The sequence below is a fragment of the Oncorhynchus tshawytscha genome, linkage group LG13 (genome assembly GCF_018296145.1).
Source record: "Oncorhynchus tshawytscha isolate Ot180627B linkage group LG13, Otsh_v2.0, whole genome shotgun sequence".
In the NCBI taxonomy this organism is placed as follows: domain Eukaryota; kingdom Metazoa; phylum Chordata; class Actinopteri; order Salmoniformes; family Salmonidae; genus Oncorhynchus; species Oncorhynchus tshawytscha.
In genome coordinates, this window is record NC_056441.1 from 79632816 (window position 1) to 79704904 (window position 72089).

A 72089-nucleotide genomic window follows, 5' to 3' on the forward strand; every position below is an offset into this window, starting at 1 on the left:
TATATATGTGGTAGTGGTGGAGTAGAGGTCTGAGGGCACACGGTCTGTGAGTGGCTAGCCAGGTCTTCATCTGTGTCTGGTGTTAGCTATAGTGGCTAGCCAGGTCTTCATCTGTGTCTGGTGTTAGCTATAGTGGCTAGCCAGGTCTTCATCTGTGTCTGGTGTTAGCTATAGTGGCTAGCCAGGTCTTCATCTTAGCTATAGTGGCTAGCCAGGTCTCCATGGCCTCAGTCGCAAAACTGTCTATGTCCTGGGTATAGCCAGGAGGGGGGAGAACAGGGGGAGAAATGGGGAGGGAGAGGGACAGGAAAGTAAAGAACAATGAAAATAGAATAAAAGAGAAAGAGAAAGAATATGTGACACTTGTTCTGTGATGTGAACTAAACTGTCGTAAAGCCCCTGCACACAAGTTACATCAACAATCATTCACTGGTGTCAGTGGAGGCTGCTGAGGGGAGGACAGCTCATAATAATATCTGGAATGGAGTCAATTGAATAGTATCAAACATATGGTTTCCATTGACTCCATTCCAGCCATTACTATGAGCCGTCCTCCCCTCAGCAGCCTCCACTGACTGGTGTCACTGGGAGATTTGCATATATACAGTACATTTGATTTAAATGCATATATTTCATGTGAGGATCCAGGGTTTACTTTGTTTGGAGATCATGAGGGATATCTGCAGGGCGTCAAACAGTCTCTGAATGAGGTCATCAATCATTGCCTTCACTGGCTCACAGTTCACTGAGATATAGTCTATCATGTCCAAACTGAAAGAGAGAAAACGGTTTAATCACCATATAGCTTATTCACTTGCAACAGTCTGATCAATGGAAGCTATGTGGCATATGGGAGGCTGTTGACGGGTTGAGTTCTAAACTTGAATATATGAAGTCTCTTTAACCATTTCGCTGAGGGAGAGAGGGGAATGTAGAAAGTTTACATTCTGTCAGGATATGTTATTGTTAGCCATCAGGGATCATATTGAAGGAGAAGAGCCACAGTCTGGTACAAGTCAACATGACAGCCATGAGCTGGGGAGGAGTGAGGATTTTGGGCAGAGGTCAGGTTATATGAAGTGAGGAAGAACATATATCACTAAACTTCTGGTTAGCAAAAGAGGTGTATTAGCTGTACAGATGTGTTAGGAGGGGCTCGGCATAGGAGAAAGGGTTAAATACCAGTGATTGTGTGAAAATGTTTTGTGTTTTAAGCAGCTGACCCAGTGGGTGAATAAAGTTGGTTTGAGCTTTACTAAGCGTCCATGAGTTCTACAAAAGGTTCTACAGCTGCACCATCGAGAGCATCCTGACTAGTTACATCACTGCCTGGTACGGCAACCGCTCGGCCTCCGACCGCAAAGCATTACAGAGGATACTGCGTACGGACCAGTACATACCTGGGCCAAACTTCCTGCCATCCAGGACCTCAATACCATGCCTAAAAATTGTCAGACTCCAGCCACCCTAGTCATAGGCTGGTCTTTCTGCTACCGCACGGCAAGCGGTATCGGAGCGCCAAGTCTCCGTCCAAAGGCTTCTAAACAGCTTCTACCTCCAAGCCATAAGACTCCTGAACAGCTAAACGAATGGCTACCCAGACGACTTGCATTGCCCCCACCCCACCACTTTTACACTGCTGCTACTCTCTGTTGTAATCTATGCATAGTCTCTTTAATAACTCTACCTACATGTACATATTACCTCGACTAACCGGTACCCTGCACATTGACTCTATACTGGTACCCCTGTATATAGCCTCCACATGGACTCTGTACCGGTAGACCCTGTATATAGCCTCCACATTGACTCTGTACCGATACCCCCTGTATATAGCCTCCACATTGACTCTGTACCGGTAGACCCTGTATATAGCCTCCACATTGACTCTGTACCGTAAGACTCTGTATATATCCTCCACATTGACTCTGTACCGTAACGCCCTGTATATAGCCTCCACATTGACTCTGTACCGTAACACCCTGTATAAAGCCTCCACATTGACTCTGTACCGTAACACCCTGTATATAGCCTCCACATTGACTCTGTACCGTAACACCCTGTATATAGCCTCCACATTGACTCTGTACCGTAACACCCTGTATATAGCCTCCACATTGACTCTGTACCGTAACACCCTGTATATAGCCCCACTCCTGTTATTTTACTGCTGTATTTTTTTTCCAACATTGCCTCTTGTTGGTTAAGGGCTTGTACGTAAGCATTTCACCTTAAGGTCCACACATGATGTATTCGGCTCATGTGACTAATAACAGTTGATTTGATTTAATTAAGTCATATGGTAAAGCTTCATCAGTAACCACAGGATAGAACAGACAGTGTACACACGTCATTAACTCATATGGTAAAGCGTCATCAGTAACCACAGGATAGAACAGACAGTGTACACACGTCATTAACTCATATGGTAAAGCGTCATCAGTAACCACAGGATAGAATATCAAGAACATTCTCACATGAGAAAAAAGGAAGTGGGGTGTAGTGACTTAGCCAAAAGGATCCATAAAGAGGGAGTTCAGAAAGAGGGAGTCATTTACTTGTGACAATGGTGTTAATGACACAGAATGAGTGACAGCTGGTGTATCTTGTCCACTCTCTGAGCCAGGCTGTGCATGGCCTGGGTGTTCTGCATTTCTCCATTCCATGGTTAAGGGGTGTATCTCTTCCACACCGGTACACTCAGGTACTCACAGGCAGATACCCACTGCTCACAGATGACCACGCCGACTCTCAGGCTCTCACTCACAGACAGGAACGGGGTCCATAAAAAGTTTAAAACCCATCAGCTTCTTGCGCACCGTACCTGCCCAGCGCACCGTACCTGCACAGCGCACCGTACCTGCCCAGCGCACCGTACCTGCCCAGAGCACCGCCTGACACGCATAAATACGTAGTCAGAAACACATAGGAGGCCATCTGAAAGTGCAGGGTGTGTGTGTGTGTGTGTGTGTGTGTGTGTGTGGTATACCAATGACATCAATGAGTCTGAGCATGTGTGTCTCAGGAAAGGGATCATGGTCATTCTGCCTCCCATACGTCATCCCAGCTGTCTTTGCTCACCCCCACCAGCTCCACAGCGTTAGCCAGACACATCAGCCAGACCACTGTAGTCTTGATACACACAGGCGGATGATACAGTCAATAAACACACACACACACACACACACACACCCTTTCCTGATGACAATGACATGATTGATTGGGATGAGTCTGGGGTCCGGTGAGTGAACAGATGGCTGATGAGGTCAATCTGGGCTGGAACATTCTTTACTTTACTGCCTTTATTGTCCCCTTGGGGGAAATTTGTTGCAATATCACACACATTTTAAAATGGCGTTTAAGGACAAGAACACACTATGAATGGATAATAAAAGGACGATACCCAAGAAGACTCAAGGCTGTAGTCACTGCTTCAACAAAATACTACTAATTTTCTAAAAACCTGTTTTTGCTTTGTCATTATGGGGTATTGTGTGCAGATTGATTAGTGAAAAAAAAAATGTTACGTAACAAAATGTGTAAAAAGTCAAGGGGTCTGAAGACTTTCCGAAGACACTGTACGTGTAAACAGGGGTAAAAGTTACTAGTAGCAGGATAAATACCAATGGTAATAATAATCCTAATATAAAAATCTAAATAGGTAATAGAATGGGTAGAAGTTACTAGTAGCAGGATAAATACTCATGGTAATAATAATCATAATATTTGCTATCTACAGATTGTTACAGCAGATAATGTGATTTAATGAAATATTTTTGGTTAAATCAACCAACCTTATCCCTTCCTGGGAGTTCCAGGTTAGGTACTGTTTGGTATAGCACAGAGTATTTTTTGACCAACCTTAACTTGGCGATAATGTGTTTGTTCTCGATTTGGGTCCTGTTGCAGGTGGTGCGTTTGCGTTATTTAAAATAAATAAATGTTTTGATCTGTGAAGTAATCCAACAATATGTACACACCCATCATGTCTATTTCAAATCTTCTCTCATTGATTGAGACAGGTGGCTCCTCGCCAAGGTGTCACATGTCATGATGACACTCACCTGTCTCAATCAATGAGAGAAGTAGACAAGCTTGCAGCAAACACATTGTTGGACTGATTTTGAGAAGTTGGGCTACATTGGCTCCGTACAGGTCGAACAAGATGGTGCCAAAGTTTGTTTGATGTGAAACTTGTATTGTTGGAATATTTTGTTCATGCTATGTTCGTGTGTTGCTAAACTTGTCTCAAAGAAGTTACAGTTACTTAGCTATTTCATATCGATTTGACAGTATGGAGAGCTTGGAAAGTGCAGCGAAAAGAAGCACATGGAGGGTCTGCTGACAGTCGAAATGGCGGCGAGTAGTGTGGACGAAATGGAGGAAATGGAGAAAAGGTTGGAGAAGAAAGAGCTGTATTGGAAGCAAACAATATGGGTTTCAGTTCTGATGATATGGAGCGGTGGATGAGGGTCAAAGTTCAGAATGGTCTGAAGTGGGGGGTTGAATTTTCATGATCAAGATGAGGGTGAGATCTGTAGCGGGCTTTATATGTATTGTACAAAGATCACCTTGCCTTGAAATATTCTAAACGTGTGATGTCAATCCAGTTCTGTGTAAGGGTTCCCTGGCGATCCGCTGCAGCTGATAATGTTGATCCGGGTCACTGCACCAATCTCTAGCGGACTTGATATGGACCACAGAATAACCAAGAAGTGAAGAGCGACACCATTGCTGTCTTTTTGGGCTTTTTCTACAATGGCATTTTGAAAAGTCAGGTCAGGAACACATCAGTCTTCAATGCACCATCTGACAAGTTGTTCTTTCTCTCTGTGTTTTTCACAGACTGAGTACGGGAGCATGGTGTTAGCAGGTGATGTAGGCACCCAGATCAAATAAAATACATTCAACGAAAGAATATGTTAATAACTTCCAGCTACTGTAGCTGCCTACTTAACACCAATGGGCAGTACTAGTAGCACAACAAATGAAAATATAAACCAAAAGTAAAGTTCCTAGGAATCATAGCAATCTGATTTCCCCTTCTGTCTGAACTTGGAACATTCCTGTTTGTGGGCTTGGGCCACTGACCCTTAACCTGAATGTTCTGTTCTAATGTACTAATCTAGTAAAGTTTGATGGAATAACCATTTCAACTCCTACTTAAGCATGATATATAATGGCATGCATACTTGACAGGAAAAATAGCTGTAAGATTTCAAATGTAAAGTTTGATCATTTTATTGTTGCCTGTCAGGTTGGCCCAGTAGATAGGAGACTTAACAGCATGGAGGCAGTGGTACGAAGTCACCATTGGTTTATTTCACCCCCCAAAATGTGGAGTTCCAGGTATTACGGCAGGACAAAACAAAAAGAAAACTTAGACACATTAGGCATGAACTTGGTCTTTACCTGTGGTTAGGCCCATTAAGCTTCCATACAGTAGCATGCTACTGTCAGTATATTCCAAAATCGTTGACGTGTCTCTCACACACACACACACAAACCACAGGGTTTCTTCTCATGGTCTGGTCTACACAGCCTTTTGTAGCCTTAGCTCCGCCTCCCCCTACCGAGACAGGCCAAACTGATCCAACAACAAAAAATTCAAAGTACAAACAACATTCTTCAAAACATAATAGAAAACTACTCACAGAAAAATTGGATAAGTGTCATAAGTGTCATGTCAGAAACCCCCAAATTTCCGACTTGCTTACTCCGACTTGATACCCGGGTTTCCCACTTGGGAAGTATCAGAATCAACCAATTGAAAACTATACGCAAATAACTTATGTTCAATTTAACTCGGAGGTCCTGAGTTTCCGACATGACCTGAATGTGACAATGTGCTGAATTTGTAAGGAAGTGAGAAGTGGGAATTTACCACATACGACTGGGAAAAATCCACTTGAAATGGCTGCTCCAACTGGTAATTACTAGTGGGAAACTGCTCTATCATCCTGAGCTCCCACTTCTCCCACATGCTGACCTCTGACGTCCCAAAATAAGGAACTGACCTCAACAACAGTATTTTTGTCAGTTAAATTAATATGAATCTATCAATGTGGTTTTTGAACACTATAATTTGTTTACAAGCTGTACTTTTCGTTTATGATAAAACTCCATCAGTGCTCACACTTTCCGAAATAGGCTGAGAGAGGCTGGATTGAGGGCTTGTAGACCTGTTGTAAGGCAGGTTCTCACCAGACATCACCGGCAACAACGTCTCCTATGGGCACAAACCCAGTCACTGGACCAGACAGGACAGGCAAAAAGTGCTCTTCACAGACGAGTCGCGGTTTTGTCTCACCAGGGGTGATGGTCGGATTCACGTTCATCGTCGAAGGAATGAGCGTTACACCGAGGCTTGTACTCTGCAGCGGGATCAATTGGAGGTGGAGGGTCCGTCATGGTCTGGAGCGGTGTGTCACAGCATCATCGGACTGAGCTTGTTGTCATTGCAAGCAATCTCAACGCTGTGCGTTACAGGGAAGACATCCTCCTCCCTCATGTGGTACTCTTCCTGCAGGCTCATCCTGACATGACCCTCCAGCATGACAATGCCACCAGCCATTCTGCTCATTCTGTGCATGATTTCCTGCAAGACAGGAATGTCAGTGTTCTGCCATGGCCAGCGAAGAGCCCGGATCTCAATCCTATCGAGCACTGTTGGATCTGAGGATGAGGGCTAGGGCCATTCTCCCCAGAAATGTCTGGGAAATTGCAGGTGCCTTCGTGGAAGAGTGGGGTAACATCTCACAACAAGAACTGGCAAATCTGGTGCAGTCCATGAGGAGGAGATGCACTGCAGTACTTAATGCAGCTGGTGGCCACACCAGATACTGACTGTTACTTTTGATATTACTCCCCCCCTTTGTTCAGGGACACATTATTCAATTTCTATTAGTCACATGCTCCTAGGAACTTGTTCAGTTTATGTCTCAGTTGTTGAATCTTGTTATGTTCATACACATATTTTCACATGTTAAGTTTGCTGAAAATAAATGCAGTTGACAGGGAGAGGATGTTTCTTTTTTTGGTCTACAATAAAAATACTAACTCCAGCATCATTTCCCGCCAAGGCTCCTTTGGGAAACTGTCATATCATCTGAGGATAGTGCTGACACCATCTGACATAAAAATAAAGAGGAGAGTTTGATGAAAAAGCTTTAAATAAGGCATGTCACATGGGCCCTAGCATCATGTCTTACACTGCACAGCACAGTCTGTTGCTGGCTACAGATATAGGATTCAATTAAATTATTAGGCATACAGTATGTACTGTAATTGGCAGAGAAGCAAATACAAGGGAAAATGTCTTCCACACTACTGTGCTTTTCAGTTGACTCTAGGCACAAGGTCCTACTGCGATTATCCTCATTATGCATTTTCTGTTGCAAAACGTTTTGCAGCGCAAACCATTTCCTCCAAGCGGGAAAAAGTTTTGCAACCGAAATTATAGTTTCTATTGAACAAATCCATGTAGGTCCCTCTCCGTTTTGTTCTTTTTTCTCTGTTTGCTTCCATTTAGTTCCTAGAGTAAACGGTTTGTAACAGACTAATGTTTTGCAACAGAACCTGTGTAAAGAACGCACCCCAGGAAAACAGATATCTGAATTTTAGTTGGCCATGTCAGTACATCCATTCTTTATACAAACAACACAGTCAACAGACATTACTGTTCGTATTAACTTCAAAATAATCTTAATGAATGAATGGTTACAGGTAGCTTGGGGATAATGGGAGGAATGTGAGTTGCTGGTGTGCAGCTAAAGCATTCCATTTCTATTGGGTCTACTCTATTGGGTTGTCAGAGCAACATGCCAAGACAAACAATAGTGTGTAGGGCAATATCACCCTTGTTAACAGACATTATAAATCAAACATAACTGTAGACACACAGTTCAGGCTTCAAATTGTAAGATAAATTCCTCTCTGTACTGTATCATGGAAAGCATGGAAGATGTCAATCATCATTTTGTTTGGTTTCTTACTTGGCAGAGAAGCACGCAGGCACACACAAACACATACACTTGGGCAAACATATGGAAAAAGGCAGTAATTAAATACATTACATTACGTAACATTGCAAAAATCAGAAACTTTCTGCCCAAAAATGATGCAGAAAAATTAATCCATGCTTTTGTCACTTCTAGGTTAGACTACTGCAATGCTCTACTTTCCGGCTACCCGGATAAAGCACTAAATAAACTTCAGTTGGTGCTAAATACGGCTGCTAGAATCCTGACTAGAACCAAAAAATTTGATCATATTACTCCAGTGCTAGCCTCGCTACACTGGCTTCCTGTCAAAGCAAGGGCTGATTTCAAGGTTTTACTGCTAACCTACAAAGCGTTACATGGGCTTGCTCCTACCTATCTCTCTGATTTGGTCCTGCCGTACATACCTACACGTACGCTACGGTCACAAGACGCAGGCCTCCTAATTGTCCCTAGAATTTCTAAGCAAACAGCTGGAGGCAGGGCTTTCTCCTATAGAGCTCCATTTTTATGGAACGGTCTGCCTACCCATGTCAGAGACGCAAACTCGGTCTCAACCTTTAAGTCTTTACTGAAGACTCATCTCTTCAGTGGGTCATATGATTGAGTGTAGTCTGGCCCAGGAGTGGGAAGGTGAACGGAAAGGCTCTGGAGCAACGAACCGCCCTTGCTGTCTCTGCCTGGCCGGTTCCCCTCTTTCCACTGGGATTCTCTGCCTCTAACCCTATTACAGGGGCTGAGTCACTGGCTTACTGGGGCTCTCTCATGCCGTCCCTGGAAGGGGTGCGTCACCTGAGTGGGTTGATTCACTGATGTGGTCATCCTGTCTGGGTTGGCGCCCCCCCTTGGGTTGTGCCATGGTGGAGATCTTTGTGGGCTATACTCGGCCCTGTATCAGGATGGTAAATTGGTGGTTGAAGATATCCCTCTAGTGGTGTGGGGGCTGTGCTTTGGCAAAGTGGGTGGGGTTATATCCTTCCTGTTCCGGTGTCCTCGGATGGGTCCACAGTGTCTCCTGACCCCTCCTGTCTCAGCCTCCAGTATTTATGCTGCAGTAGTTTATGTGTCGGGGGGCTAGGGTCAGTTTGTTATATCTGGAGTACCTCTCCTGTCCTATTCGGTGTCCTGTGTGAATCTAAGTGTGCGTTCTCTCATTCTCTCCTTCTCTCTCTCGGAGGACCTGAGCCCTAGGACCATGCCCCAGGATTACCTGACATGATGATGATGCCTTCTTATTATTCGAACATGCTGATCATTTATGAACATTTGAACATCTTGGCCATGTTCTGTTATAATCTCCACCCGGCACAGCCAGAAGAGGACTGGCAACCCCACATATGCTCTCTCTAATTCTCTCTTTTTTTCTCTCTCTTGGAGGACCTGAGCCCTAGGACCATGCCCCAGGACTACCTGACATGATGACTCCTTGCTGTCCCCAGTCCATCTGACCGTGCTGCTGCTCCAGTTTCAACTGTTCTGCCTTATTATTATATGACCATGCTGGTCATTTATGAACATTTGAACATCTTGGCCATGTTCTGTTACAATCTCCACCCGGCACAGCCAGAAGAGGACTGGCCACCCCACATAGCCTGGTTCCTCTCTAGGTTTCTTCCTAGGTTTTGGCCTTTCTAGGGAGTTTTTCCTAGCCACCGTGCTTCTACACCTGCATTGCTTGCTGTTTGGGGTTTTAGGCTGGGTTTCTGTACAGCACTTTGAGATATCAGCTGATGTACGAAGGGCTATATAAATACATTTGATTTGATTTGATTTGATTTTTGATTTGATTACATTTCAATTATAATCTAGGATTGTTTTATCAGTACCAGATTAGAAAAGCCTTTACCTGGTATGCAGGATACAGTAAGTGCTCTTTTTCCTGATGACCTTACAGCGCCATGGTCAATGAACAACTAATACACAATGTGTATTATGTATGCTGAACAGCATGCACTTTACATTAACAAGGAGAATCTGTTTCAGAAACCTCAGTAAACATGGCTAGAAGAAGATATTCTCACCAGTAGTGGAAATACACTGCTCAAAAAAATAAAGGGACACTTACACAACACAATGTAACTCCAAGTCAATCACACTTCTGTGAAATCAAACTGTCCACTTAGGAAGCAACACTGATTGACAATACATTTCACCTGCTGTTGTGCAACTGGAATAGACAACAGGTGGAAATTATAGGCATTTAGCAAGACACCCCCAATAAAGGAGTGGTTCTGCAGGTGTGGACCACAGACCACTTCTCAGTTCCTCTGCTTCCTGGCTGATGTTTTGGTCACTTTTGAATGCTGGCGGTGCTTTCACTCTAGTGGTAGCATGAGACGGAGTCTACAACCCACACAAGTGACTCAGGTAGTGCAGCTCATCCAGGATGGCACATCAATGCGAGATGTGGCAAGAAGGTTTGCTGTGTCTGTCAGCGTAGTGTCCAGAGCATGGAGGCGCTACCAGGAGACAGGCCAGTACATCAGGAGACGTGGAGGAGGCCGTAGGAGGGCAACAAACCAGCAGCAGGACCGCTACCTCTGCCTTTGTGCAAGGAGGAGCACTGCCAGAGCCCTGCAAAATGACCTCCACCAGGCCACAAATGCGCATGTGTCTGCTCAAACGGTCAGAAACAGACTTCATGAGGGTGGTATGAGGGCATGACGTCCACAGGTGGGGGTTGTGCTTACAGCCCAACACCGTGCAGGACGTTTGGCATTTGCCAGAGAACACCAAGATTGGCAAATTCGCCACTGGCGCACTGTGCTCTTCACAGATTAAAGCAGGTTCACACTGAGCACATGTGACAGACGTGACAGTCTGGAGACGCTGTGGAGAACGTTCTGCTGCCTGCAACATCCTCCAGCATGACCGGTTTGGCGGTGGGTCAGTCATGGTGTGGGGTGGCATTTCTTTGGGGGGCCACACAGCCCTCCATGTGCTCGCCAGAGGTAGCCTGACTGCCGTTAGGTACTGAGATGAGATCCTCAGACCCCTTGTGAGACCATATGCTGGTGAGGTTGGCCCTGGGTTCCTCCTAATGCAAGACAATGCTAGACCTCATGTGGCTGGAGTGTGTCAGCAGTTCCTGCAAGAGGAAGGCATTGATGCTATGGACTGGCCCGCCCATTCCCCAGACCTGAATCCAATTGAGCACATCTGGGACATCATGTCTCGCTCCATCCACCAACGCCACGTTGCACCACAGACTGTCCAGGAGTTGGCGGATGCTTTAGTCCAGGTCTGGGAGGAGATCCAGATACAATTTTTGTGTGATTTTGTTGTCAGCACATTCAACTATGTAAAGAAAAAAGTATTTAATGAGAATATTTCATTCATTCAGATCTAGGATGTGTTATTTTAGTGTTCCCTTTATTCTTTTGAGCAGTGTAGTTTAGTTACTGTAGCAGGATGATGTCCAGACAGATCTATAGGCCAAGTGCTATTAGTGTAAGTTTCAAATTGTACAAAGCATAATGGGATTGCACAACACATACATTTGAATTACTTCAAAATCATCAATACGACCACTGAAGTAGGTTCATGCAACATGTTAATGCATATTACGCTCCAAAGGCCATTGCAGCATATTAAAACCTGCATACTGGATATGCCCAATGCCCCCACAAAGTGAGGGGGCTCTGAGCAATTTATGTGCCCCAGCAAACAATCACCAACAGTATTGGCTGATGAGCCTACCCAATCAGGCCTGCTTTATTTCTCTGGAATTTTAGAATCTATGCCAAGGCACATTAAAGCTGTTCTGGTGGCCCGTGGCCCAACGTCCTATTGAGACACTTTATGTTGGTGTTTCCTTTATTCTGGCAGTTACCTGAAGTAACACACACACACACATACTCTTTAAATCCCTATGCTCCTTTGAGACCCCTCTTTCAATGTCACTGATATCTCTTCCAGCCATGGTAGCCAAAATAATGGTGATTTTTATACTTATGAGACAAAGAATACACTTTACTTAGAAATGAGTTAATATCACTTTCACATAAAATTATTTGCCAAATTGTTTCAACATTCATCTGTTCTCCACAAATGTTGCTATGCAACAGACACAATCCTGCTAATCTTCACTTCATCATAATTTCAACTTCATTGACCCATAACACCTATTCCACTGGGAAATGTATACTGAACAAATATATAATCGCAACTTACAACAATTTCATAGATTTTACTGAGTACAGTTCATATTAGGAAATCATTCAATTGAAATACATTAATGAGACCCTAATCTATGGGTTTCACCTGACTGGGAATACAGATATGCATCTGTTGGTCACAGATACTTTTTTTATTTTTAAGTATGGCTGTATATCAGAAAACCAGTCAGTATCTGGTGTGATCACAATTTGCCTCATGCAGCGCGACACATCCCTTTTGCATAGAGTTGATCAGGCTGTTGATTGTGGCCTGTGGAAAGTTATCCCACTTCTCCTCAATTGTTTAAAAAAAAATGTATTTTACTCTTATTTAACCAGGTAGGCTATTTACAACTGCGACCTGGCCAAGATAAAGCAAAGCATTGCGACACAAACAACAACACAGAGTTACACATGGAATAAACAAACATACAGTCAATAACAATAGAAAAAATAAAGTCTATATACAGTGTGTGCAAATAGCATGAGGAGGTAAGGCAATAAATAGGCCACAGTAGCGAAGTAATTACAATTTAGCAAATGAATACTGGAGTGATGTGCAGATGATGATGTGCAAGTAGAAATACTGGTGTGCAAAAGAGCATAAAGTAAATAGTAAATAGAAAAAAGATGGGGATGAGGTAGGTAGATTGGATGGGCTATTTACAGATGGGCTATGTACAGCTGCAGCGATCTGTTAGCTGCTCATGTAGCTGATGTTTAAAGTTAGTGAGGGACATATCAGTGTCCAGCTTCAGCGATTTTTGCAATTCGTTCTAGTCATTGGCAGCAGAGAACTGGAAGGAAAGGTGGCCAAAGAGGGGGTTGGCTTTGGGGACGACCAGTGAGATATACCTGCTGGAGCGCATACTGTGGGTGGGTGTTGTTATCGTGACCAGTGAGCTGAGATAAGGTGGAGCGTTGCCTAGCAAACACTTATAGATGACCTTATAGAATATGTAGTGAGGGCCAGCCAACGAGGGCATATAGGTTGCAGTGGTGGGTGGTATATGGGGCTTTGGTGACAAAAAGGATGGCACTGTGATAGACTGCATCCAGTTTTCAGAGTAGAGTGTTGGAGGCTATTTTGTAGATTACATTGCCAAAGTCGAGGATCGGTAGGATAGTCAGTTTTATGAGGGTAGGTTTGGCGGCGTGAGTGAAGGAGTCTTTTTTGCTAAATAGGAAGCCGATTCTAGATTTAATTTTGGATTGGAGATGCTTAATGTGAGTCTGGAAGGAGAGTTTACAGTCTAGCCAGACACCTAGGTATTTGTAGTTGTCCACGTATTCTAAGTCAGAACCATCCAGAGTAGTGATGCTGGACAGGCGGGCAGGTGCGGGCAGCGATCGGTTAAAGAGCATGCATTTAGTTTTACTTGCATTTAAGAGCAGTTGGAGGCCACGGGAGGAGAGTTGTTTGGCATTGAAGCTCATCTGGAGGTTAGTTAAAACTTAACATAGTGCCCAAAGAAGAACAAGAAGTATACAGAATGGTGTCGTCTGCATAGACGTGGATCAGAGAACCACCAGCAGCAAGAACGACATCATTGATGTATACAAAGAAGGGACTCGGCCAGAGAATTGAAACCTGTGGCACCCCCATAGAGTCTACCACAGGTCTGTACAATAGGCCCTCTGATTTGACACACTGAACTCTATCAGAGAAGTAGTTGGTGAACCAGACAAGGCAGTCATTTGAGAAACCAAGGCGGTTGAGTCTGCCGATAAGAATGTGGTGATTGACAGAGTCGAAAGCCTTGTCCAGGTTGATGAATATGGCTGCACAGTAATGTCTCGTATCGATGACGGTTATGATATCATTTAGGACATTTGGCGTGGCTGAGGTGCAGCCATGACCAGCTCTGAAACCAGATTGCATAGTGGAGAAGGTACGGTGGGATTAGAAATGGTTGTTAATGTGTTTGTTAACTTGGCTTTCGAAGACCTTAGAAAGGCAGGGTAGGATAGATATAGGTATGTAGCAGTTTGGGTCTAGAGTGTCTCCCCCTTTGAAGAGGGGGATGATCGCGGCAGCTTTCCAATCTTTGGGAATCCCATACTATATGAAAGAGAGGTTGAATAGGCTAGTAATAGGGGTTGCAACAATTTTGGCAGATAATTTAGAAATAGAGGGTCCAGATTGTCTAGCCCAGCTGATTTGTAGGGGTCCGGATTTTGCAGCTCTTTCAGAACATCAGTTACCTGGATTTGGGTGACAGAGAAATGGGGGAGGCTTGGGCGAGTTGCTGTGGGGGGTGCAGAGCAGTTGACCGGGGTAGGGGTAGTCAGGTGGAAAGCATGGCCAGCCGTAGAAAAATGCTTCTTTAAATTCTCAATTATAGTGGATTTATTGGTGGTGACAGTGCAGTGGGCAGCTGGGAGGAGGTGTTCTTATTCTCCATGGACTTAACAGTGTCCAATAACTTTTTGGAGTTTGTGCTACAGGATACAAATTTCAGTTTGAAAAAGCTAGCCTTAGCTTTCTTAACTGCCTGTATATATTGGTTCCTAACTTCCCCGAAAAGTTGCACATCATGGGGGCTATTTGATGCTAATGCAGTACGCCACAGGATGTTTTTGTGCTTGTCAAGGGCAGTCTGGTCTGAAGTGAAACAAGAGGTATATCTGTTCCTGGTTCCATTTTTTGGGGATCTGTGCATGCTTATTTAAGATAGTGAGGAAGGTACTTTTAAAGAATAACTAGGCATCCTCTACTGACAGATTGAGGTCAAAATCCTTCCAGGATACCCAGGCCAGGTCGATTAGAAAGGCCTGCTCTCTGAAATGTTTTAGGGAGTGTTTGACAGTGATGAGGGGTGGTCGTTTGACCGCAGACCCATTACGGATGCAGGCAATGAGGCAGTGAGTTCTTGTTTGAAACCGCAGAGGTGTATTTGGAGGGCAAGTTGGTTAGGATGATATCTTTATTTTATTTATTTTATTTATTTCACCTTTATTTAACCAGGTAGGCTAGTTGAGAACAAGTTCTCATTTGCAACTGTGACCTGGCCAAGATAAAGCATAGCAGTGTGAACAGACAACACAAAGTTACACATGGAGTAAACAATTAACAAGTCAATAACACAGTAGAAAAAAAAGAGAGTCTATATACATTATGTGCAAAAGGCATGAGGAGGTAGGCGAATAATTACAATTTAGCAGATTAACACTGGAGTGATAAATGATCAGATGGTCATGTACAGGTAAAGATATTGGTGTGCAAAAGAGCAGAAAAGTAAATAAATATAAACAGTATGGGGATGAGGTAGGTAAAATTGGGTGGGCAATTTACCGATAGACTATGTACAGCTGCAGCGATCGGTTAGCTGCTCAGGTAGCAGATGTTTGAAGTTGGTGAGGGAGATAAGTCTCCAACTTCAGCGATTTTTGCAATTCGTTCTAGTCACAGGCAGCAGAGAACTGGAACGAAAGGCAGCCAAATGAGGTGTTGGCTTTAGGGATCTTCAGTGAGATACACCTGCTGGAGCGCGTGCTACGGGTGGGTGTTGCGATCGTGACCAGTGAACTGAGATAAGGCGGAGCTTTACCTAGCATGGACTTGTAGATGACCTGGAGCCAGTGGGTCTGGCGATGAATATGTAGCGAGGGCCAGCCGACTAGAGCATACAGGTCGCAGTGGTGCGTGGTATAAGGTGCTTTAGTAACAAAACAGATGGCACTGTGATAAACTGCATCAGTTTGCTGAGTAGAGTATTGGAAGCTATTTTGTAGATGACATCGCCTAAGTCGAGGATCGGTAGGATAGTCAATTTTACTAGGGTAAGTTTGGCGGCGTGAGTGAAGGAGGCTTTGTTGCGGAATAGAAAGCCGACTTTAGATTGGAGATGTTTGATATGAGTCTGGAAGGAGAGTTTACAGTCTAGCCAGACACCTAGGTACTTATAGATGTCCACATATTCTAGTTCGGAACCATACAGGGTGGTGATGCTAGTCGGGTGTGCGGGTGCAGACAGCAAACGGTTGAAAAGCAGGGTGTTTTTCAAATATCTATTCGATAATATATCAGCCGGGACAATTGGCTTCTTAGTAGGAGCGAGAGGAGCAATGGCCGCCTTTGTCTATTACGCACAAATCACTCTGAGAGCCACCATCTGACCACTGACGCAATGTTGTTGTTCACACTCATTTTTCAAAATAAAAGCCTGAAACTATGTCTAGTGACTGGAGACACATTAAGGAAGCCATAGAAAAAGGAATCTGGTTGATATCCCTTTCAATGCTCAATAGGGATGCATAGGAACGCAGAGGTTTCAAAATAAGAGTCACTTCCTGATTGGATTTTTTTCAGGCTTTCACCTGCAATATCAGTTCTGTTATACTCACAGACAATATTTTTACAGTTTTGGAAACGTTAGAGTGTTTTCTATCCTAAGAAGGTCAATTATATGCATATTCCATTATCTTATCCTGAGAAATAGCCTGTTTACTTTGGGAACTTTATTTTTCCAAAAATGAAAATACTGCCCCCTAGTCTCAAGAGGTTTTTAAGCATGTCCCAGTTTCGGTCACCTAGCAGCACGAGCTCTGAATATAGATGGGCGACAATCAATTCACATATGGTGTCCAGATCACAGCTGAGGACAGAGGGTGGTCTATAGCATAGGGACAACAGTGAGAGACATGTTTCTGGAAAGGTGAATTTTTAAAAATAGAAGCTCGAATTGTTTGGGTACAGACCTGGATAGTATGACAGAACTCTCCAGGATATATCTGCGATAGATTGCAACTCCACCCCCTTTTGCATTTCTATCTTGTCGGAAAATGTTATAGTTAGGGATGGAAATGATGCTACAACCTTGGCACACCTGTATTTGGAGAGTACCAAAATGGGTAAAAAGTCAATGGGTCTGAATACCTTCTGAATGCACTGTAACGGTATTTTCAAAGAGAGGGCAGCAGTAGAGCCATTTCTCCTTTTAAAATGCTTTTGAAAGTTGAGGGAATCCCATAAAAAAAAATAGATTGCCGGAATCCCCTCCTTTTATTGTAAACGGCTTGTTTTTCTTTTGAAGTTATTCTTCTGGTCATTTCATACCTCCTCCCACACACCTCGGTGTAAGAACTCCTCCACACTTCCTTTAACGTGTGTGTGTGTGTGTGTGTGTGTGTGTGTGTGTGTGTGTGTGTGTATTTGCACTAAGTTTGTACTGAGGTTTCTCACACCTCTGTTTGTGTGGTACCATGTTCTTTATCCATGTCTGCGATTACCCCTCATGGTGCATACTGTGTCAGCATGGTCTGATCTCTTGGTATCTAAGGTATCTCTTGCCTGAATGGAGTGGAGGAAATGAAAAGGGCGTGGGGGTGAACAGAGGAGAGGAGGAGGTGCCACCATTGACACAATTCTTTAGTAGTTAGAGATTTGATTTGGTTTGGGGGTGTGAGACCTTGGGTATGTGTGCTTACAGCTGAGACCTGGGTGCAGAGACTGCAGTTGGTACCCACCTGGCTGGGGTATTTTCCTAACCTTAACCTCAGTCTCCTAACCTGCAACATGAATTATCCTAACCTGCTGCTAAAACCTAACCTGCTACACCACCTGATACGGCAACTGCACGGCCCACAACCGCAGGGCTCTCCATAGGGTGGTGCAGTCTGCACAACGCATCACCAGGGGCAAACTACCTGCCCTCCAGGACACCTACAGCACCCGATGTCACACGAAGGTCAAAAAATCATCAAGGACAACAACCACCCGAGCGACTGCCTGTTCACCCCGCTATCATCCAGAAGGCGAGGTCAATACAGGTGCATCCAAGCTGGGACAGAGAGACTGTTAAATAGTCATCACTAGCACAGAGAGGCTACTGACTAAATACACAGACCTGAAATAATTGGCACTTTAATGAATGGAACTCTAGCCACTTTAATAATGTATACATATCTTGCATTACTCATCTCATATGTTTAAATATGCTGTATTCTATACTATCTACTGTATCTTAGTCTGTGACACTCTGACATTGTTCATCCATATATTTATATATTCTTAATTCCATTAATTTACTTAGATGTGTGTGTATTAGGTATTGTTGTTAAATTGTTAGATATTACTTGTTAGATATTTCTGCACTGACGGAACTAGAAGCACAAACATTTTGCTATATCCGCAATAACATTTGTTAAACAAGTGTATGTGACCAATAAAATGTGATTTTACTTGAAAAGTCACTTCGGTATCAAAGTGGCGTGAAAAGAGTGTTTCCCTATAATAGTAGGATATGTTGAGGCCGTGCATGTATTTGTCTTTGACATCAGGACAGGAAACCAGGAAACCCCAGGACATCCCCAGGGGCATACATGTGTCCCAGCAACACCACTGGCTCAAAAAACGTTCTCCATTCTGAATCGCTCTTTATCAGGGACACCATGGATACGGTGTTCCATTTCTCACTAATGTTGTTGTGTTCTCGAATAACCATTGCAGTTGGAACTACTGTATTCAGAGAACTGTAGAGTTTATGTGACATATAATTATAAGGAAGTGAGAGTCTCAATTGTCTGTGACATTAACTGACCCCCACCCCCTCAGCACACACAACAAAGATGTGTATAAACCTTAGGTGAACGACATGGTGCTGTATTGAAGCCACCAGGCAGCCATCTTGGTACTCCTACTGAAACTTAAAACAAAAAAAAGGTTTTGAAAGCTATGGAAAGTCATTTATTAATGTCTACATTCATTTTTTACATTTATTCGATCCTCCTGCACTTTAATGCATATTTATTAATTATATGTGAGCTAAACATAAAAAGTATATGTTTTTTATTAATAATGTTACTGTCCCCACTACAACAATAAAACATACTTAAATACTTGTTATTTTGTCCTTGAAATATTTCATTTAAATACTGTAGAATTCCATTCATTTATATGGAGGACTATTTCTACTAGGGAGGGCCAATATGGCCGACCGGTGGCTTCAAACCCTCTCAATGGACAATACAATCTAGGGTTTATATACATCATTGACTCACACACACACACAACTACGAACAAACACTGCTGTAGTAGTAAAGGTTATTAAACTACAAAAGCGAAACGACTTCCCCTGACCACACCCTCCATCATGCTTTGGAATGAAGAACTGCATAAGTGTGCTGAGAACACTTCACACACCAACCTCTCCGACTTCACACTCAATTACGGCTGTTAAGAAAGGCAAAGCATGGACGTGGTAAGAATTCCTTTATTTCACCATTAATATGTACAGCTCCTCCAGACTGGCTTGTAGTGGATGTACTAGTGTTGTTGTAGCCTTACTTAGAGAATACAATACTGGTTAAGGTGAAGCATTTTAATTCAACAATGCAATAGAATAGATGGTATTCAGTTTTGCTTACTGAGACAGACAACTGTGAGTATAAATCATATCATTAAATTAATGGAAGCTGTTAGTGTTTCGGGGTTATAAACCTAAGCAATATCTGTAGAGATTTGAATTATACTCTTGGGTTGATAGTAGTATCTGGAGAAATATAGATAACAGACTAAGGACCCACAAAAATGACAAGTATTGGCAAAAGATCTGATCTGATTGGCCAAAAGACCAGTTATTGGTACAATTGGGCTGCCTGTGTAAACACAGCCATATTTTCATATGATATATTTTAAATAAACTTTTATCATCATCTCTGTCAAAGTTTAAATAAAACTAATATTGCTGCATGGACAGTGCATTATATATTTTTGTCAATTGCTTATTTGCAAACATTGTCAATCACGTAGATAAGTCAAACATTTACACACAGTGGGTTTAAACTAGATATGGTCAGATTACTTTGAAGTTCTAATCTCTTGTCTTTTGATAAAGGCTGTATCAGATTCGGCCGTGATCGGGAGTCCTATAGGGCGGCGCACAATTGGTCCAACGTTGTCCGGGTTTGGCCAGGGTAGGCCGTCATTGTAAATAATAATTTGTTTATACCTGATTTGCCTAGTTAAATAAAAATAGGACTTTTGATAATAAGTCCATGGATATGAATTCTTGTTCACTGCGATATGAGTAACACACTGACACATTTCTCTTACCACTCCTTTCTGACTCACTCTTACTGCATCATAATAAAATGAGCTGTGTCAGAATGGCTATAGGTGTGAGACTACTGTTGGCAACATGCTCAGTGGACCATGAATGTAAACACGTGCATGCTTATGTTATGCGTCAATCTACCACGGCCAAGGGCTGTTCTTAAGCACAGCGCAATGCGGAGTTCCTGAATACAGCCCTTAGCTGTGGTATATTGGCCATCTACCACAAACCCCCGAGGTGACTTACTGCTGTAATGAACTGGTTACCAGTGTAATTAGAGCAGTAAAAATACATGTATTGTCTTACCGTGATAAACCACGGCTTTCAGCCAATCAGCATTCAGGGCTCGAAACCACCTAGCAATATATTTTGTTTACTGCACTTGTATTTTCCACAGTTGTGCTATTGATGATACAGTAACCTGTATTAATGAAACTCATCCTACAAGCTGATACCATAACAATGGGGCTCTACACTTCTGGAGATTCCCCTTGGCTTATTCATTAGAAACGTATCTGACAAGTTACGTAGTTCCCTCAGTCTGTCTCCGCACATAACCCTCCTCTGGCCTGTCATATTCCATCGATGCAATAGTTGTACGTCTTTATTCTCAAGTAGTTAACGCATAATAACTTCCTTACTTGCAAGATAATGTTTTAAAGACACACAACTGAGTAATGGAATTGCTTGACTGATTCTCTTCAGATTAACACTAGGTCAGTCAAACCCACAACTCTTAACATCTATCCTTAACCACCTATCCCTGAGATGAATCATTAACCATAACCACAAATATCATGAGGCACTAGAACAGCACCAACCTGTTCTATCATTCTATTTGTATGCATTTAACCCAATCCCATAGATCACTTTTGGGCTCTGAGTATAGGCCTACCCACACAGTAGCATTATGTGCTTTTTGCCTACTGTACTTGTAGCCCAAAGAGAACAATGTGTTTCCTGAAATAACTCCCTTGTCTTGAGATTTCCCTTAGGGTTTTCTTGACTGAATATTAGAAAACAAAGTAACCACGGAGACAGAATTTCTCTCAATGCCCATTCATTTTGTTTTTATGATAAATATAGAACGGAAATTTATCTTCATAACTTTTTTTTTATATCACCATATTAGCTGAGGATTAATAAGCAAACTCTGCGTCATTTATGAATGAGTTCCTCATGATATAAATCTGATCGTATGAAAGCTGATCATTGGTTGTGAGTGCTGCTGTTTGATCTAATGTGTGTGTTTTCAACAGGTCTATGGGATGTGTGTGCAATGGCTACTTCGGTAAGATGTGCTCAATTATTATACTGTGTGTTCATTATTAATATGGCGGGATTGTGCCTGAGCTATGTCTCTAAACCTTGGTTATTTGCATAGAATTTGATTTACATACACCTGTATTGCTATCCACTATCTAGAGTCACGATTCTTCACACCTTTGTTTACATTGGTGTGTGTGTGAGTGGTGATGGTATCTTTTGTTTTTATTTTACCTTTATTTAACTAGGCAAGTCAGTTAAGAACAAATTCTTATTTTCAATGACGGCCTAGGGACAGTGGGTTAACTGCCTGTTCAGGGGCAGAACGACAGATTTGTACCTTGTCAGCTCGGGGGTTTGAACTTGCAACCTTCCGGTTACTAGTCCAACGCTCTAACCACTAGGCTACCCTGCCGCCCCGATCTGATAGGCAGCATGCTGCTGTGGGTCTCCAATGAAATGGAAATAATTTCTGTTTTCTGAGTGCTATAGCTTTCCAGGTACAGTGTACCTTCCTGAAAGCTGGAGTCTCATACTTAGAGGATTTTGTGGCCGTAATTAAAGGACAGTAATATTTATGTTAATAGGAAATAAGTACAAGAAATATCCTATTAAATGACTAATCTGTAATTATACAATAGGAATACTGACAGTGACCTCACCTAACAGTACTTGGCTGATTGTACTGTTGTATGGTTTCCAACAGGTGTGTCCTCTTCCTGGTATCGCTGCCGTTTCTTCAAAGTAAAGGTAAGTGGCGAGCCAAGTGACATGAACATGACATCATAACAAACAAGCCATTACCGGCCATGACTTTATCTTTTCATACCTTTACTGTTGAAGATGTGTGGCTGAAATTGTGTGTGCCGGCCTTAATGTGTGTCTACATATACACGGAGTGCACAAAACATTAGGAACACCTGTTCTTTCCATGACATAGACTGACCAGGTGAATCTGGGTGAAAGCTATGTCCCTTATTGATGCCACTTGTTAAATCCACTTCAATCAGTATAGATGAATGGGAGGAGATGGGGTAAAGAAGGATTTTTTAAGCCTTGAGACAATTGAGACATGGATTGTGTATGTGTGGCATTCAGAGGGTGAATGGGGAAGACAAAATGTTTAAGTGCCTTTGAACAGAGGTATGGTAGTAGGTGCCAGTTGTTGTCAAGAACTGCAACGCTCCTGGGATTTTCGTGCTCAACAATTTCCAGTGTGTATCAAGAATGGTCCACCACCCAAAGGACATCCAGCCTAACTGACACAACTGTGGGAAGCATTGGAGTCAACATGGGCCAGCATCCCTGTGGAATGCTTTCGACACTTTGTAGAGTTCATGCCCCGACAAATTGAGGCTGTTCTGATAGCAACTCAATATTAGGAAGGTGTCCTTAATGTTTTGTAGACTCAGTGTATGTGTGTATTTGTGTATGTTGTCTCTGTACGATTTGATTTGTAGTAAGAGTATCTGAACCATTATGTATTCTATTCAGTAGAAGGGAATCTACCAGACAGATGAGAGAAAGGGGCAAAAGTGGCAGCTAGATTGGGAAGTGAAAACTAAAATACAGAAGTCACCAAAAAAGACCCTGCCTAATGTCTACCCTCACACCCACACAACCCCACAACCTAACTCTCTGGCATATGCCTCCCGTGACCTCTCTCCCTCTCTCTCAGATGTCACCATGGTGATAGGAGAGGTGGGCGGGGCTGTGACTATCCCCTGTACCTCAGACCTCTGTGAGGACCATCTGGTCTTCATGTACGTACAGAGACCTGGTTCCAATGGAAATAATCCCCGGTTTATTAATGGCTACCATACGAATAAGCGCTTATACCCTAAGGAGTACACTAACCGTACACATGTAGACCCCAGACAGCGAACAATGAAGCTATGGAGTATATTGCCGTCAGATGAGGGGCTGTACGAGTGTCACATTCAATACCAAACCAAGAAGAAGCAGGAGAACATACAGCTCAATGTGACAGGTAACAGTACCTCAGTTCAAACTATCTTTCCATGTTTGTGTTTAATCCATTTTTCTATTTTATTCTCCCACATGTGAAACATGGCTTTCTGGATGAAAGAGAACATTATTTTTTGCTGTCAGATGTGTGCTTGTCATAGCCCAAACCATAGATATATTCACAGAAAATAAAATACAAAAAGAAAGCTGTAAACTGGCTATCACTTAGACAGACTGTCTCTCAGCTCTGAGAGAGAGAGAGAACTTGCTGTTTTGGCTATCACTTAGACAGGCTGTCTCTCAGCTCTGAGAGAGAGAGAGTGTGTGTTTATTTGCCCTTTGTGTTTTCAGGAAGTAAAACTAAGATAACATAAAATCCCTTCCTATTGGTCCAAAACAGCATTTTCTCTTTTCTTTCCACTCTCCTCCCTCTTTATCTCTATTTCTCTCCACATCTACAGCCAACTACAGCATCCCCATTGTAACGGTGGCCTGTGACAACGTCAGTTGCTTGGTGACGTGTTCCTCCGACAGTGGTTACCCTCGTAGGGACATTGAGTGGAGCCCAAACCCTCCTCTGAACCAGAGCCACTGGAGAGTAGTGAACAGTAGTGATGTGACAGACCCGGTCTCTAAGCTGTTCTCTGTCTTCAGTTCCATATCCGTCAACTGCTCCTCCGGACCCCGGCTGAACCTCAGCTGTGCTGTAGGGGGCGCCCTTTCACAGGAACACACTGTCTGTGAGTACTGAGACAGTGTGTCTCTATCACTTTGTGCTTAAAGGAAAACTCCACAAAAAAAGTACAGAAGTCATCCCCTTATGATGCATCTTACATCATATAATGTACGATGCAAAATGCATCATATGGGGATGACTTCTGTGTTTTGAAAGTTACATAACTTGGAAACTTGATTGATGACAAGCAAAACATTTTAGGACTACAGTATGTTAATCAAATCAGCCGATGTCACAAAGTGCTGTACAGAAACCCAGCCAAAAACCCCAAATAGCAAGCAATGCAGTTGTAGAAGCACGGTGGCTACGAAAAACTCCCTAGAAAGGTCAGAGGAAGAAACCTAGAGAAGAAAGAAACCTAGAGAGGAACCAGGCTATGAGGGGTGGCCAGTCCTCTTCTGGCTGTGCCGGGAGGAGATTAGAACAGAACATGGCCAAGATGTTCAAACGTTCATAGATAACCATCAGGGTCAGATAATAATAATCACAGTGGTTGTGGAGGGTGCAACAAGTCAGCACCTCAGGAGTAAATGTCAGTTGGCTTTTCATAGCATTCCAAGATGGCGTAGCAGTGAAGACGTGTTTTTGTTCATCCTCTCGTGTACTTTAGTATTTTTCGTATTTTTGTACATATTTCAATTTTTTTTTCAATCTCTTTTCGATTTTTAATTCGGTTATACCTTCCGGTAACCTGCCTCACCCAATGTGATACGGAATCGCTATTATTTTTTATTTTAGAACACATTCAAGAACCACCAGAAGCTAACCAGCTAATTAGCTACAAGCTATTTAGTCATTGTTAGCCACTGCTAGCGGCTTTTACCTTCTGCACAGTTACCAGTCCTGTTTTTAGCCTGGATAATACTCGACAGTCTACCAGTATCGGACTGTCTCTCCAAAACAACGCCGGATTCCTGCCGTAATCCCTGGACCATTACTTCTGATCTTCACAGCTAGCTTGCACTCACCGTGGCACCCAGTAACGAAGCTATCCCTGAGGCCCACCTCCCGGCCTATTCAGCTGTTCACCCGAACCCTACTCATACATGGCTAGAGCCTAATACTCCACCGGATCCTTGCTGTAAACTCTGGACCTTGGCACCGGATCACCGCTGCTACCGATTGGCTATAGTGGCTAACGCCACTGCCACGAAGCTAGCACCAGTTAGCCGTGAGCCAGGCGCATCTCCCGGCTAGCAAACTAAATTCTACAATACCTCTTTCACCATCTGGCTTGGATTCTCTGTCGACACGGCGCCCCGCTGCACCACCACGACTGGTCTGCCGACGAATACTCCATCCGCTGTGCCTTCAACCGGCCTCCGTCGGAGCAGATGCTCCTACTAGCCTCGGGCTACTAATTTTAAATGCTGTGTCGCCCGCGTGCTAGCGTAGTGGCGGCTTCCCTGTTCCATCTACTGCTGCCCCCTGGACACTATGATCACTTGGCTACATAGCTGATGCCTGCTGGACTGTCCATTAATCACGGTACTCCATTCTGTTTATTTATTTTTTATCTGTCGGGCCCAGCCGCGAACTCAGACTCTGTGTGTGGTTAATCCGACCCTCTCTGCCTAGTCATCGCCATTTTACCTGCTGTTGTTGTGTTAGCTGATTAGCTGTTGTTGTCTCACCTGTTGTTTTAGCTAGCTCTCCCAACCAACACCTGCGATTACTTTATGCCTCGCTGTATGTCTCTCTCAAATGTCAATATGCCTTGTACACTGTTGTTCAGGTTAGTTATCATTGTTTTAGTTTACAATGGAGCCCCTAGTTCCACTCTTCATACCTCTGATACCTCCTTTGTCCCACCTCCCACACATGCAGTGACCTCACCCATTATAACCAGCATGTCCAGAGATACAACCTTTCTTATCATCACCCAGTGCCTGGGCTTACCTCCACTGTACCCACACCCCACCATACCCCTGTCTGCACATTATGCCCTGAATATATTCTACCACACCTACATAGCCTTTAGCCGCACCCTAATCCTACTCCTCCTCTGTTCCTCGGGTGATGTGGAGGTAAACCCAAGCCCTGCATATCCCCAGGCACCCTCATTTGTTGATTTCTGTGATCGAAAAAGCCTTGGATTCATGCATGTCAACATCAGAAGCCTCCTCCCTAAGTTTGTTTTACTCACTGCTTTAGCACACTCTGCCAAGCCTGATGTCCTTGCCGTGTCTGAATCCTGGCTTAGCAAGGCCACCAAAAATTCTGAGATTTCCATACCCAACTATAACATTTTCCGTCAAGATAGAACTGCCAAAGGGGAAGGAGATAGCCTGCAAAGTAATGTCATACTTTCCAGGTCCATACCCAAACAGTTCGAACTTCTAATTTTAAAAATGAATCTCTCCAGAAATAAGTCTCTCACTGTTGCCGCCTGCTACCGACCCCCCTCAGCTCACCGCTGGGCCCTGGACACCATTTGTGAATTGATCACCCCCATCTAGCTTCAGAGTGTGTTCTGTTAGGTGAGGTTCTAATGACAACCTTGCCTGGTTCACCAACTACTTTGCAGACAGAGTTCAGTGTGTCAAATCGGAGGGCATGTTGTCCGGTCCTCTGGCAGTCTCTATGGGGGTACCACAGGGTTCAATTCTCGGGCCGACTCTTTTCTCTGTATATATCAATGATGTTGCTCTTGCTGCGGGCGATTCCCTGATCCACCTCTACGCCCTTCCTTGGACACTGTGCTATCTAACCTCCAAATGAGCTTCAATGCCAAGCAACACTTCTTCCGTGGCCTCCAACTGCTCTTAAACGCTAGCAAAACCAAATGCATGCTTTTCAACCGTTCGCTGCCTGCACCCGCACGCCCGACTAGCATCACCACTCTGGATGGTTCCGACCTAGAATATGTGGACATCTACAAATACCTAGGTGTCTGGCTAGACTGTAAACTCTCCTTACAGACTCATATCAAACATCTCCAATCCAAAATCAAATCTAGAGTCGGCTTTCTATTTCGCAACAAAGCCTCCTTCACTCATGCCGCCAAACTTACCCTAGTAAAACGGACTATCCTACCGATCCTCGACTTCGGCGATGTCATCTACAAAATAGCTTCCAATACTCTACTCAGAAAACTAGATGCAGTTTATCACAGAACCATCCGTTTTGTTACTAAAGCACCTTATACCACCCACCACTGCGACCTGTATGTTCTAGTCGGCTGGCCCTCGCTACATATTCGTCGCCAGACCCACTGGCTCCAGGTCATCTACAAGTCCATATTAGGTAAAGTTCCGCCTTATCCCAGTTCACTGGTCACGATGGCAACACGCACCCGTAGCACCCACTCCAGCAGGTGAATCTCACTGATCATCCCTAAAGCCAACATCTCATTTCGCCGCCTTTCCTTCCAGTTTTCTGCTGCCTGTGACTAGAACGAATTGCAAAAATCGCTGAAGTTGGAGACTTTTATTTCCCTCACCAACTTCAAACATCTGCTATCTGAGCAGCTAACCGATCGCTGCAGCTGTACATAGTCCATCTGTAAATAGCCCACCCAATTTACCTACCTCATCCCCATACTGTTTTTATTTATTTACTTTTCTGCTCTTTTGCACACCAGTATCTCTACTTGCACATGATCATCTGATCTTTTATCACTCCAGTGTTAATCTGCTAATTGTAATTATTCGCACCTATGGCCTATTTATTGCCTACCTCCTCATGCCTTTTGCACACAATGTATATAGACTCTTTTTTTTCTACTGTGCTATTGACTTGTTTATTGTTTTACTCCATGTGTAACTCTGTGATATTGTATGTTCACACTGCTATGCCTTATCTGGGCCAGGTCGCAGTTGTAAATGAGAACTTGTCCTCAAATAGCCTACCTGGTTAAATAAAGGTGAAATTTAAACATTGAAAAAATAGCCGATTATTCAGTTAGAGACAGCAGGTGTGGCAGAGAGGGAGTCCAAAACATCAGGTCCGGGACAAGGTAGCATGTCCAGTGAACAGCCCTGACCTGTTCACTGGAAGTGCTACCTTGTTCCAGACCTGCTGTTTTCCATAAATGCAGGCAGAACAGTTGACACTGGAGCAGCAGCATGACCAGGTGGACTGGGGACAGCCAGGAGTCATCAGACCAGGTAGTCCTGAGTTATGGTCCTATGGCTCAGGTCCAGAGAGAAAAGAGAGAGAAAGAGAGCGAGAAAGAGAGAGTGGAGGAGAAAGAGAAAGAGAGAAAAAGGGAGAGAGAGAATTAGAGGGAGTATACTTAAATTAACACAGGGCACTGGATAAGACCGGAGAAACACTCCAGATATAACAGACTGACCCTAGCCCGCCAACACAAACTATTACAGCATAAATACTGGAGGCTGAGACAGGAGGGGTCGGGAGACACTGTGGCACTGTCCGACGATACCCCTGGACAGGGCCAAACAGAAAGGATATAACCCCACCCACTTTGCCACATCCCCACACCATTAGGGATATCTTCAACCACCAATTTATTACTCTGAGACAAGGCCGACTATAGCCCACGAAGATCTCCTCCACTGCACCAACCTGGACAGGAAGATCACGGCAGTGACTCAACCCACTCAAGTAACGCACCCCTCCCAGGGACGACATGGAAGAGCACCAGTAAGCCAGTAAGCCAGTGACTCAGCCCCCGTAATAGGGTTAGAGGCAGAGAATTGCAGTGGAGAGTGGAACCAGGCAGGCAGAAACAGCATTGGCAGTTCGTAATACGCTCAATCATAGAACCTACAGAAGAGATGAGTATTCAATAAAGACTTAAAGGTCGAGACGGAGTCTGCGTGTCTCACATGGATAGGCAGACCATTCCATAAAAATTTAGCTCTATAATAGAAAGTCCTGCCTCCAGCTGTTTGCTTATGTTCTAGGGACAGTAAGGAGGCCTGCTACTTGTGACCATAGCGTACATGTAGGTATGTACGGCAGGACCAAATTGGAAAGATAGATAGGAGAAAGTCCATGTAATGCTTTGTAGGTTAGCAGGAAAACCTTGGAATAAGCCCTACCTTTAACAGGAAGCCAGTGTAGAGATTCTAGCATTGGAGTAATATGATCACATTTTTTGGTTCTAGTCATGATTCTAGCAGCTGTGTTTAGCACTAATTGAAGTTTATTTAGTGCTTTATCCAGATAGCCGGAAAGTAGAGCATTGCAGTAGTCTAATCTAGAAGTGACAAAAGCATGGATACATTTTTCGCATTATTTTTGGACAGAAATTTTCAGATTTTTGCAATGTTACCAAGATGGAAAAAAGCTATCCTTGAAATATTCTTGATATGTGTCATGCCCTGACCTTAGAGAGACTTTTTATTTCTCTATTTGTTTAGGTCAGGATGTGATTTGGGTGGGCATTCTAGTTTGTCTATTTCTTTGTTGGCAGGGTATGGTTCCCAATCAGAGGCAGCTGTCTATTGTTGTCTCTGATTGGGGATCATACTTAGGAAGCCCTTTCTCCACCTTCAGTTGTGGGATCTTGTTTGTGTGTAGTTTCTTTCTGCACTGCGTATAGCGTTTGGTTTGGTTTGGTTTGGTTTGGTTTGGTTTGGTTTGGTTTGGTTTGGTTTGGTTTGGTTTGGTTTGGTTTGGTTTGGTTTGCAGTTTTTGGTATCATTTAAAATAAAAGTATAATGTATGCTGCACCTTGGTCTCCTTCTAACAACGGACGTAACAATATGTTCATCAAAAGAGAGATCAGGGTCCAGAGTAACGCTGAGGTCCTTCAGTTTTATTTGAGATGCCTTAACAACCAACCAGATTAATTGTCAGATCTAACAGAACATCTTTGTTTCTAGCATCTCTATTTTGTCTGAGTTTGAAAGTAAAACATTTGCCTTTTAGTGAGTTTGGTACACATCCGGTGGATAGGTAGCCGTTTATGAAGTTCAACATAGGAGGGCCAAGCACAGGAAGCAGCTCTTTCAGTAGTTTAGTTAGAATAGGGTCCAATATGCAGCTGGAAGGTTTAGAGATATAGTATTAACAAACTTGAGTGTCTCCCTTGATCCTAGGTCCTGGCAGTGTTGTGCAGACACAGAACAACTGAGCTTTGGAGAAGTATGCAGATTTAAAGAGGAGTTTGTAATTTGCTTTCTAATGATCATTATATTTTTGTCAAAGAAGTTCATGAATTGATCCCTGCTGAAGTGAAAGCCATCCTCTCTTGTGTAATGCTGCTTTTAAGTTAGCTTGGTGACAGTATACATCTCTTCTTTTGGATTGTTCTTATTCTCCTCAGTTAACTTGGAAAAATAAGATGATCGAGCAGCAGTGAGGGCTCTTCGATACTGCACGGTACTGTCTTTCCAAGCTAGTCGAAAGACTTCCTGTTTGGTGTAGCGCCATTTCCGTTCCAATTTTTTGGAAGCTTGCTTCTGGGCTAAGGTATTTTCTGTATACCAGGGAGCTAGTCTCTTATGAAAAATGTTATTTGATTTAGGGGTGCGACTGCGTCCAAGCTATTACGCAAGGTAAATATGACTTCCTCAGTTGTAATAAAAGGGTGGTCCAATAGTCCAGGATAACGAGGTAAAATATTAAGATCCCAAATATTTATTCCACGGGACAAAACTAGGTCCAGAGTATTACTGTGGCAGTGAGTAGGTCTGGAGAAATGTTGGACAAAACCCACTGAGTTGATGATGGCTCAAAAAGCCTTTTGGAGTGGGTCTGTGAACTTTCCCATGTGAATATTAAAGTCACCAAAAATGTGAATATTATTTACCATGACTACAAGGTCCCGATAGGAATTCATGGAACTCTGTGAGGAACACTGTATACGGCCCAGGAGGCCTGTAAACAGTAGCTATAAAAAGTGATTGAGTTGGTTGCATAGATGTGAAGTTTTGCCCAACCTAGATCGAGGCACAGACACGGTCTCAATGAGGATAGCTGAGCTGACTACACGGACTATGCTAGTGGCAGACTCCACTAAGCTGGCAGGGTGGCTAGCTGCCTGGCCTGCACAATATCTCATTGAGGAGCTAGAGGAGTTAGAGCCCTGTCTATGTTCATAAATAAGATGAGGACACCGCTCCAGCTAGGATGGAGTCCGTCACTACACAGCAGGCCAAGGTTGGGCTAGTTTGTGGTTGAGTCCCAGAAAGAGGGCCAATTATCTACAAATTCTATCTTTTGGGAGGGGCAGAAAACTGATTTCAACCATCGATTGAGTTGTGAGACTCTGCTGTAGAGCTCATCACTCCCCCTAAGTGGGAAGGGGCCAGAGACAATTACTCGATGCCGACACCTCTTTCTAGCTGATTTACACGCTGAAGCTATGTTGCGCTTGGTGACCTCTGACTGTTTCACCTTAACATTGTTGGTACCGACGTGGATAAAAATCTCTGTACTCTCTACACTCGCCAGTTTTAGCCTTAGTCAGCACAATCTTCAGATTAGCCTTTACGTCAGTAGCCCTGCCCCCTGGTAAACATGGTATGATCACTGGATGATTATTTTTAAGTCTAATACTACGGGTAATGGAGTCACCAATGACTAGGGTGTTCAATTAGAAGGCATAATGTTAATGTTTCTACTTAGCTTTGGCTGGTGGAGGTCGTGTAGAAACATGTACGGGGTTAAAAACTTGAATTAAAAATTAGAGCGAGGGAAAAGTAAAAAACGTAAAGTTGGCAGGTAGCAAAGAAACGTTAGCAACAAACCGCACAGCAGCATGTAAACAAGTCCACAAGTTATGTCAACAATGGACTAATGAAACAAATACCAAAATATTGTTTTGGTGTGGATTTCCTTGAAATGTGTAAGTTTATACATTTATGTCAAGCAATTAAAAATGAAAATCAACATATTATTCTCTTCATCTACTATAGGCTGGCCTCAGACAGGCTCTCCTGATGTTTATGTGACCTCTGCTGTTGTGGCTGGTGCTGTTGCTCTGCTGTGTTTCCTGCTGGCTGGGCTGTTTGTCTTCAAGGAAAGGAAGGCTCAGACAGCCAGAGTTGATCAAGGTAACTCACCTACAATAGTGTTACAAACACAGTATTGGCCTATGGAAATGGGACAGATAAAATAGAAATACCTACTAAACATCATCCCATTGCTGTTTTTTATCTGAGAAATGTATTCTGAATGTAAACCAATCAGGGTTTAGGCCTTACAGCAACCACGTTCATTTTTAATAATCTTGTCTGTGCTTTAGACACTAAAATGAAATGTGCTGCTTTGTTTGTGGACCTGTCAAAAGATGTTGATACTGTTGTTCATGCCATTTTATTGAATAAGTTGTCCTCAATAGGTCTGAGCTCTGACGCCTGTTCATGGTTTCCTTAGTGACAGAACTCAGGCCAACGTGATTGATGGGGTTAAGTCTGAACTTCTTAAAGGTGTACCATAGTGGTTGATTTTGGGACCTGTTCTCTTGAGTATTTACATAAACACCATTGGTCAATCTGTTAACTACATCTATTTAACAAGGCAAATCAGTTCAGAACAAGTTCTTATTTTCAATGATGGCCTAGGAACAGTGGGTTAACTGCCTTGTTCAGGAGCAGAATGACAGATTTTCACCTTGTCAGCTCAGGGATTTGATCTTGCAACCTTTCTAGTTACTTGTCCAACGCTCTAACCACTAGGCTACCCTGCCACCCCTATAGTCAACTACCTGCCAGATGTATGTGGATATATGCGGATGATAGTAATATGTATGCCACTTCCCTGGCTGCGTCAAAACAAGAATCAGATTTTAGAGCTATGCAGGAATCCATTGCTGATTTAAAACTTGTGCTTAATACAGGCAAAACACAGTAAAGTATGGTTCTCCAACCGAACGGAATCCAGCATATAAATAATTGGGAACTGTATTTATATGATTTTGACCTTTTTAAAAAACATATTAGATAAGATTTAAAGTTTAAATCTTTTTATACAGAAACAGGTTGTGCCTTTCCCTAAGCAGTAGGAAGCAGATTATTCAGACAACCATTTTATCTGTTCTTGATAATGCTGATATTATTTATCAAAGTACAGCTGCTACTATTCTTAAACCTTTGGATGCCATCTACCACAGTGCCCTTCATTTTGTTACAGGTGGCAGTTTTGATACTAATCACTGCATCCTATATCAAAAGGTTGGCTGGAATTCGCTAAAGACCCGCAGATCTCTACATTACTCCGTTTTGATTACACGGCCTGACATCAAACTTCCGTCTTATCTAAATTTTCTGTTGGAGTATAGATACTTGAGTTGCCTAATCCACTCACAGGATTGGTTTACTCTTGAGGTTCCTAAGGTCTCCACCGAGATAGATAAATCTGCTTTTAGTTTTAATGAATTGTATTTCTGGAAAAAATTCTAAATACATTTCATCTTGATGTTCTGATACAGTTTGGGCAACTTAAAGTATTGATTTTGGATGTATTTGTGAAGGAATTGAACTGTTTTTCTGGGTGATTTGTGATGTTTTATTTGTGCTTCCCATGACTGTGTTATTTATATATATATATATATATAGTACCAGTCAAAAGTTTAGACACACCTACTCATTCAAGGGCTTTTCTTTATTTTTAAAACTATGAAATAACATATATGGAATCATATAGTACCCAAAAAAATGTTAAACAAATATATTTTAGATTCTTAAAAGTAGCCACCCTTCTCCTATGACAGCTTTGCACACTCTTGGCATTATCTCAACCAGCTTCACATGGAATGCTTCTCCCACAGTCTTGAAGGAGTTCACACATATGTATGCTGAGCACTTGTTGGATGCTTTTCCTTCAATTGGCGGTTCAACTCATCCCAAACCATTTCATTTGGATTGAGGTCAGGTGATTGTGGAGGCCAGGTCATCTGATGCAGTACTCCATCACTCTCCTTCTTGGTCAAATAGCCCTTACACAGCCTGGAGGTGTGTTGGGACATTGTCCAGTTGAAAACAAAATGATAGTCCCATTAAGCGCAGTTGAGTCAACGCATTGCCTCAGAATGCTGTAGTAGCCATGCTGGTTAAGTGTGCCTTGAATTCTAAATAAATCAGACAGTGTCACCAGCAAAGCACCCCCAAACGATCACACTCCTTCCTCCATGCTTCACAGTGTGAACCACACATGCAGAGATCACTCGTTCACCTACTCTGCATAGACACAGCAAAGACACAGCAGTTTGAACCAAGAATCGCAAATATGGACTCACCAGACCAAATGACAGATTTCCACCGGTCTAATGTCCATTGCTCGTGTTTCTTTGCCCAAACAAGTCTCTTCTTATTATTGGTGTCCGTTAGTAGTGGTTTCTTTGCAGCAATTTGACCATGAAGGCCTGATTCACACAGTCTCCTCTGAACAGTTGATGTTGAGATGTGTCTGTTACTTGAACTCTATGAACCATTTATCTGGGCTGCAATTTCTGAGGCTGGTAACTCAAACGAACTTATCCTCTGCAGCAGAGGTAACTCTGGGTCTTCCATTCCTGTGGCGGTCCTCATGAGAGCCAGTTTCACCATAGCGGTTGATGGTTTTTGCAGACAGAGTTCAGTTCTTGAAAAAGTTCTTAATTTTCCAGATTGGCTGACCTTCATGTCTTGAAGTAATGATGGACTGTCATTTCTCTTTGCTGATTTGAGCTGTTCTTGACAAAATATGGTATTGGTATTTTACCAAATACGGCCATCTGTATAACACCCCTACCTCGTCACAACACAACTGATTGGCTCAAATGCATTAAGAAGGAAAGAAATTCCACAAATTAACATTTAACAAGGTACACCTGTTAATTGAAATGCATTCCAGGTGACTACTTCATGAAGCCGGTTGAGAGAATACCAAGAGTGTGCAAAGCTGTTATCAAAGCAAAGAATCTCAAATCTCAAATACATTTTGATTTGTTTAACACGTTTTTGTTACTACTTGATTCCATAAGTGTTATTTCATAGATTTGATGTCTTCACTATTATTCTACAATGTATTTTTTTTTTAAATAAAGAAAAACCCTTGAATGAGTAGGTGTTCTAAAACGTTTGACCAGTAGTGTAGATATATAGTTTAGGTATAATGTGTATATTTATGCTGTATATTCAGAGAGTGTATGTAAAATATGTCTTCGCTGTTAAAATAAAGGTAATATCAAAAATACAACATGTATAAATACATCCTGTGTTTCCAGATGGGGAGGAAGCAGCAAGGCCAGCTGAGTGAGTATGTTTCACTCACACTCCGAAGACAAAGACCAGATCAAAAACTTGACATTGGTTTATATAACCTCGGAAGCTGATCTGGCCAAACAGTTCAAATGCTTGTTTTGTTCAAATCTACCTTTTCATTCCTCTCTTTTTTCATTCCTCTCTTCTCTTTCTTCCTGCTTCACAGAAGAGTACAGCTCACCTGTAGGAACCTAGATTCTTAATGGAACTTGGAGTCTGTAACGTTGTACACTTGGAACCCAGAATATGGAAGGTTATTTCATTGATATGATATCTATAAATCTGAAGTGGTGTCTTCTGATGGGACCAGGGGAAGGTCACTGAGGTGACCTACATATTGCCTGGACTTGGCGTCGTTGAAAATGAGGTTAACTTTCCTCTCCACGCTGGAGGACAGGCTGGACATGAGAGATGTTTTCATGATTTTGAGAAAGACTGGGAGTTGTATAAATATTTAACCAGTATGTTCAAATGACTGAGTTCCAATGAAGAACTAGACATCCAATGACTGTCCTCAATGTGTGCACTATTGTAAGGCATGGAGTTATCCAGGGAAATGTGTTAAAGTCAATATACATGTGGATTAGGACTAATAACCTGCACTGCACTTAAACAGAGTGTACACGTATCTAATGTGCACTTATCAGGGGTTGACTGTATTCAACTGACTCATGTGCAATTGTAAACTGTGTAACTGTGAAGCTATCTGTGTATTAACCACAGTTTACGCAGTACAGACATGGCCACGACTTGGGGCTTGGTTCCTCTCTAGGTTTTTCCTAGGTTCCTGCCTTCTGGGGAGTTTTTCATTATCTGCCTCTCTATTCCAGTTTCTATACCTGCATCTACCAGTAAGACTGAGTCCACCCCACATGTTACTGCCTGTATGAACTGGTTTTAAGGAACTACATAACATGTGCCAGTTGTTCAGTGAGACAGCAAAAGGTGGATGATGAATAGAAACATGTTTACTGATTATTTCAGGATTAAAAAGGTGAATCTTTGATATGTATGCTACATATTTATGACATGTTAAGTTGTTCTCATGTAAAATACTCTTGAAGGCTACATAATATTTGTATCCTATTTTTGATACGTTATGAATAAGTTATTTGTGTTAAATTATGTCTATCGACTTTATACTAGTGTATATTCTATTTTCTCTGCTTCGATATAATTAAAGTGATAAAACTGTTGACAATTTGTTGAATTGTATAAATAATTTCAATTTTCTAAATCAGTTACAGAACTTTTGGATTGCCCAAACTCAATAATGTAATCGGATTACTTTCAGTTACATTTGAGAGGCATTAGAACACAGGTGTCAAACTCATTCCACGGAGGGCAGAGTGTCTGTGGGTTTTTGCTCCTCCCTTGTACAGTACTTGATTGATGAATTAAGGTCACTATTTAGTAAGGAACACCACATCTGGTTGTATAGGTTTTTATTGAAAGGGGGAAAAACTAAAACCTGCCGACACGATGTGTTACATCTGCTCCTGCCACACCCTCTACTGCTCATCCTGTGTCTCATTGACCTGCCTCCACTCCGCCAGTGCTCTCTCCCTCTCTCTCTCTGTGTGTGTGTGTGTGTGTGTGTGTGTGTGTGTGTTTGTGTGTGGGCAGAGACAGGTGTCCTGGAGTCAGAGCAGATCCCCACCAGCTGCAACCCATTCCATAATCAAGACCTCTACAAATACTCAGCCCTGCCACTTCCACACTATCAGATCGTAATCTCTGCTCAGTCAGTCTATGTTTCTAGCTGTTTAGATCCTGTTGTGCCTGTTTTCCCTTGCCTGATTCTGGTTTCCTCTCCGCTACAGTTCTGACTGATCTGACTCTGGTTCCTGTCCCCAGTCCCAATTCACATCATCCTGCTTCTCTGTCCTGGATTCCCCACTCTACTGCTCCCTTGGATTCCCCATCCGGACCTGCTTACCCTGTTCCAACCCCTCTCAGCCTCCACACCTGGTTTCCTACAACCCGCCCGAGCTTTACCTGGCCTGCACTCCACCTTCCCCCTGTGTGTTAATAAATACCTTGAATACTTTATCCCAATCTCCTCGTCTGAGTCTGCTCTTGGGTTCCCCTGTTCCACTACGCGTAACACTAGGCCCTCCATGGAATGAGTTTGACACTCTTCCAATAGAAGGCAAGAAGGATCCATCAAACACATTTGGTCTGTCATCATAGGGGTCTCTGACTCGATCAGGTGGAACAAACTTACACTGCGCCACTTATCAATGCTGAATTGAATGTCATCAAGAACACAAAGGTATCCATGTATTTTTTTCGCAAACATCCTTTCTGAATTTAAAAGTAATCTAGTTTTTCAAAAGTATCTAATCTGATTACACAATATTTTTGGTGGTAAAGTATCTGATTACAGTCAGATACTTTAATCAGATTACATGTAACTAATTACATGTAATCAGTTACTCCCAACCCTTGTTATTGGTATAACTCCCCAACACCAAATTGCAGTATCAGTGTTCACCAGCAGATATCAGTCTCACCACAGATTTATGCTGAGCCACTCTACTGACTGAAGAGACCATTATTGTTTGTAAATCGGCTATCACCAAGGAACCAGTCTTATCCATGCTAAGGACGTTTTACTGTATGTGTAGATCCACTGTGTGGTACAATGCCATTTCTTCCACCTTTGTCTCTACGGCAATCAGCTTGCCTGATTGCCTCTGAGAGAATTTAAGAGATGGGGAAGATGGGAAAGGAGAAGAGAACAGAAAATATACTGCCTCCAATCAGCAGATATAGTTTCCATGTGTATTGGGAGAAGAGAGCAGTCTGGTCTGGATACTCTGACACCACTTATTGTTTACACAAACCACATCTCTATCCTCTCCCCATCTCTACCCTACTCCTCCATCTCTCTCTTGAACCATTGTGCCAGTCTGTCCCTACCGTGTTTACATTAAACAGCAGAATTACGCCAATCTGCTTAGACTTCAGGAATGTAACTCCCTCCCTCTGTACCTTCCCTCCTGCCCTCCCTCTCTCCTTCCTCTCCCTCCCTCCTTCCCTGGTCTAACCAGAACAAAATAAATAGAGACAGAGTGCCTCCACTCATCCTCATGGTAGACACACACCATGTTTATCTCAGTTGAACCATAAACACTAGTAAATTAACCAGTTTGGCCTGCTTCTGCAGACATGCAGGAGTAGTTAGAGGAGTCAGAAGGAAGCTGATGTAATGATGGTGTAGCCCTTGAAAAAGCCTTCCATTTTACACACATCTACAGACCACTGAGCTGAGAACTGAGCTTACTGTCTGTTTTCATTTAGATAGAGGCAACCTCTGCTCCAGTCTGCTGTGGCCGATACCATAAAAGAGCCTAATAATATTATTCCACTTCAGAATCATTAGACCTGCCTTTGTGAAGCGAATATCACGCCATTTCCGGGGGGATGCGGAACGAAGGAGGGCTTGGTTTGTTGTAGAAAGTTTGTTCTTTTGAAAAGTTTTAATTCATATATTAATTTTGCTTTGTTTGCCATATTAATATATGTAGCCTTAGGAATAAGGTTAATTAAATTAGTAACTTGCTCAAATCAGATAACATTCATATATTAGCCATTTCTGAGACTCAAATAAAGAATTCATTTGATGATACAGCAGTAGCAATACAAGGATATAACATCTATAAAAGAGACAGGAATGCTTATGGGGGAGGTGTTGAGAGAGCCATATCCTGTAATTCTTAGAGAACATCTTACTATATCAATCAAACAAATCAAATGTATTTCAAAAGCCCTTTTTTCAAAAGCAGATGTCACAAAGTGCTACACAGAAAACCAGCCTAAAACCCCAAATTAGCAAGCAATGCAGATGTAGAAGCACAGTGGTTAGCAAAAACTCCCTTCAAAGGCAGGAACCAAAGAAGAAACCTAGAAAGGAACCAGGCTCTGAGGGATGGCCAGGTGGAGATTATAAAATGACATGGCCATTAAGGCCAGATTGTTCTTCAAGATGTTCAAATGTTCATAGATGACCAGCAGGATCAAATAATAATAATCACAGTGGTTGTAGAGGGTGAAACAGGTCAGTACCTCAGGAGTACATGTCAGTTGGCTTTTTATAGCCGAGCATTCAGAGGTCGGGACAACAGGTGCGGTAGAGAGAGAGTCGGAAACAGCAGGTCCGGGACGAGGTAGCACGTCCGGTGAACAGGCCATGGATTCATAGCCGCAGGCAGAACAGTTGAAACTGGAGCAGCAGCACGACCAGATGGACTGGGGACAGCCAGGTAGACCTGAGGCATGATCCTAGGGCTCAGGTCCTCCTGGAGAGAGAGAACTAGACGAAGCATACTTAAATTCACACAAGACACCAGATAAGACAGGAGAATTACACCAGATATAACAGACTGACCCTAGCCCCCGTCACACAGACAATTGAAGCATAGATACTGAAGGCTGAGACAGGGGTGGGTCAGGGGACACTGTGGCCCCGTCCGACGATACCTCCGGACAGGGCCAACCAGGCAGGATAAGATCTCCTCCACTGCACAAGCCAGAGGGGTCGCAAAACTGTACAGGTAGATGCCGTCTGTGACTAAACCCACTCAAGTGACGCACTCCTCATAGGGATGGCATGAAGGAGCGTTAGTAAGCCAGTGACTCAGCCCCCATCATTTTTAATTGATTTATTTTTATTTCACCTTCACCAAGTTGAGAACAAGTTCTCATTTACAACTGCGACCTGGCCAAGATAAAGCGAAGCAGTTCGATACATACAACAACACAGAGTTACACATGGAGTAAAACAAACATACAGTCAACAATACAGTAGAAAAATAAGTCTATATACAATGTGAGCAAATGAGGTGAGATAAGGGGGGTAAAGGCAAGAAAAGGCCATGGTGGCAAAGTAAATACAATATAACAAGTAAAACATTGGAATGGTACAATTGCAGTGGAAGAATGTGCAAAGTAGAGATAGAAATAATGGAGTGCAAAGGAGCAAAATAAATAAATAAATACAGTAGGGGGAGAGGTACAGTGGGGGAACAAGTATTTGATACACTGCCGATTTTGCAGGTTTTCCTACTTACAAAGCATGTAGAGGTCTGTAATTTTTATCATAGGTACACTTCAACTGTGAGAGACGGAATCTAAAACAAAAATCCAGAAAATCACATTGTATGATTTTTAAGTAATTCATTTGCATTTTATTATATTTATTATATATCAGCCTCTGGATATATGGTTTCCAGTTTACATAGAGTCCAGTGAAGTTCCTTGAGGGCCGTCTTGGAGTTCGCTTGAGGAGGAATGTACACATCTGTGACTATACAGTGGTTCCTCCTTCAAAAGTTGTGTCATACTGCGGCACACCCTAAGTGCTGCTGAAGCATTCGGTGGCACGTCATTTCATTCTCAGCCATTTCTTCTGTTACTGAAAGTTATTGCTAGTTTGACCCCCAGAGGGCATCTTTGAGAAGCATATGATAGTATTCCGTATTGGCATTACCAGAAAATTTAAAGCCTTTTTGGTAATAATATAGTATATGGGATTGATTTTAAGAAATGTGGCTTAATTAATTTGAATAATTTTAATTTAATAATTTAATTTAGTAATTTAATAATTTAATAATTTCCATTCAGAGTAAATTCAGATCGCTTCGCTTTAGGAGAGCACACTGGACGTGTGGGCTGAGGAGTAGGGTTGACGTGAGCGTTCTGGCCTTACAACGGCAGTCAAGCACCCAAGCTAACGTTGGCTAGCTACTTCCAGACACAAATGATACCACTATGAACATTTACTCGCCCTAGCAGAGCTGGTAAGGCCTTTTTCGTATTAACCAGTGTTGGTGAATGTAAATGTGCTGCTGGAAACAATTTAATTACATTTTTTTCCCAATGTTAACTGACACTGGCAATATTCAACGGGTGTTGAGCGCTCGTAAAGTAATTATTCTGCGCTCTGGTACACTCAGACGAGAGTGCTCTGAAATCCATGTAGATAGTAGGCTAGACACATTTTTTAACAACGTTCTTTTCTGATAAAAACTAGTTCATTGCACCCGCTATGGAGCCCAGTTTCATAATATGACCATATTTCCTAGCTACTTGCTGTCATTCTGAAGTAATCGCAACATTTTTGTGCATAATTTTAGTGCATTTTTCACCCTGCCAGCTCCTATTATTTCTGTTAAGCACCGTTGCACCAACTCACCTTCCGAACATTCTATTCCCAGCTTATTGTTCTACGTCACAATGCTTCGCTATTGTTGGCAATGAAACCTGCTCACGTTGTAAACAACAAAATGTAAACAACAAAAATAATATTGGAACTCTGCGGTCTTCCCATTGTTTCCAATGGGGGAGATATATGCATATATGTCTATTTTGCCAAATATCTCGCAATGTGCACATTTGGATTTTTTTCAAGTCGGGCGTAACCGGTGTGAAAAGGCTAGCTACTTAGCTGGGTGCACGCTAATAGTGTTTCAATAGGTGACATCATTTGCTCTGACACCTTGAAGTAGTTGTTCCCCTTGCTCTGCAAGGGCTGTGGCTTTTGTGGAGCGATGGGTAATTATTCTTCAAGGGTGGCAGTTGTCTATGTGTGCAGAGGGTTCCTGGTTCGAGCCAGGTAGGGGCGAGGAGCGGGACGGAAGCAAAACTGTTACAATGGCACCATTTTAATCAGGAAAATCTCCTCTGTAATCTTGTAAGTCTGGGCAGCGAGCTCGTTTGTCATCGATCGCTAGACCAGAAATAGTCAGAAGTTTTATTTTTCCCCTACTTTTTCATTACGCAGACATAAGCACAGTTGACACCATCGAGGTGCAGATGTTTACTTTCTACAAAAGTTGTTTTTTTTCAGTTTTGTCCGACGAGCAGATTGTAGTGGTAAAATAAAAAGCGCTATATTTTAATTGAATTCTAAGCATCACTCCAGTCAAAACAGGCTCTGCGAACGATCAATTCCATTAATTTGCTATGGGCTCGCGCTAGTGTTCCAGTTCAGCCAACGTTCTTAAGCCATTTTTCAGCCTTGGGTGAATTTTGACTCGTTCTATTGTCCAGCCTATAGAAAGCCAGAGCGAATTTACGAAAGCAACCGGATGTCCATTGAGAAAGCACAATAACTATACCATTTAGCTAAGCTAAGAATGACAAGAATAATCAAGTCAATAAACGTTAGGTAGTTAGATAGCCTATAGTTAATATACTGGCAAGTTTGATGTATAACTACTAATGTTAGGTAGCTAGCTAACATACCGGTACATACTGCTGTAATGATATACTATGTGGTTCGTAAGGGTAGCATAGCTAACAAATTGTCAGGAGACATAACGTGTAAGGTAACTTATTTGAAAAGTAATTACTTTATTACATTGAGTACCCCTTGGTCATTAGGGCAAATCTGGTCTGTGATAGGAGGGGGGATTCACACCTAGCTCGGCTATTAGACTATTCTTTAGTAAAGGTTGAATAGTCTATTGTTCAGCTATTAGCCCTCCTCCTCAAGGTGCAACAAATTGCTGTTCCCATCTCATTCCTTTCCCTCTTCCACACGTCATCATTCTGCTGCTGAGTGGCTCTCTTGTGGGTTTGCTGGCAGCATCTTCGGTTATGCGTCAAGAATTCTGCCCACAGTAGCATATATGTATGAAGGTGTGGTTATTCACAGGCAAATTGTTATATGCTATGGAGGTACATTCGTGTCTTTTTGTCGATAGCAAAACATTTTATTTTCAATCAAAAATAATTGTTCTGAAAGCTATCTGTTGCTGCCAAGTCATAATTTCCCTGGGGGTTAGCCTTGCAATAACCAAGTGGTATGAGACATAACCCTCTATATTTAAAGGTTTCAAGTACACTTCGATAGGTGTCTGCGTCACATACAGTATCTTCTATTGACATTATCTTCTATTGTTTGTACTCATGTGTCTGTTTTTCAGCATAAAGTACTCTGTAGCCACTTAGTGTGGAGGAGAGACTACACACACACAATAACAGTCTCTCTTCTTCACTTCATCCCTCTCCCCCTTGTCCCTAAATCCTCTAGGTTATATCAGCTGTTTTGGTGAACCCCTCCTGCATCTGAACTGAAATCCGAGCAAGGGTTGCCTTCCAGAGAGACATCAGAGATTGTAACCTTCATTGTTTCACGGAAACGTGGCTCACTCAAGACAGTACGGTACAGCCACCTGGTTTCTTCATGCATCGCGCCGACAGAAACAAACATCTATCTGCTAAGAAGAAGGGGGGGGTATGCGTTATGATTAACGAGACGTGGTGTGATCATAACAACATACAGGAACTCAACGACACGGCCCGCTACCAAAACCTGTGGGTTATCCTTCACCGCAGCCAACGTGAGTAAAACATTTAAACGTGTTAACCCTCGCACAGACGGCATCCCTAGCCTCGTCCTCAGAGCATGCGCAGACCAGCTGGCTGGTGTGTTTACGGACATATTCAATCTATCCTTATCCCCAGTCTGCTGTTCCCCACATGCTTCAAGAGCGCCACCATTGTCCCTGTTCCCAAGAAAGCTAAGGTAACTGAGCTAAATGACTATCGCCCCATGGCACTCACCTTCATCATCATGAAGTGCTTTGAGACACTAGTCAAGGATCATATCACCTCCACCCTACCTGACACCCTAGACCCACTCCAATTTGCTTACTGCCACAATTGGTCCACAGACGATGCAATCGCAATCACACTGCACACTGCCCTAACCCATCTGCACAAGAGGAATACCTATGTAAGAATGCAGTTCAACAACTAAAGCTCAGCATTTAACATCATAATACCCTCCAAACTCATCATTAAGGTGGTGAGGGCAGGAAACAACATCTCCACCCCGCTGATCCTCAACTCTGGGTCCCCACAAGCGTGCGTTCTCAGCCCTCTCCTGTGCTCCCTGTTCACCCATGACTGCGTGGTCATGCACGCCTCCAACTCAATCATCAAGTTTGCAGACGACACTACAGTGGTAGGCTTGATCACCAACAATGACGAGACGGCCTACAGGGAGGAGGTGAGGGCCCTCAGAATGTGGTGTCAGGAAAATAACCTCACACTCAACATCAACAAAACAAAGGAGATGATTGTGGACTTCAGTAAACAGCAGAGGGAGCACCCTCTTATCCACATCGATGGGACAGTAGTGGAGAAGGTGGAAAGTTTTAAGTTCCTCAGCGTACACATCACGGACAAACTGAAATGGTCCACCCACACAGACAGCGTGGTGAAGAAGGCACAACAGAGGCTCTTCAACCTCAGGAGGCTGAAGAAATTTGGCTTGTCACCAAAATCACTCACAAACCTTTACAGATGCACAATCGAGAGGATCCTGTCGGGCTGTATCACCGCCTGGTACGGCAACTGCTCCGCCCACAACCGTAAGGCTTTCCAGAGGGTAGTGAGATCTGCACAACGCATCACCGGGGGAAAACTACCTGCTCTCCAGAGCACCTACACCATCCGATATCACAGGAAGGCCAAAAAGATCATCAAGGACAACAACCACCTGAGCCACTGCCTGTTCACCCCGCTTTTCATCCAGAAGGTGAGGTCAGTACAGGTGCAACAAAGCTGGGACCGAGAGACTGAAAAACAGCTTCTATCTCATGGCCATCAGACTGTTAGGCAGCCATCAATGACATTGAGTGGCTGCTGTCAACATACTGACTCAATCTCTAAGCACTTTAATAATTAAAAATTGGATGTAATTGGATGTAATAAATGTATCACTAGTCACTTTAAGGGAGGATGTTCCTGTGGCGGGATCAAATCAGCGGATATTTTAGAGCGCCACCGAAAGTTTTCGATAAAACTCAAACTTTCATTAAAACACACATACAAGGTACTGAATTAAAGCTACACTCGTTGTGAATCTAGCCACCAAGTCAGATTTGTAAAATGCTTTTCGGTGAAAGAATGAGAAGCTAATATCTGATAGCATACACCCCCCAGAATACCAGACCGTCAACAAAACAACAGATTTTGCAGTAGCCGGTGCTACCCAAAACGCAGAAATAAAATATAAAACATTCATTACCTTTGACGAGCTTCTTTCTTGGCACTCCTATATGTCACATAAACATCACAATTGGGTCTTTTTCCCGATTAAATCCGTCATTGTATACCCAAAATGTGATTTGCTGAAGACCGGTCTGATCCAGAAAAATGCCCCTTTACAAGACGCAACGTCACTTTTTAAAATTACAAAAGTTGCCTATATACTTTTACCAATCACTTCAAATTACTTTTCTAAACCAACTTTAGGTATTAATAAACGTTAATAATCTATTAAATTGATCACAGGGCGATCTGTATTCGATAGCAGCAAGTCTTGAAATCATCGTCCATGTTTTCACATTCAAAACATCCTGTGGTGAGCCCAAAGAAAGGAAATGCGTCACGTTACCAAACCAAGGATAAAGTCGCCCCTAAATGACAGCAATGGCGACATCGTGTGGAAGCTGTAGGCGTTTACAGGGGATTGCCATGTATTTTCTTCAGCCTTAGACAATACATTGACTGGCGGATGGATATTATTTTTGTGTTTTTGGTGAGCAGTTTTTCGAAGGATTTTGACTCCTAAACACGTTCTGTTATAGCCACAGACACGATTTAGAGTTTTAGAGACTTCAGAGTGTTTTCTATACACACACACTTATCATATGCATATTCCTGGCATGAGTAGCAGGACGCTGAAATGTTGCGCGATTTTTAACAAAAAGCTGCGAAAATTCGCAGCCTCCTTAAGAGGTTTAAACTATGTCACTTTATGTAATGCTTACATACCCTACACTACTCATCTCATTTGTATATACTGTACTCTATACCATCTACTGCAACTTTCCTATGCCGTTCGGCCATCGCTCATCCATGTATATTTTTATGTACATATTCTTATTCATTCCTTTACACTGGTGTGTATAAGGTAGTTGTGAAATTGTTAGATTACTTGTTAGATATTACTGCATGGTCGGAACTAGAAGCACAAGCATTTCGTTACACTCACATTAACATCTGCTAACTGTATGTATGTGACAAATAAAATGTGATTTGATTTGTTAAAGTGTATAATTGTAATGCATACATGCGGCACAGCATCATTCAAATAATGGAGTTTGATATGACTGAAAAATAATGTCTCAGAGATTCATACCTGAACCGCACCTTTTTTTGCCAAGGAAGAGTACATGATCAGTGAATATATTCAATGTACAGGCTACAATGTGGGAATCTCATGTGTGGTAATAACCACAGTACATGTGTATATAGGACTTGCAACCTTGGCTAAATACAGTTATTATATTCTACTCTATCCATAGTCTTCATTAATGCCATTCAGACTTGAAGGTGATACAACAACTATGATAGCTGAGGTTCATAGATTGGTATGAATATTAGTTCAGGGTGCATACACAGATTGGCTAGATACGGTAGATAGCTACACATCCATGGGCATACAGTTATTTTTATCCTCCACTACACAATAGGCAAGTAAAGAGTTAGCTAGTTATGTTACTTCAGCTGCATTTGTACATTAAATTTTCAGTAAATACTTTAGCTGGCTAGATTCTTTACACAAATTACAAATTCGTTCTCCTAACACTAACTAGCTGGCTAATTTTATTTATTTATTTTTTATTTTACCTGGCAAGTCAGTTAAGAACAAATTCTTATTTTCAATGACGGCCTAGGAACAGTGGGTTAACTGCCTGTTCAGGGGCAGAACGACAGATGTGTACCTTGTCAGCTCAGGGGTTTGAACTTGCAACCTTCCGGTCACTAGTCCAACACTCTAACCACTAGGGTACCCTGCCGCCCCATGTTAGCTGGTCAGATAATTTGCGAAATAGTGATTTTCATAAATTTACTTTATGACAAAAAAATATGCACAAAAATTTGTCTCTACATTAACTTACATATATTCCTCTCAATTGTACATTTTTTGCTTGACTCGTTATGACGTTATAACAACTTACATCAACTTACATTGGAACCACTCGATATGATTGGTCATATAAAAACCTTGGGGCCCAAATGCATAATGACACCCCCTAACACCCCCTTGTGGTGGTCTGGAGCAATGAAGCCGTGACACTGGGTACCTCTAAATCTCGCGTTGCAAGCTCGCAACTTTAAAAGGAGGAACCACTGTAACTGACAAGAATTCACTTGGTAGGTAAAATGGCCAGCATTTGATTGGAAGTAATTCTAGGTCGGGTGAGCAGAATGACTTGAGTTCTTGTATGTTGTTATGATTACACCATGAGTTGTTAATCATAAAGCATACACCCCCGCTCTTCCTCTTGCCAGAGAGGTGTTTATCTCTGTCGGCGTGATGCATGGAGAAGCCCGGTGGCTGTACCGATTCCGACAACATTTCCCGAGAGAGCCATGTTTCTGTGAAACAGAGAATGTTACAATCTCTGATGTCTCTCTGGAAGGCAACCCTTGCTCGAATTTGGTCTACCTTGTCGTCAAGAGACTGGACATTGGCGAGTAGTATACTCGGGAGTCTTGAGCGATGTGCAGGTCAGCGGAGCCTTCTGCGGCGTCGTTGTTTTGGGTCGCCTACTGGGATCAGATCCATTGTCCTGGGTGGTGGTCCGAACAGAGGATCCGCCTCAGGAAAGTTGTATTCCTGGTCGTAATGTTGGTAAATTGACATTGCTCTAAAATTCAATAGTTCTTCCCGGCTGTATGTAATAACACTTAAAGTTTCCTCGGGTAACAATGTAAGAAACAATACATAAATAAAACAAAATACTGCATAGTTTCTGAAGAACGGGAAGTAGGGCAACCATATCTGTCGGCCTCATTTCATACAGCCTGTCTCTTTCAATAAGGGAGGAGGTCTTTATTCTAGTGAGATTTCTAAAGCGAACACCGCCATCTTTAGATCTACTAAACCTAGATCGAGGCACAGACATGGTCTCAATGGGGATAGCTGAAATGACTACACTGACTGTGCTAGTCACAGACTCCACTATGCTGGCAGGCTGGCTCACTGCACCTTATCTCATTGTGGAGCTAGAGGAGTTAGAGCCCTGTCTATGTTCATAGATAAGATGAGAGCACCCAGCTAGGATGGAGTCTGTCACTCCTCAGCAGGCCAGTCTTGGTCCTGTTCGTGGGTGTGTCCCAGAAAGAGGGCAAATTATCTGCAAATTCTATCTTTTGGGAGGGGCAGAAAATAGTTTTCAGCCAGTGATTGAGTTGTGAGACTCTGCTGTAGAGCTCATCACTCCCCCTTACTGGGAGGAGGGTAGAGACAATTACTAAATGCCGACATCTTTCTAGATGATTTACACACTGAAGATATGTTGCACTTGGTGACTTCTGACTGGTTCATCCTAACATCGTTTGTGCTAACGTCGATAACAATATCCCTTTACTCTCTGCACTCTATACCAGTTTTAGCCTTTGCCAGCACCATCTTCAGATTAGTCTTTATGTCAGTAGCCCTGCCACCTGTTAAACAGGGTATGATCGCTGGATGATCATTTTTAAGTCTAATATTGTGGGTAATGGATTTGCCAATGACTAGGGTTTTCAATTTCTCAGAGTTAATGGTGGGAGGCTTCATCATATCAGACACTGTAACGGGTGGAGGAAAACCTGAGAATGCTCGGCCTCTGACTCTGTGTAGAACCGTTTCAAAGTTTCTGTCGGCTGAATGAGCGACTCCAGTTGAGCATGCCGACAGCATTTCTTTCCAGTAGCCATGAGAAAGTTGTCCGGCTCCGACAGCAGGTGCAGGGGTATTTATACTACTATTTATACTACTATTTACTTCTTGGTGGCACAGACGCTCTCTCATCCTTTCCTACACTTAAATTTCCCTTGCTTAACGATTACATCTGAAGCTGGGCTTGCAGCATGGCTATCCTCACCATAAGGCGATACATTTCCTGTATATCATGAGTACAGAGACTGCAATTGGATGGCATAATGTTACTACTTAGCTTGTTGGGCTGGTGAGGATCCTGTAGAACCATGTCCAGATAAAGCTTCCAGGGTTAAGAAGTTGAATGAAAACATTTGAGCGAGGAAAACATTAAGATGTTGGTAAATGTATTAACAGTAAAAAACTCTAAGTTTGGCAGATAGCCTAGTAACAACAGCACAGCAGCACGGAGACAAGTCCGGAAGTTGAGGGCGGAGCTAGCTGATTTCTCCAAGTAAGAAATATCCATTGAAGTGGTCAAGTTATTGTCAAGTGTTATTGAAGTGTTTTTAGGCAAAAACTGGAAGAAAAAAGCGGTGGAAAGAGGTTTTAATCACAAAATCATGTGATGTTGCCAATTATTTTAATGGCTACTTCATTGGCAAAGTGGGCAAACTTAGGCAGGAAATGTCAACAACTAACAGGGAGCCATTGTACTCATGCATAAAAAAAAGCATTGCCAGTTTGAATTATGTATAGTTAGCGTGGGAGAGGTTGAACAATTATTGTTATCGATCAATAATGGCAAACCTCCTGGCATTGACAACTTAGATGGAAAACTACTGAGGATGGTAGCTGAATCTATAGCCACTCCTATCTATCATATCTTTAATCTGAGTTTAGAGGAAATGCGTTGTTCTCCGCTACTCAAGAGTGGTAAAGTGGCCTTTACTGGTTCTATCAGCAGACCTATCAGCTTGCTGCCAGCTCTTAGAAAACTGCTGGAAAAAATAGTGTTTGACCAAATACAATGTTATCAGAGGGCTAATATAAATACTATGCATGCCAGTGTCTCTTGGCCAAGAGTTGAGGAGAGACTGAGTGCATCACTTCTTATTTTATAAGAAACATTCATTATGTTGAAAATTCCAAATAGTTTGCATAGTCCACTTACACACAGCTCTGACACACACACTTACCCCACTAGACATGCCACCAGGGTTTTTTCACAGTCCCCAAATCCAGAACAAATTCAAGATAGCGTACAGTATTATAAAGAGCCATTATTGCATTGAGCTCCCTTCCATCTCATATTGCTCAAATGAACAGCAAACCTGGTTTTAAAAAAACAGATAAAGCAACACCTCACAGCACAACGCCTCTATTTGACATAGATAGTTTGTGTGTATGTATTTTAAATCAAATCCAATTTTATTTGTCACATACCCAAACACAACAGTGAAACCTTACAGAGAAATGCTTACTTCCAAGCCCTTAACCAACAATGCAGTTTTAATAAAATACCCCCCAAAAAGTATGAGATAAGAATAACAAATAATTAAATTCAGCAGTAAATACCAATAGCAGGGCTATATACAGGGGGAACCGGTACAGAGTCAATGTGGGGGGCACCGGTGTCAAGGTATTGATATGTAGGCTACGTGTGCCATTTTTTAATTGATGTAGTTCTGTCCTTGAGCTGTTCTTGTGTATTAATGCACTGTATTATGTCATGTTTCCTGTTTTGTGTTGGACACCAGGAAGAGTAGCTGCTGCTTTCGCAACAGCTAATAGGGGATCCTAATAAAATACCAAATGTCAATTAAATGAGTTTAGGGCTGAGAGAACCGATGGGCTGTGCTCGGAGACAGAAGATTGATTCAGGAGAGCAGGGCTGGTATCTGATCAGCGTCAGGCAACGTTCTCTTTTTCCTCGAAAATTAGATCCATGCATTTTACAACATACATACATGTGATACTTGTGTGTCAGTAAGGAGAGAGTTGAAGACAGAGAGAAGGAAAGAGAGACAGAGTGAAAGAGTGAGCTGGGTAAACTGAACTGACAATGATTGAAATGATTCGTTGTTTCAGCCATTTTAGGAACAGTGATGTTACAATTTCTATAAGACAACTCTGACCCTTGGAGAGAGAGATGACTTGGAAGTACTTATCACCACTTTGGCTTCTAACATTTGACCTTTCTACTGAGGTGGGGGAGGAGGGCATGCACACATCTGAGTAGAGGTGAGGTGGGGGGTAGGGAGATGAAGATAGAATCTGAATACTCAAATGGGAATACGCTGAGGGGCTTCAATTTCCGATCAAAGACTCTCAGACAAACCCTTTGGGACCGGCCCACAATCACACGTGGAGATTCTATGTCTGCTGTGTGTGATGTTGGAAACCTGAGGAGTTATTGAAAAGAGTCACATCTCCTTGTTTATTAATAACACTGCTAAGACCTGACCTTTACATTTACTGTCATAACAAGTAGAAATGTACGGTACACACAGATACACACACACCGGTGTTGTGTGTTGCCAGGGGAACACACACCCGAATGGTTAGACATCCCTTTGACCTAATGATAGCAGGCAGTCTAATCATTCTGAGATGCCAGCCATATATCAATACATGCTTCAAACAGAGCTCCCATACGACCATGGGACACCAGCACACCACAGACTCATCTAGTTACTACTGGAACCAAAGGGCCATGGACACCAGCACACCACAGACTCATCTAGTTACTACTGGAACCAAAGGGCCATGGACACCAGCACACCACGGACTCTTTTAGTTACTACTGGGACGACAGGGCCATGGACACCAGCACACCACGGACTCTTTTAGTTACTACTGGGACGACAGGGCCATGGACACCAGCACACCACGGACTCCTTTAGTTACTACTGGGACGACAGGGCCATGGACACCAGCACACCACGGACTCTTTTAGTTACTACTGGGATGACAGGGCCATGGACACCAGCACACCACGGACTCTTTTAGTTACTACTGGGACGACAGGGCCATGGACACCAGCACACCACGGACTCTTTTAGTTACTACTGGGACGACAGGGCCATGAACACCAGCACACCACGGACTCCTTTAGTTACTACTGGTATGACAGGGCCATGGACACCAGCACACCACGGACTCCTTTAGTTACTACTGGGACGACAGGGCCATGGACACCAGCACACCACGGACTCCTTTAGTTACTACAGGGACGACAGGGCCATGAACACCAGCACACCACGGACTCTTTTAGTTACTACTGGGACGACAGGGCCATGGACACCAGCACACCACGGACTCTTTTAGTTACTACTGGGACGACAGGGCCATGGACACCAGCACACCACGGACTCCTTTAGTTACTACTGGGACGACAGGGCCATGGACACCAGCAATCCACGGACTCCTTTAGTTACTACTGGGACGACAGGGCCATGGACACCAGCACACCACGGACTCCTTTTAGTTACTACTGGGACGACAGAGCCATGGACACCAGCACACCACGGACTCTTTTAGTTACTACTGGGACGACAGGGCCATGGACACCAGCACACCATGGACTCTTTTAGTTACTACTGGGACGACAGGGCCATGGACATCAGCACACCACGGACTCCTTTAGTTACTACTGGGACTATAGGGACATGGACATCAGCACACAACAGACTCATCTAGTTACCACTGGAACCAAAGGGCCATGGACATCAGCACACAACAGACTAATCTTGTTACTGCTGGGACTATAGGGACATGGACATCAGCACACAACAGACTCATCTAGTTAACACTGGAACCAAAGGGCCATGGACATCAGCACACAACAGACTAATCTTGTTACTGCTGGGACTATAGGGACATGGACATCAGCACACAACAGACTCATCTAGTTAACACTGGAACCAAAGGGCCATGGACATCAGCACACAACAGACTAATCTTGTTACTGCTGGGACTATAGGGACATGGACATCAGCACACAACAGACTCATCTAGTTAACACTGGAACCAAAGGGCCATGGACATCAGCACACCACAGACTCATCTAGTTACTACTGGGACTAATAGGACATGGACACCAGTCTGGACACACTCATCTAGTTACTACTGGGACTATAGGACATGGACACCAGTCTGGACACACTCATCTAGTTACTACTGGGACTATAGGGACATGGACACCAGTCTGGACACACTCATCTAGTTACCACTGGGACTATAGGGACATGGACACCAGTCTGGACAGGCTCATCTAGTTACTACTGGGACTATAGGGACATGGACACCAGTCTGGACACACTCATCTAGTTACCACTGAGACTATAGGGACATGGACACCAGCCTGGACACACTCATCTAGTTACCACGGGGACTATGTCAGATATGTCTGGAAGTCATCAGTTAAAAACTATCCCTTACTCTACATGTGGTAGAGAGATGGGGAATGCGGGGGGCTGAGCAGCTTTTAGGAGTCGTATTCCTTATCCCCCACACCTCCTCAGAACAGACACCTGACACCCACAGTCCCAACTCCATCCCCAGGCTAAATGTACCTCTCTGCTGCTGATCAGGAGGGATGGTGAGCCTTGCTGTGACTCACATTCATTCCCCCTCCTTAGCTGGTGTGTGTGTGCTCCCATTTCAGAGCTCATCCCAGTTCCACAGTACAGTAGGTGGTATTGCTGATGTTGTTATTGTGTCCTCCTTGGTTACAACTCGTGACAGACCTCCAGCCAGGATACACTAGAACACCGACAGACCAGAATACACCAGAACAATAAGACAGACCAGAATAGACCAGAACAATGAGACAGACCAGAATACACCAGAACAATAAGACAGACCAGAATACACCAGAACAATAAGACAGACCAGAATACACCAGAACACCGACAGACCAGAATACACCAGAACACCGACAGACCAGAATACACCAGAGCACCGACAGACCAGAATACACCAGAACAATAAGACAGTCCAGAAAACACCAGAACAATAAGACAGACCAGAATACACCAGAACACCGACAGACCAGAATACACCAGAACACCGACAGACCAGAATACACCAGAACACCGACAGACCAGAATACACCAGAACAATAAGACAGACCAGAATACACCAGAACAATAAGACAGACCAGAATACACCAGAACACCGACAGACCAGAATACACCAGAACACCGACAGACCAGAATACACCAGAGCACCGACAGACCAGAATACACCAGAACAATAAGACAGTCCAGAAAACACCAGAACAATAAGACAGACCAGAATACACCAGAACACCGACAGACCAGAATACACCAGAACACCGACAGACCAGAATACACCAGAACATAAGACAGACCAGAATACACCAGAACAATAAGACAGACCAGAATACACCAGAACAATAAGACAGACCAGAATACACCAGAACAATAAGACAGACCAGAATACACCAGAACACCGACAGACCAGAATACACCGGAACAATAAGACAGACCAGAATACACCAGAACAATAAGACAGACCAGAATACACCAGAACAATAAGACAGACCAGAATACACCAGAACAATAAGACAGACCAGAATACACCAGAACAATAAGACAGACCAGAACACACCAGAACAATAAGACAGACCAGAACACACCAGAACAATAAGACAGACCAGAATACACCAGAACAATAAGACAGACCAGAATACACCAGAACAATAAGACAGACCAGAATACACCAGAACAATAAGACAGACCAGAATACACCAGAACAATAAGACAGACCAGAATACACCAGAACAATAAGAAAGACCAGAATACACCAGAACAATAAGACAGACCAGAATACACCAGAACACCGACAGACCAGAATACACCAGAACAATAAGACAGACCAGAATACACCAGAACACCGACAGACCAGAATACACCAGAACAATAAGACAGTCCAGAAAACACCAGAACAATAAGACAGACCAGAAAACACCAGAACAATAAGACAGACCGGAATACACCAGAACACCGACAGACCAGAAAACACCAGAACAATAAGACAGACCAGAACACACCAGAACAATAAGACAGTCCAGAAAACACCAGAACAATAAGACAGACCAGAAAACACCAGAACAATAAGACAGACCAGAATACACCAGAACAATAAGACAGTCCAGAAAACACCAGAACAATAAGACAGACCAGAATACACTAGAAGAATAAGACAGACCAGAATACACCAGAACACCGATAGACCAGAATACACCATAAACACTGACAGACCAGAATACACCAGAACAATAGGACAGACCAGAATACACCAGAACAAATAGACAGACCAGAATACACCAGAACAATAAGACAGACCAGAATACACCAGAACAATAAGACAGACCAGAATACACCAGAACAATAAGACAGACCAGAACACACCAGAACAATAAGACAGACCAGAACACACCAGAACAATAAGACAGACCAGAATACACCAGAACAATAAGACAGACCAGAATACACCAGAACAATAAGACAGACCAGCACACACCAGAACAATAAGACAGACCAGAATACACCAGAACAATAAGACAGACCAGAATACACCAGAACAATAAGACAGACCAGAATACACCAGAACAATAAGACAGACCAGAATACACCAGAACAATAAGAAAGACCAGAATACACCAGAACAATAAGACAGACCAGAATACACCAGAACACCGACAGACCAGAATACACCAGAACAATAAGACAGACCAGAATACACCAGAACACCGACAGACCAGAAAACACCAGAACAATAAGACACACCAGAACACACCAGAACAATAAGACAGTCCAGAAAACACCAGAACAATAAGACAGACCAGAAAACACCAGAACAATAAGACAGACCAGAATGCACCAGAACACCGACAGACCAGAAAACACCAGAACAATAAGACAGACCAGAAAACACCAGAACAATAAGACAGACCAGAAAACACCAGAACAATAAGACAGACGAGAATACACCAATACAATAAGACAGTCCAGAAAACACCAGAACAATAAGACAGACCAGAATACACCAGAACACCGATAGACCAGAATACACCATAAACACTGACAGACCAGAATACACCAGAACAATAGGACAGACCAGAATACACCAGAAGAAATAGACAGACCAGAACGTACCAGAACAATAACACAGACTAGAACAAACCAGTACAATAAGACAGACCAGAACGTATCTCTCTTTATCTAGTGTTGTGGTGTCTCTCTTTATGTAGTGTTGTGGTGTCTTTATGTAGTGTTGTGGTGTCTCTCTTTATGTAGTGTTGTGGTGTCTTTATGTAGTGTTGTGGTGTCTCTATTTACATAGTATTGTGGTGTCTCTATTTACGTAGTATTGCGGTGTCTCTAATTATGTAGTATTGTGGTGTCTCTAATTATGTAGTATTGTGGTGTCTCTATTTACGTAGTATTGTGGTGTCTCTAAGTACGTAGTATTGCGGTGTCTCTATCTAGGTAGTGATGTGGTGTCTCTGTTTACGTAGTATTGTGGTGTCTCTGTTTACGTGGTGTTGTGGTACATGTCTTTATGGGGTGTTGTGGTGTCTCTCTTTATTTAGTGTTGTGATGTGTCTCTTTTTGTCGTGTTTTGTGGTATTGTGTAGTAATTGTGGTGTCTCTAATTATGTAGTATTGTGGTGTCTCTAATTATGTAGTATTGTGGTGTCTCTAATTATGTAGTATTGTGGTGTCTCTATTTACGTAGTATTGTGGTGTCTCTAAGTACGTAGTATTGCGGTGTCTCTATCTAGGTAGTGATGTGGTGTCTCTATTTATGTAATGTTGTGGTGTCTCTATTTATGTAGTGTTGTATTGTCAATCTTTATGTAGTGTTGTGGAGTCTCTATTTATGTAGTGTTGTATTGTCAGTCTTTATGTAGTGTTGTAGTGTCTCTATTTATGTAATGTGTGGAGTCTCTATTTATGTATTGTTGTGGTGTCTCTACTTATGTAGTGTTGTGGTGTCTCTATTTATGTAGTGTTGTGGAGTCTCTATTTATGTGATGATGTGGTGTCTCTCTTTATGTAGTGTCTCTTTATGTAGTGTTGTGTTGTCTCTCTTTATGTAGTGTTGTAGTGTCTCTCTTTATGTAGTGTTGCGGTGTCTCTCTTTATGTAGTGTTGTGGAGTCTCTCTTTATGTAGTGTTGTGTTGTCTCTCTTTATGTAGTGTTGTCTCTCTTTATGTAGTGTTGTGTTGTCTCTCTTTATGTAGTGTTGTGTTGTCTCTCTTTATAAAGTGTTGTGTTGTCTCTCTTTATGTAGTGTTGTGGAGTCTCTCTTTATGTAGTCTTGTGGATTCTCTCTTTATATAGTGTTGTGGTGTCTCTCTTCATGTAGTGTTGTGTTGTCTCTCTTTATGTAGTGCTGTGGTGTCTCTCTTTATGTAGTGTTGTGGTGTCTCTCTTCATGTAGTGTTGTGGTGTCTCTCTTTATGTAGTGTTGTGGTGTCTCTCTTCATGTAGTGTTGTGGAGTCTCTCTTTATGTAGTGTTGTGTTGTCTCTCTTTATGTAGTGTTGTGTTGTCTCTCTTTATGTAGTGTTGTGGTGTCTCTCTTTATGTAGTGTTGTGGTGTCTCTCTTCATGTAGTGTTGTGGTGTCTCTCTTCATGTAGTGTTGTGGTGTCTCTCTTTATGTAGTGCTGTGGTGTCTCTCTTTATGTAGTGTTGTGGTGTCTCTCTTTATATAGTGTTGTGGTGTCTCTCTTCATGTAGTGTTGTGGTGTCTCTCTTCATGTAGTGTTGTGGTGTCTCTCTTTATGTAGTGTTGTGGTGTCTCTCTTTATGTAGTGTTGTGGTGTCTCTCTTCATGTAGTGTTGTGGTGTCTCTCTTCATGTAGTGTTGTGGTGTCTCTCTTCATGTAGTGTTGTGGTGTCTCTCTTTATGTAGTGTTGTGGTGTCTCTCTCTTTATGTAGTGTTGTGGTGTCTCTCTTCATGTAGTGTTGCGGTGTCTCTCTTCATGTAGTGTTGTGGTGTCTCTCTTCATGTAGTGTTGTGGTGTCTCTCTTCATGTAGTGTTGTGGTGTATCTCTTCATGTAGTTTTGTGTTGTCTCTCTTTATGTAGTGTTGTGGTGTATCTCTTCATGTAGTGTTGTGGTGTCTCTCTTTATGTAGTGTTGTGGTGTCTCTATTTATGTAGTGTTGTGGAGTCTCTATTTATGTGATGATGTGGTGTCTCTCTTTATGTAGTGTCTCTTTATGTAGTGTTGTGTTGTCTCTCTTTATGTAGTGTTGTAGTGTCTCTCTTTATGTAGTGTTGCGGTGTCTCTCTTTATGTAGTGTTGTGGAGTCTCTCTTTATGTAGTGTTGTGTTGTCTCTCTTTATGTAGTGTTGTCTCTCTTTATGTAGTGTTGTGTTGTCTCTCTTTATGTAGTGTTGTGTTGTCTCTCTTTATAAAGTGTTGTGTTGTCTCTCTTTATGTAGTGTTGTGGAGTCTCTCTTTATGTAGTCTTGTGGATTCTCTCTTTATATAGTGTTGTGGTGTCTCTCTTCATGTAGTGTTGTGTTGTCTCTCTTTATGTAGTGCTGTGGTGTCTCTCTTTATGTAGTGTTGTGGTGTCTCTCTTCATGTAGTGTTGTGGTGTCTCTCTTTATGTAGTGTTGTGGTGTCTCTCTTCATGTAGTGTTGTGGAGTCTCTCTTTATGTAGTGTTGTGTTGTCTCTCTTTATGTAGTGTTGTGTTGTCTCTCTTTATGTAGTGTTGTGGTGTCTCTCTTTATGTAGTGTTGTGGTGTCTCTCTTCATGTAGTGTTGTGGTGTCTCTCTTCATGTAGTGTTGTGGTGTCTCTCTTTATGTAGTGTTGTGGTGTCTCTCTTTATATAGTGTTGTGGTGTCTCTCTTCATGTAGTGTTGTGGTGTCTCTCTTCATGTAGTGTTGTGGTGTCTCTCTTTATGTAGTGTTGTGGTGTCTCTCTTTATGTAGTGTTGTGGTGTCTCTCTTCATGTAGTGTTGTGGTGTCTCTCTTCATGTAGTGTTGTGGTGTCTCTCTTCATGTAGTGTTGTGGTGTCTCTCTTTATGTAGTGTTGTGGTGTCTCTCTTTATGTAGTGTTGTGGTGTCTCTCTTCATGTAGTGTTGCGGTGTCTCTCTTCATGTAGTGTTGTGGTGTCTCTCTTCATGTAGTGTTGTGGTGTCTCTCTTCATGTAGTGTTGTGGTGTATCTCTTCATGTAGTTTTGTGTTGTCTCTCTTTATGTAGTGTTGTGGTGTATCTCTTCATGTAGTGTTGTGGTGTCTCTCTTTATGTAGTGTTGTGTTGTCTCTCTTTATGTAGTGTTGTGGTGTCTCTCTTTATGTAGTGTTGTGGTGTATCTCTTCATGTAGTGTTGCGGTGTCTCTCTTCATGTAGTGTTGTGTAGTCTCTCTTTATGTAGTGTTGTGTTGTCTCTCTTTATGTAGTGTTGTGTTGTCTCTCTTTATGTAGTGTTGTGTTGTCTCTCTTTATGTAGTGTTGTGGTGTCTCTCTTTATGTAGTGTTGTGGTGTCTCTCTTTATGTAGTGTTGTGGTGTCTCTCTTTATGTAGTGTTGTGTTGTCTCTCTTTATGTAGTGTTGTGTTGTCTCTCTTTATGTAGTGTTGTGGTGTATCTCTTTATGTAGTGTTGTGGTGTCTCTCTTCATGTAGTGTTGTGGTGTCTCTCTTTATGTAGTGTTGTGTTGTCTCTCTTTATGTAGTGTTGTTTTGTCTCTCTTTATGTAGTGTTGTGGTGTATCTCTTCATGTAGTGTTGTGGTGTCTCTCTTCATGTAGTGTTGTGGAGTCTCTCTTTATGTAGTGTTGTGTTGTCTCTCTTTATGTAGTGTTGTGGTGTCTCTCTTTATGTAGTGTTGTGGTGTCTCTCTTTATGTAGTGTTGTGGTGTCTCTCTTTATGTAGTGTTGTGGTGTCTCTCTTTATGTAGTGTTGTGGTGTATCTCTTCATGTAGTGTTGTGGTGTCTCTCTTTATGTAGTGTTGTGGAGTCTCTCTTTATGTAGTGTTGTGGTGTCTCTCTTCGTGTAGTGTTGTGGAGTCTCTCTTCATGTAGTTTTGTGGTGTTTCTTTGTGTTTTTGTGCTTTCTCTACGTGGTGTTGTGGTGCCTCTATGTAGTTTTGTGTTGTCTCTCTTTATATTGTGTTGTGGTGTCTTTATGTAGTGTTGTGGTGTCTCTCTTTATATAGTGTTGTGTTGTCACTTTTTATGTAGTGTTGTGGTGTCCTTATGTAGTGTTGTGGTGTCTTTATGTAGTGTTGTGGTGCCTCTCTTCATGTAGTGTTGTGGTGTCTTTATGTAGTGTTGTGGTGTCTCTCTTTATATAGTGTTGTGTTGTCACTTTTTATGTAGTGTTGTGGTGTCTCTATGTAGTGTTGTGGTGTCTCTATGTAGTGTTGTGGTTTCTCTCTTTATGTAGTGTTGTGGTGTCTCTATTTATGTAGTGTTGTGGTGTCTCTCTTTATGTAGTGTTGTGGTGTCTCTATGTATTGTTGTGGTGTCTTTATGTAGTGTTGTGGTGTCTCTATTTACGTCGTGTTGTGGTGTCTCTATTTATGTAGTGTTGTGGTGTCTCTCTTTATGTAGTGTTGTGGTGTCTCTCTTTATGTAGTGTCTCTCTTTATGTAGTTTTGTGGTCTCTCTCTTTATGTAGTCTTGTGGTGTCTCTCTTTATGTAGTGTTGTGGTGTCTCTGTGTAGTGTTGTGGTGTCTCTATTTAAGTAGTATTGTAGTATTGTGGTGTCTCTCTTGTCGGGATTTGTGTTTTGTTCTTATTTTTTTTATCCCAATCCCTGTCCCCGCAGGAGACCTTTTACCTCTTGGTTGGCCTTCATTGTAAATAATCATAGGTTCTTAATTGACTAGCCTAATTAAATAAACCTAACCTAACCTACTCCTGCCCCCTGCCCTTCTCTCCCTTCAACCTTCCCTTCTCCTGCCTTTCTCTCCCTCCAACCTACCCTACTCCTGCCCCCTACCCATCTCTCCTCTCCGCTCTATCGACCCTACTTTCGCCCCTTGCCCTTCTCTCCCCCAACCTACCCTACTCCTGCCCCCTACCCATCTCTCCTCTCCCCCTATCCACCCTACTCCTTCCGCCTGCCCTTATCTCCCTTATCACCTCACCCTCATGTGTCAATTAGAGCTTTACCTCTATTTCCCAGCATGATTTAGCTTCAGTGACAATGTCGGCATGCGAGAGTGCGAGAAAGAGAGAGCGCGAGAGAGAGAGATAAAGAAAGAGAGAGAGAAAGAGAGATTGAGAGAGTGAGAGACAGAGAGAGAGAGAAAGAGAGAGAGAGAGAGAGAGAGATAAAGAGAAGAAAAAAACAAAAGAGAGAGAGAGAGAGAGAGAGATGGTCTCCTGTTCATCCTGTTTATATAAGCACAGTATATCTCACCGTGAAATTCACTCATCCTTATGAGCCTCATAAAACCTTCTATACACAGAGCCCTGCTCACTCGCGCACACACGCGCACACACACACACACGCAAGTTCAGGACACACAATTCAGTCCCATTCAAAAATGTTCCTAACCCCTAACCCTAAACCTAACCCTATAACCCATAATCTTACCGTAACCCTAACCCAAAAACCTAACCTTAACCCTAAACCTAATTCTAACCATAATACTAATTCTAACTTTATCCCTAAACCCCCTACATATAGCATTTGACCTTGGAAACTGTCCAATATTTGTTTGTTTACTATTCTTTACTATTCACACACACACACAAAATATATCTTCTAATGTTAGGAACCTTAGCCTCCTACACACACACACACCCGATGAGTCATATAGAGGTAGCTTACGTCTACAGTCTAGTGTCTCTCACTCACAGGACCTGAGCACTCTGAGATCAGCTCTCAACTCAAACACATGAGTTATAGTCTGTTCTGATCAACACACATGTTGTGGTGGTGTAGACCCCCTGCGCTCGCTGTCACTTTGAGTAGAGCTGTCTGTCTGTCTGCCTGTCTGTCTGCCTGTCTGTCTGCCTGTCTGTCTGCCTGTCTGTCTGCCTGCCTGCCTGCCTGCCTGCCTGTCTGTCTGTCTGTCTGTCTGTCTGTCTGTCTGTCTGTCTGTCTGTCTGTCTGTCTGTCTGTCTGTCTGTCTGTCTGTCTGTCTGTCTGTCTGTCTGTCTGTCTGTCTGTCTGTCTGTGTTAGCAGGCTTAACACAGTAGACACCAGGGATCCCGCCTGTAAAGGAAGCCAGTGGTGGCATTGGGCCAATGGCAGCGTGGTTTTTTGGGACGTGTGGAGCCCAGAAGGGAGGCTGGGTGATTGACAGCAGGACTGGAGAGAGTTTAGATCAGGAAACAGATAAGAACAGGAGGAATCTCTGTGTGTGTGTGTGTGTGTGTGTGTGTGTGTGTGTGTGTGTGTGTGTGTGTGTGTGTGTGTGTGTGTGTGTGTGTGTGTGTGTGTGTGTGTGTGTGTGTGTGTGTGTGTGTGTGCATGAGTGCATGTCTGTGATTTAGTAATGAGTGCATACAGAGAGTGATTTAGTAGATACAGTGTGTGAGACAGAGAGAGAGAGAGAGAGAGAGAGAGAGAGAGAGAGAGAGAGGGACAGGGAGAGGGAGAGACAGGGGAGAGAGAGGGAGAGAGAGAGAGAGAGAGAGAGAGAGAGAGAGAGAGAGAGAGAAAGAGAGAGAGGGAGGCAGCAGTGCCCACCTTCGCCCAGACCCTAAAGGACATCGCCCTCAAACGCAGCCCCAAGATTTCACACAGGAGCAACAAATCAACAGACTCCCGACCAGCAAGACACCCTCCCGAACTGAGGGACCCCAACCTCCCCCTCCAAACCCCCAACCAATCAACACTAGCCCAAAGTTAACCATGCCCACACCCCATTTAGGCCCCCTCAGATCAGACCTATGCCCCTCCTGCCCACCCCATGCCCCCCACTCCCGCAAAGAGGGCCTCAACATGGAAATCACACATACGCCCAGGCATAGAGCGGGCAAACAGGCCCAACCCCCACTCTTACACTTGCCCAAGCCAATGGCATGTACCAGATGCTCAGCAGACTCTGCTCACACCTACAGGTCTGAGGCCAAACCACACAACCAACAACATTGGACACTTTATGGAACACAAAGCCTAAACTATCTCATACTGGAATATCCAAGGGCTGAGATCATCTGCCTTTGGCCTAAAGAGCAGGAACCTTGACTTCACCAAAGAAATCGGAAATACAGACATTGTCATCCTACAAGAAACATGATATAGAGGAGATGAACCCACTGGTTGCCATCTAGGTTACAGAAAGCTGGTCGTCCCATCCAGGGACGGGCTGGGAGTAAAAAGCGTCCCTGGACATTGATCCAGACCGGCTCACCAGAACCGGCCCCCATATACTCCACCACGACCTTCCTGCTAGAGCACACATGTACACACACGACCAGCCCCTAACACAGCCACCTAGCTGCATCATAACCATTGATCACTATTGCAGTACTACTTTAAAAAGGCTGCAGAACACACACACAGACACTGCACAATGTTATAAAACTCCTACAGAACACACACTGAATTTGTCATGATTGGACTACCTCACAACACATGAGTGAAAAAGAGATTCTAAAATATCCACAATACTCACTGAGCCATAGAACTGTCTAACAGCTGCTCAGGGTCAGCTGGCTAGTTTTATGTCATGGGAGTACACCAAAGAGACATTAGAAATGTAGGAGTAAAATAATGGTAGGTAAGCAAGTTATAGGAAATATGTTGCAACTACCTTATTGGAGAAGCAATTTCCTCAACAGCTCGCTTTTCTCTGCAACTCTATCGATCACCATAACAGGACCATGAGGATGTCCTTCTCAGTAACCATTAGGATGTCCTTCTCAGTAACGATGAGGATGTCCTTCTCAGTTACTATGTCAGTATCCAGGACCATGAAGATGTCCTTCTCAGTAACCATTAGGATGTCCTTCCCAGTAACCATGAGGATGTCCTTCTCAGTTACTATGTCAGTATCCAGGACCATTAGGATGTCCTTCTCAGTAACCATTAGGATGTCCTTCTCAGTAACCATGAGGATGTCCTTCTCAGTTACTATGTCAGTATCCAGGACCATTAGGATGTTCTTCTCAGTAACCATTAGGATGTCCTTCTCAGTAACCATGAGGATGTCCTTCTCAGTTACTATGTCAGTATCCAGGACCATTAGGATGTCCTTCTCAGTAACCATTAGGATGTCCTTCTCAGTAACCATGAGGATGTTCTTCTCAGTAACCATTAGGGTGTCCTTCTCAGTAACCATTAGGATGTCCTTCTCAGTAACCATGAGGATGTCCTTCTCAGTAACCATGAGGATGTACTTCTCAGTAACCATGAGGATGTCCTTCTCAGTTACTATGTCAGTATCCAGGGCCATTAGGATGTCCTTCTCAGTAACCATGAGGATGTCCTTCTCAGTAACCACTAGGATGTCCTCCTCAGTGACCATGAGGATGTCCTTCTCAGTAACCACTAGGATGTCCTTCTCAGTAACCATTAGGATGTCCTTCTCAGTAACCATGTCAGTATCCAGGGCCATTAGGATGTCCTTCTCAGTAACCATGAGGATGTACTTCTCAGTAACTATGTCAGTATCCAGGGTCATTAGGATGTCCTTCTCAGTAACCATGTCAGTATCCAGGGCCATTAGGATGTCCTTCTCAGTAACCACTAGGATGTCCTTCTCAGTAACCATTAGGATGTCCTTCTCAGTAACCATGTCAGTATCCAGGGCCATTAGGATGTCCTTCTCAGTAACCATGTCAGTATCCAGGGCCATTAGGATGTCCTTCTCAGTAACCACTAGGATGTCCTTCTCAGTAACCATTAGGATGTCCTTCTCAGTAACCATGTCAGTATCCAGGGCCATTAGGATGTCCTTCTCAGTAACCATGAGGATGTACTTCTCAGTAACTATGTCAGTATCCAGGGTCATTAGGATGCCCTTCTCAGTAACCATGAGGATGTACTTCTCAGTAACTATGTCAGTATCCAGGGTCATTAGGATGTCCTTCTCAGTAACCATGTCAGTATCCAGGGCCATTAGGATGTCCTTCTCAGTAACCATTAGGATGTCCTTCTGAGGAACAATATCAGTATCCAGGGCCATTAGGATGTCCTTCTCAGTAACCATGAGGATGTCCTTCTCAGTAACCACTAGGATGTCCTCCTCAGTGACCATGAGGATGTCCTTCTCAGTAACCACTAGGATGTCCTTCTCAGTAACCATTAGGATGTCCTTCTCAGTAACCATTATGATGTCCTTCTCAGTAACCATTAGGATGTCCTTCTCAGTAACCATGTCAGTATCCAGGGTCATTAGGATGTCCTTCTCAGAAACCATGAGGATGTCCTTCTCAGTAACCATGTCAGAATCCAGGGCCATTAGGATGTCCTTCTGAGGAACAATATCAGTATCCAGGGCCATTAGAATGTCCTTCTGAGTAACAATATCAGTATTCAGGGCCATTAGGATGTCCTTCTGAGTAACCATTAGGATGTCCTTCTCAGTAACAATATCAGTATCCAGGGCCATTAGGATGTCCTTCTGAGTAACCATTAGGATGTCCTTCTCAGTAACCATGTCAGTATCCAGGACCATTCGGATGTCCTTCTCGGTAACCATTTCAGTATCCAGTGTCATTAGGATGTCCTTCTCAGTAACCATGTCAGTATCCAGGGTCATTAGGATGTCCTTCCCAGTAACCATGTCAGTATCCAGTTCATTGACAATAATTGCCTTTGAAGTAAGGGATCTAACATTAAGTAGCCCTATTTTGAGATGTGCGGTATCACGATCTCTTTCAATAATGACAGGAATAGAGGAGGTCTTTATCCTAGTGAGATTGATAAGGCGAACACTGCCATGTTTAGTTTTGCCCAACCCAGGTCGAGGCACAGACACGGTCTCAATGGTGATAGCTGAGCTGACTACACTGACTATGCTAGTGGCAGACTCCACTAAGCTGGCAGGCTGGCTAACAGCCTGCTGCCTAGCCTGCACCCTATTTCATTGTGGAGCTAGAGGAGTTAGAGCCCTGTCTATGTTCGTAGATCAGATGAGAGCACCCCTCCAGCTAGGATGGAGTCCGTCACTCCTCAGCACGCCAGGCTTGGTTCTGTTTAAGGGTGAGTCCCAGAAAGAGGGCCAATTATCTACAAATTCTATCTTTTGGGAGGGGCAGAAAACAGTTTTCAACCAGCGATTGAGTTGTGAGACTGCTGTAGAGCTCATAACTCCCCCTAACTGGGAGGGGGCCAGAGACAATTACTCGATGCCGACACATCTTTCTAGCTGATTTACCCGTTGAAGCTATGTTGCACTTGATGACCTCTGAATGTTTCATCCTAACATCGTTGGTGCCAACGTGGTTAAAAATATCTCTATACTCTCTACACTCGCCAGTTTTAGCTTTAGCCTGCACCATCTTCAAATTAGCCTTAACTTCGGTAGCCCTGCCACCTGGTAAACAGTGTATGATCTCTGGATGATTCGTTTTAAGTCTAATACTGCGGTTAATGGAGTCGCCAATGACTATGATTTTCAATTTGTCAGAGCTAATGGTGGGTAGCTTCGGCATCTCAAACCCCGTAACGGGAGGAGTAGAGACAAGAGAATGCTCGGCCTCAGAGTCCGACTCGCTGCTTAATGGAGAAAACCTGTAGAAAGTTTCTGTCGGCTGAATGAGCGACACCGGTTGAGCATTCCTACAGCATTTCCCTCCAGAAGCCATGAGAAAGTTTTCCGGCTGTGGGGACCGTGCGAGGGGATTTGTACTACTATCTGTACGTACTGGTGGCACAGACGCTGTTTCATCCTTTCCTACACTGAAATGACCCTTGCCTAACGATTGCGTCTGAAGCTGGGCTTGCAGCACAGCTATCCTCGCCTTAAGGCGATCGTTCTCCTGTATATTATGAGTACAGTAACGGCAATTAGAAGCATCATGTTAATGTTACTACTTAGCTTCGGCTTTTGGAGGTCCTGACGAACCATGTCCAGATAAACCGTCTGGAGTGAAAACGTTGAATGATAAAAAAGTTGAGTGAAGGAAAAACCAAAAATATAAACGATAATTAAAAAGTTTAAAAAAAGTAAAAACTCTAAAGTTGTCAGGTAGCAAAGTAAGGTTGGCAACAAAACGCACAAAACGCACAGCAACACGTAAACAAGTCTGCAAGTTGTGACCAGAAATGACCCAAAGATCCTCTCTTCTACTGAAACTGGACCTGGCCTGTCATCAACCCCAAAGATCCTCACTTCTACTGAAACTAGACTGGGCCTGTCATCAACCCCAAAGATCCTCTCTTCTACTGAAACTGGACTGGGCCTGCCATCAACCCCAAAGATCCTCTCTTCTACTGAAACTGGACTGGGCCTGTCATCAACATCAATGCTCACTTCTACTGAAACTAGACTGGGCCTGTCATCAACATCAATGCTCACTTCTACTGAAACTAGACTGGGCCTGTCATCAACATCAATGCTCACTTCTGCTGAAACTGGACAGGGCCTGTCATCATCCTGGAGATAAATAAAATAATATATAAATTAACTAATAAAGGCCCAATTTTGAAAAACTACAAAAACACAGCAGCAGCCTCACTATTTCATATCAAGTGAATGAATGACAACACAACACGTTTTTTTTTGTGTAGAGTTTCAATGCATTGTCTAGCAAGAGGCTAAATGGTAGGAACCGTGGCAATGAGGATCATAGTTAATAAATCACTGTAGACATATTTGTAACGTCTGCTTCCAACTCACACTCTCAAACATCTACATCCCCTGAACGCAGCTCACTCTCCAGATCCCAATCACCTGAATTCTAATCACCTGTTCACACACCTGTATGTCATTACACACACCATTTAGCTCAGTTCTTTGCAGCCCGTCACTGTGAGGTATTGTTTGTTTTGGGACAAACTTCTTTCGGAGCGCTGTTTTTCCCATGATTTACTCCTCCCGTGTATGATAGTTTGGCATGCCTCACTAACGATGCCTTTTGCCTATTCCCTGCCTGTACTTTAGTCTATCGGATTTCCTATTATCTACCCATTGCCTGATCTCCCGGACTACATTACTAGCCTTTTCCCTGCCTGTACTGTTGCCCTGTTTGGACCCCTGTGTATGAACTTCTACCTGCCCCTGGACCCAGATACCTGCTGCCTCCTGTGGTCCTTTACCAATAAACACCTGCTGCGTCCTGCGCTTAAAACTAGCTCTCTGTCTCCCCTAGTTTTCATTTCAATATTCTCCCGCACAAAATATGAATTTGAGGGAAAGGACTTGATTGGATTTACAATATGTATACTATTTGCAATCAATGGTCCTATAGACATTAAATATAATTATCTAATTAACGTTTATATATGTCTAATACAGTTTAGTGTTTAGAGCGACAAGGCAAAAGCAATCAGAATCAAATTAAAATGCTTATTTTAGCTAAGTGAAATTATCCAACAAATCAGTGATTCTCAAGTGATTGCCATTTCCCACAAAATCCCCACAAGACGGTGAAATCTAGGCATTCAGAGTTTTGAGTTATTCCGCTAGCCGTTTTACCTCAACTCTTTCTTTCTGGTACATTTACACAGCTGTAGCTGACCAATCGTATTTGCATTTCCCTCATAAATTCTGATATATCATCTGTTCTGATATAACACATTTAGGCACATTTGTAAGCATTTCTCTGTTAGGTCGAAGTTGAATTCGGCGCACTTGACAAATAAACTTCGATTTGATTTGACACATCTACCTCATCGGCTGCACTATCTTTGACTTCGCTGTCCTCTCCATCTACTCTTTTAACCGGGTTGTGGCATCTTCCTCTTGCCAGTCTAGCACTTCGATGTTGGCGTCGGTGGTACTAGTACTACCACTACCGAAAAAGTTGGCTTCGTTTCTTACATTTACTTGCATTTGAGTGAAGACCTTTGACTCTTTTGTCTCTTAACTTTTCAGACCCACCTTTACGTTTTTTACTCTGCTTTTCCCTTTTTGTGTTGTAACAGGTTGTCGAGCTGTCACTGTCAATGTGTGAGTGTGAGCAAGACAAAAGGGGAAGGGGCTAACACGGAACCCAAACTGACTGCGCGCGTGCCTGCGCCAAAAAATCTATTTTGCCCCCCCACACCAGACGCGATCATGACACTCAGGTTAAAATGTCAAAACAAAATCTGAACCAATGACATTAATGTGGGGACAGGTCGAAAAACATTAAACATTTATGGCAATTTAGCTAGTTAGCTTGCACTTGCTAGCTAACGTTAATTTGTCCAATTTAGCTAGCTTGCTGTTGCTAGCTAATTGAGTTGAGTTGAGTTGAGTTGTCATTTTACCTGAAATGCAAGGACCTCTACCCCAACAATTAATCCACAAATAAAATGGCCAACCAAATCGTTTCTAGTTATCTCTCCTCCTTCCAGGCTTTTTCATCATTTCACTTATATGGTGTTATGAATTTTATGAATAATGACTAAATGATGTATACATTTAACTTAGAACTATAACTAACTGAATTCCACCCTGTCTTTCTATAATGATAAATTATGTTTGTTCATAAGAAAGAGTTTATGTAGCATGGACCTGGGAAGAGAGGAATGTATGTGTGTGCCTAAAGAAAACAAAGAGGTTTGAACTGACCCAGCTGTAACTCTGGGGAGATAAGATAGGACTGGGAGAGCCCCTCCAGGTTTCCTGTATCTGGGGGGGACTGGAACTGTCAGTTGAGTGGTAATAAACTGTGGTGAGACTTCAGGAGAAAATCCTAATGTTAGTGTGTATGTATGTGCGTAGGTTAAGAGAATGTTATAAAGGGAACATTTTTGTATATGCATGGTAGAGCTCTTGTAAATAAACTTTGTTGTCTATTGTAGACTGGCCTCTGTCTGTTTCATTTCAATAAGAACCTCACAAATTCTTAGTGACAGACAGAGTAGTTTAATTGACGTTCAGTTTATGAACATTGAGAACATAATTCTCATAACAATGGTGATCGCATCTAAACTTTCATTGTATTACCACGACTACCGGCAAAACAGTTCGTCTTTCAATCACCCACGTGGGTATAACCAATGAGGAGATGGAACGTGGGTACCTGCTTCTATAAACCAATGAGGAGATGGGAGAGGCTAGACCTGCAGCGCGATCTGCGTCAGAAATAGGAATGACGTCGCAGACGTTCTTTGGCGCCCGCGAGCAGTGTGAGTGTAATAATTGAATAACATGGATTTCTAAATTGATTTTGCGATGCTCGCGCACGCGACGTGTCCGGTCTGGTCAGCATGTTAGTGTTGCATAGATGTTCATTTAAATAGTCCAACTGGCCCGGGGGAAAGGGGGGTGGGGTTGGCCCGTGTCGCTCAACCTTATGCCAACCTTTTTATTAGTTGTAAAATATGTATAAGGCATGCGGCCCACCGGCCCAGAGATTGACGAGCCAACCGGGATATCTCCTGGTTGCCAGTCTACTACTAGTCCCATCCACCAAACTCCCTGGTGTGAAATGGGAAAGGACTGAGGGGATACGCTAATTTGGCATAGAGCAGACTTAACACTCTATTAAATTAATCAAAACAGGAACATTTTACATTTTACATTTCGCTAGAAATTCAAAAGGAAATGATCTTCACAGAGAAAAATGTATTCCTGTGTGCTACCTATATCCCCCCACTAGAATCCCCATACTTTATTGAGGACAGCTTCTCCATCCTTCGGGGGTATCAATCATTTCCAGGCCCAGGGACATGTACTAGTCTATGGTGAGCTAAATCCTAAAACTCGACAAGAACCTGACACCCTCTGCACACAGGGGGACAAACACCTACCTGGAGGTGACAGCATTCCCTCTGCCATATGCCCCCCTAGGTACAACTACAACAACATAACCATGTAGCACGCTGGGTATTGTCATGACTGTCCTGATCAGGTCAGGTTACAGGAGACCACAACCCTACAGATTATCTCTCAACCCCAACAGAGGAGGAGAGATCTAGGGGTCTGAAGATGTTGGGGGGGGTTTATGACCCCTCAAGCCCCTGGTAAATCTTAGGCCACAGACAAATTCCTTTTGTCCTGTTACTATGGAGAACCAGCCTCAGAACATTAAACATGAAATAAAGGGACTTTGGAACAATGGTTTCCGTCAGCCACAATGGTGGTCATGACGATAGATGGAATATGAAAATGTATGTCATTTTTGTTTTGTTATTAAAGGTTAATAGATGACGTTATTACGAAAACATTGTAATGTCAACAGTTTACCTAGTATATGTTTGATCTTTATACATTGTACGTTGTATGGAAAATGTCCAAATCAAAGAGAATGTTTTGGTAAAGATGAAATGTGAAGTTAGTTGTCTAAAATTGGATTTGAGTCAAATCTAGACCTTGCCTCTTAACTAGGTACGCCCAGAGAATTGCCCTAAAGGCGGTTACGCCCACTTCTAACACAAGGGTATAAAACCTGTGTGTAAAGAATTTACAGATAAGACTAAGTGACCCAAGCTGCAGCCGAGATCTAAAAAGTCAACGAACCCAAAACGCAACACAAGTCTGAAGACAAAGAAATCTTTTTCTACCCAAGCTACGGATGAGTAGCTGTGTCTAAGTGGGTGAATCCAAGTCGAACCACCTAGCCTCCACCTCCCATCGAATTGTGGTATCTACACTGTTTCATTCCTACGCTGTGAGCTCTGAGATACAGAGCTGCCTGTCCTCAGAAGAGCCCTTCCAGAACAAGGGCGAAGGAACAGACTCCGAAGCCAAAAGGACACTGACATCGTGAGGAGACCAGAGAGGTGCGCCTGAACGGTCCACGCGGAGAATCCACAGACACCTTCCCCACGTAATTATATCATTATATTCTGACACATAAGAGCAGCAGTATGGGGCAAGGCTAGGGTTAGAATAAGCATAGCTGATAAATTCACCAAAATGTATATTTCTCTTGTGTACTTTCTCTTTTTCTTTCTCCCTTTTAAATCCCCATTTTGGGGAACATGCACAGCCTAGAATGTATTT

General features: G+C 42.9%; 1 protein-coding gene across 3 annotated transcripts; it reads left to right on the top strand.

Moving 5' to 3' along the window:
• The first annotated feature begins 19183 nt into the window (after positions 1-19183).
• Positions 19184-37395, top strand: LOC112265700 (butyrophilin-like protein 9). Of its 3 annotated transcripts, XM_024443249.2 has the most exons (8): positions 19188-19359; positions 21474-21505; positions 22187-22230; positions 23159-23470; positions 23910-24188; positions 32017-32154; positions 35307-35334; positions 35510-36544. In XM_024443249.2, exons 1-8 carry the CDS (start codon positions 19351-19353, stop codon positions 35544-35546), a joined length of 879 nt encoding a protein of 292 aa, XP_024299017.1. In that variant the 5' UTR covers positions 19188-19350; the 3' UTR covers positions 35547-36544. The 3 variants fall into 3 exon arrangements, with proteins under 3 accessions (XP_024299015.1, XP_024299017.1, XP_024299016.1); XM_024443247.2 differs by lacking the exons at positions 35307-35334; positions 35510-36544 and adding an exon at positions 37167-37395 and having other exon boundaries at positions 19184-19359; XM_024443248.2 differs by lacking the exons at positions 19188-19359; positions 35307-35334; positions 35510-36544 and adding exons at positions 19743-20074; positions 37167-37395.
• Positions 37396-72089: the final 34694 nt, after the last annotated feature.

Coding starts and splice junctions, on each gene's coding strand:
- LOC112265700 (XM_024443247.2), top strand. Junction 22,231..23,158: donor GCCGTTTCTTCAAAGTAAAG/GTAAGTGGCGAG, acceptor CCTCTCTCTCAG/ATGTCACCATGGTGATAGGA. Junction 32,155..37,166: donor GACAGCCAGAGTTGATCAAG/GTAACTCACCTA, acceptor TCTCCGCTACAG/TTCTGACTGATCTGACTCTG.